A 72,089-nucleotide genomic window follows, 5' to 3' on the forward strand; every position below is an offset into this window, starting at 1 on the left:
GTGTAACACATAGGTGATCATAAAGTTTCTATATATGTATTGTCCCCCCGAAATGGTGGATCCGGGCAACAAGGTTCTGTCCATCTGAATCTTCTTTTTGTGCTTCTTGATTCAGACTGTTGTCAGTCCACCCACTGCTCCTGACTCAGTCCCAGTGATGAGCTCCACTGGTAGAGAGACCTCACTTTTGGTTCTGTGGTGGACCCTCTGCTCAGAACTCCATCAGGACATCTCTATCCCTACAGGCTGCAGCTAGGCCATGAAATTAAGCAGCGCCTGTGGGAGTATGGAGGTAGTATGGAGGTCCAGTATGGAGGTCCAGATCGCAGAGGTCTTCAGCTCACCAACTGGGACAAGCTTCGCCCCTCACTTTGAACTGGACACAAGCAGAGAGCCACTGCCTAAGCAACCCAAGAGGAGGAGGCGAAGACACTGAGATTAGGAAAAGCAGCAAACATGACTTTTAACTCCTTTTTACTATTTTAACTACTTTTCTTCTTCTTTTCCTTCTTTTTCTTCTTATTATTGTTATTAAAATGTACTTTTTTTTCTCTCATAACTGATGTACCGTCATGAACTTTGGCACAGAAATGTGCAATTGTGAAATATAAGCTTAATAATAGAACTGTAAATTTTACATTAGGGTTCACACCCTAATCTATAAACCTATTCTAAAGAAAAGTTCTTTAGAACTGAGCTTCTAAATTTCACTGAACCAAACTGGATTTAACTTCAACAAAGTATGGATACATAACATGCTTACCATTTGCACTATGATTATTTGCACAGCAGTACAGATGTTAAGTTTCTGTAGATATTTATATCATATCTGTACATAATAGTTTGTATATAGATGTCTACTCGGGCTACATATCGATGTACAGTATTCATACCTGTACAAGTACAGATTTCTGATTACAGATTTTTTTACAGCTCTTTGTTACTTTTTAACTTATTATTTATTCTACTTATTGTTTCGTGTATTTTTCTCTTTTAGTATAAAACTTGTTAACAGTCGGTTTTTGTGTTACATGTCATAGTTGTGTTGCTCTCACCAAGTAAAATTGTAAAATAGTTGGCAGAATAAAGAGATTCTGAGATTTGGGGTTTACTGTGTAAAGTGGTCTGTTTTCATCTATTTCCAGAGGTAAAAAGTAACATTCCCACTTCTTTTATTACAGTAGTTTTAATAAAGTATGAGGACATCACATATTTGGGCCTAGGTCAACTTCATTCATCTTTTTATAAAAGGCTATTAATCATCAGCAGCCAACGATGCCTCCCAAAACCTGTTAAAAAATCTCTACTTTTCCAAACTGAGGATTACATCTTCATCTAAAATGGTTTAAACTGGTTTATGCTGGTCTGGTTTGCTGGTGTTTTTCTAGAAGGGCAGTTTCTCAAAGGTTTATAGTCTTTGTGATGCTCTTATACTGTAACACCTGCTGGTGCAAGGTGCATTCCACTGATGTGTCTGTGTGCATTTTTCACCACTTAAATAGTAAATAAGCCTGTTAAAGAATTGATTGTCCATAAAATACTCTTATGAATTATTCACACCGGATTATGAATTCTTTGTAGAAAACAAGAAGTACATTCTAATACACCAAATACAATAATAATTAATAAATACAATAAATGAAAGTCTAAATGAACCACAATGACAATCACTTGTTAGTGTTACCTTTATGGTAGTAGAAGGGAAGTGGTATTTTGAGGAACCAATATTCTGTAGTCAACAGTAAACAATTATTTAAATATTATTTTGGTATTATATTATAAATGGATTATTCTAATATATATTTTCATTATGTAATATAACATAATTATAATATTATTTTTATGAGCACAGTCTATACTTACCTGACATATCGAGAGTCTCTACACCCAACTGAATGACAGGTGGAAGAAGCGCCATGTAGTGATTATTATGTCAGTAACAGCTTCCTTGTATAAAGACTCTAGGTGTAAGTAGGTCAGACGGGCCGGTGCCGTGACACCTTTACCTACCCCCCCCCCCCCCCCCCACATGATTAATTGCCCATCTTCACACAGCTGTCATACTTATATGCCAGATTAAAATTTATAGAAAGATATTTATTGATCATTACTGAGATGTTTTTCTCTGAATAAAGTTTTGCTTTTATCTTAATATAAATTTATCTTTATTAATCAAATGTTAAACACTAGCATGTTAAACTGATGTAATACTGTTGTTGCTACTCTGGCATTTAAAACTGATACTAACAGGTAAAACTAGTGTGACCCATACTAAGGGTATTACAGTAGGAGAAGAGCAAGTACACCTTTCTAATTGTTTGCTCCAATTATCATTTGGTTCAGTGCCAGAGACATGTGCAGGTAGCAGGAGGAGAGCTCTCCTTAAAGTTCAGCACAGCTTGGAATTCTTCATTCGGACGGTTTGGAGGATGTGGAGGAGTGAACTGCTGTACAGGTCAGGGAGTCCGGTATGCAGCATTGAAGGCCAGATGCAGGTATTTGCTGTGTGTTGGTTTTAGTAGTTGATGCTGTAACGGAGTCACAGTATCTGCTGCTGTTCAGCTTGTGTGAAAGCAGGTGTCTGTTGGTTCTAGTGTGCAGCAGCTTGGACTGCAGTTTTAGTGAGGCTTTGAGGGCTTCATTTAAAATGGATGGTGTTTGTGGCATTGAACCCGGTCTGCAACAGTGAGGCCTAGATACAGGTCCCTACTGTTTGTGTCCAAGTTAGCATGTAGCAAATGTAGAGTCTGCTCGCTAATGCACTTGTCTTTAAAGCAAACTCTTACTGACTGCAGCGTGTAGCAGTGCCTGGGGTTTGGGACTGAGTCTGGGTTAGTGAGCAGAGAGCAGAGCTCTAAGGCAGATGCACTAAACCTTTGGTTACAGGTGTGTAAATGTATGTAATTGACTGGGGGTTTTAGTGGAAGCTGCAGAGCATTAATGTAGTGTGTTTCCCCTTACAGGAGTCGAATCCCTGCTAGTTTAAATGAATCACTGCTCTTTCCTTCCCCTTTACATGCTTTTATAAATAAGAGTCTTAATCTCATTGTTTTATTGAGTGCCAATATTTTAGACCAGTGTTATCTTTAGATTAGTTGTTTCAATGTACAACAATTAGTAAATGAAAAGTAGTAACTCCTTTTTTTCTTTACTGTAACATCGTACATCGAAGTGAGTAACAAGCTTTGGGTCATTGTGGAATGTATAATTCACATGTATTTATAATTTGGTGGTTTTGTAGTGAAGTTTGTAGTGTTCACTTATTTATTGAATTAATTTATTTATTTTTTTTTATTTTTGTTGTGCTCTTTAAGTTCTTGTATCTCATTGTGTTTGTTTCATGGTTGTGCTCCTGACTTCCTATATATCCAGTTAAATGGATAATTGGTACTTGAGGTTGTAATACGACACTGTCTCATTTTTACTCATTTTTATGTGCAATAATTTTACACTAGTTATCATGCACTTGCTATCCGCTATCGAGCTAACCTTGTGTAAGATCATCAGATAATTAGGATCCAAATAAAATAATAAAGCAATAAAAAACAACTACCACTAGATAAAACACACTGTTAAGGGGGGGGGGGGGGGGGACTCGGCTGGCTAAGCAGTAGCATGCTAGCTAATACAATCCAAGAGAACTTGTAGTGACGAGAAATATCAGAGACCCCCCTACTGAGGACATTATATGACCTATACTATTAGACATTATTCTAAATGGATGAACCACTTGATTATGCCTTCCGTTTTGTTCGGACCCTAGAGGGCGCTCAACCACAAGTCCAAAATGAATGGGTCCATACAGAGCTTTTGTGCAAAAGTAATAATGATTTTGATATAGAAAACTGCTCACATTCTCCACACAATACATCATAAAACAACTCAACACACATTTTAATCAATTATAAGACATCATTTAAGACGTCAGTGAGTCTGACCAGCCAATAAGCAGTTCAGTTCACCAGTCAATCAGCACTCAGCAGCCAGAATGGGAGCGGTTTCTGCTCTACATCTGTTTCCTGTAGGGCAGGACGTGTGTGCTGTTACATTTTTTTCTTATTAATTTATGTAAGGATTTCTTCTGCTTTAGTAATTAAAGATTAAAGATGATTCCTGCCTGAAAGACCAGAAAAAACATTCAAACATTTTTAACCACTGAAACCACTGAAGTCTTATAATTGTTGATTAAAAGTGTGTTGAGTTGTTTTCCTCTGTTCTGTGTTACAGTGAGAGCTGTTATCTGTATAAAAATGATGAATCATTTATAAATGACAATTTTGGGTCTCTGGTAATTCTTGTTCCTCCAGCAGCAGCAGAGTCACTGGGTCAAACGAAACGAGCCTCGTCATTTCTTTTATGATTGATACAGTCAGTTACAGATTCTGGCCGCTAGACGGCGACAAAGCGCCAATTACACGGGTGTTACTCCAGTAAGGGCAGACATATGTTTGTCGTAGCATCTCTGTTTCTGGTAAACGTGTTATTTATAACTGTATATTCAGTGCCAGCATTTAATAATTTATCTGGCGCCCTGGTGGTGTCCAGCACTTTTCTGATACAATCAACGAAAAAATCATTTAATTTAATTTAATTACATTTAATTAATTTTAATTTAAAAACATCTGTTAAAAGCCACCACTGTTAATACATTTAAATTCATGTAAAATCATTGATTGAATAATTCAATATCAGTATAATTTAAAAATGTTAAAAATGATAAACGCTGTGAGGGGAAAATACAGCGCTGATGTAATGTGGTTAAGTGACCAGCAGATGGCAAATATACCGTTTAATATCAGACTGAGTTAAACCTGTGTTAAAAGACCAGCAGCTGGAAAGCTCCAGTAGAAATCCTGATTTAATGATCATATAAATGATCAGGACAGACGAAGAGGTTCGTTAAGCAGGGTGACCAGACGCCCTCTTTTTACTGGACATGTTCTCTTTTTGGGATGTGAAAAATGTGTGCGCATTTATTTCACATCTGTGTCTCTTTCTACAGTCACTACTCAGCCTGTGTGCGGATTTATACACTGGAGTTTAATATTAGAGAACAACACACAATTTCCTAAATGTCAAGGTCACAATGTAGTCCTATGTGAATTTATCCTAACAGGAGTGAGCAGTATTTTAAACATATTTCATGAGTTGCATATATTCTAATGCACAGTATAAAAACGTAAATGAGGAAAAAGAACACTGATCAAAATTAGAGAACACTCTCAGACACCTGCAAATTGTTGGTGTTAATCTGGCATGTGGTGCTAATTTCCTTAATTATCTGACAAACCCTATTTAACTGGCAGCATAACTTTCCTGTTTTCACTGACTTTGCGAGATGGAAAGCCGTTCCAAAGTGACTGAAACCCTCCGTCAGCAGGTTGTCAAGATGAAGGCCAAAAGGGTGACCCTATCAGCCATAGCAAGAGAAGTTGGTCATTTCAAGTCTGTGATTTCTAGAATACTGCATCTTTACAACACCACAAACTCATTCAAGTCCCCAAAGAAGGCTGGTCATCCACGAAAGACAAATGCAAGAGAGGACAGGATAATGCAGAGAATCTCCATGGGCAATCGATTCAACACTGCAGCTGGAATTGCTCACCAGTTCAACGTTTACAAGCATTTGGACTGAAAGCCCACTCTGCAGTGACCAAACCTCTCATTAGCAGAAAGAATCAAAAGGCTAGATTAACCTTTGCTGAGGAGCATGTTGTGTGGACAGAGGAAAAGTGTTCCAGATTTCACTTTAGTGATGAAAGTGAAAGTTTCATTTATTTGGGTCTGATAGGAAACATTATGTTCGTCGACAAGCTGGGGAAAGACTGAACCCAAAGTGTGTAAAGAAGTCAGTGAAAGGTGGAGGAGGAAATGTCATGGGTTGGGGAATGTTTTCAGCAGCAACCATTGGTCAAACTGCTTCTCACCACAGTAGATTGGCCACAGCCTAAAACACAAATGTAAATAAACACAAATGAGCTCGTCTGTATCTGAGTTTTTTATTTTATTTAGGAATTTGTTTATATATTTTACATTGACATGAATCTGAAACACTTAAGTAAACAGTGGTAAAAGTAAAACTTTGTTTTTAATTATTTTACTTGACACTCAAGTTGGACTGAAAGGAGATGATTTGGCCCTGTAAGCAGAGTAAGGCTATTTATTAATTTGTTAAATGAGTAAATGTACGTGCTTTAATGTTCATAAACAAACTTGCTTGAGATATTAAACATTACATATTAATGTCCTTCTCTTACTAAAATGACACTCAATGGAGTAATAGTCATACTGTTCAGTAATGACAAGCACTTCAATTAAAATAAAACCTTTATTCATTTTTAAGCTTCTCAGGCTGCAGCAGATTAGGGCTGCAACAAACAACTATTTTTACAATCGAATAATCTGACAATTATTGAAATAAATAACTGATTTAGCTTGAGGTAGTTTAAGGTATTTGCTAAGTAACAATTAAGTTAATAAAAAATTAATAACTTATTCAGAAATTCACTGTGTTAATGAATTACCCCGCTAATATAAAAGTTATATAATATAAAAGATTAATAAAACTCCAATACCTTTTCTCTTTTAAATTTTAAACCCAAGGATTTGTAATGTAGCAGCAATAAAATATAACAAAAATAGATCAGTTTTCCCTTAATCAGTTTTCATATACATTTTTGGATGAACAACAAAATAAAAGTGGAAGTGGGAATTAATGTAAGACAGTAATTTTTCTCAGTCAAAAAGTATTTTATGTTGCAGATTCGTTTGTATTAGTGACTTTTATTTTGTGGGGTCTGGCCAGAGCCACAAAGTAGTCGAGAGACTTTAGCTCATTACTGGAGAGCGGGACTTAATCTGTAAGCAGCAACCTGATTGGTTGTTTTTGTTGAAGGGTGGGACATAAAGTAGCTGAAAGCATTGTTTAGAAGGGGTGTCCACAAATATTTGGACTTAGACACTGCTTGATTAGCCGGCCTAGGACTGGAGGACTGGAGAGTGATCCATATTGAGGCCATGGAACAGCAGGGAGGCACTCCACCAATGAAGCTCCTCTCTAGGACTGAATCAGGAGCAGTGGGTGTTCAGAAGGCAGTCTGAATCAAGAAGCACAACAAGAAGATTCAGAACCTGATTTCTGAACATCTTCAGTTGAGTCATGTATGATTGTTCCTGATCTGTTTCTTAAACTGGTTGTTTTTGGACCTAAATCTACATCTACAGAGGAGCTTTACTGCCTCTGCTCTGAAGGAGGAGTATATTAAATGAGGGAGGATCATAGATGAAGGGTTTCTAGGTTGAGCTGGTGTGTGGTTTACCTGCTGAGGAGTACTGATAGACATGGGCTGCAACTAACGATTATTTTAATAATCAATTAACCTGTTGAAAAAAAATAATTTCCATGTCTTTATTTAAAAATAGAACATTGAATATCAGAGCAAATAAGTGTACACAATAATTCAATAATAATAGATTACATTATTAAATTAATTAAATAAATTAAAAATAAATTAAATGAAATAATAAAGAAAAATAAGTGCATTGCTGATGCAAACACTGCACTGTATTGGAGTGAGGCGTGAAACAGGATGAACTGCCTTTAGTTTGTATGTTGTTTTTTTTAAACTCAGACTTAAAACTTGAAGCTTAATCATTATTTACCACCATTGTGTTCAAGTTACATGTTTTTATAAAGCACATTTAAACACTGCTTAAGCAAATTACACAGATAATAAAAGTAACACACACACACACCCACACTCTATCACTGTCATTGTCCAATTAAGCAAAAAACAGCATGTGCCGTGTTATACCGGTTCACATAGTGTGAGTGCACCGTTACGTTTCCTCACTTCAAAACAGAACTAACTGGGGTTATTGTAGTGACTGTGCTCCCACATTGGTGAGGATTTAAGCTGAACTTCTTTTCTGCGTCATTCATGTTTAATTTTTTGGAATATTTTTACTACTTGATGTTAAATTTATTTTAAAGATTACGTCTCCGCTCTGACTCACTTCGTTTATCTCCCTCTCATTTATTCATTTTTTCCAGAGTAGACAAAGCGCCGCAGGTAACGTAAGCGGATATGACCTGATATGACAAGGTGAGTAACACATACATCGTGCAACACAACAAATCCATAATGAAATTCGTTGCCAACACTTTTAATAATCGATTATTATCAATTTTATAGATTCAATGTAGCAGCTCTTATGCAGACATTTCCTCCAAGTCAGCCGTTTTGTAGGTACTAGTGTCCTTCTGAAGCCGTACTGGTCTGCAGAGGAATGATTCCTTGAATTCTGAAACTAAAATCCGAATGTTTAATTATTATTATTAATTATTTTGCACAGTTTAAAATATTACTATTTTTTTACATATACATTTACCATTTCTGTACAAGATGTTAAGGTTGTATAGAGGCCAAACCTTAATCCACTGCATTCAACCGATACTCACTTCGTAATCAATGCTAAACGAGTCTGCTTTCACTAAAGCTTTCTCTTCTTTTAAGCATATCATGAGTTTTAACTCTTTAAACAGTTTAAGAACTAGAGCTCAAGCTGTACGCACCTCTCCTCAGCCGTGCCGCAGAAGACTGGTGTTCTGCTGATTTGTGCTACCCATCCAAATGTGATCTGCGCAAGCGCGGACCCACAACCCACCAACAAATGCTTTCATGTGTTTTTTATGATAAACCTGTTTTTCTTACGTGCAAAATACAATCTCAGCAGACATGTAGAAAGTACTAGAGACCCAGACTTGAATTAAAGTAGAAGTGTCTTTAAGCTCCAGACTTAAGTGGAAGTACTTAAGTATTGCATGCAGTTACTTAAGTACTGAAAGTAAAAGTACAGTATTGTGTTCTGTAGTTCTTACAGAAAGCAGTCAAAAGTCTGAGTATCAGTGTTTCTATTATTTCAAATGCTCAGACTTAAGGACTGTCACAGTTCCTCTGGCTGTAGTAGAAGGACAGAACTGTAGAAGACGGAGTTCATGAACACGAGTCTTCAGTTAACTCTCTAAACAAACTCACCCAAAAGAGAGAAAGCTGAACAGAACTGACTCAACCTGCCACATCAAGAGTTTCATCTGTAAAAGCAGTGAGGAGAGCAGCTTAAAACCCTGAGCTTCACTCTCTGTAAACTAGACTACAGCTAAAAGATCTCTGGCCATTCGGCCACATACGAGTATTTGAAGGTGGGAAAGGTGGTGTTTCTTCTAGCGGTTCTTCTATCTCGGAATAAACTACAGAGCTCTAGCGTTAGTGTCCTCACTGCAGCTGCAGCACATAAACATCTAACGGAGTAAAAGTATTAAACTCATCCAAAATATGTAGTGAAGTAAAAGTGGAAGTAGGAGATAAAATAATCCTCCAGTAGATACAGATACAGTATTTTAGTACTTAAGTACAGTACTGAAGTAGTTCTACTTCATTACTATATATCTCTGAATCTGAGGATTTACTTGGGTGTTAATATATATAAATATATAAAAATGATTTCTTATTACCATTATTAGCTTATATTTACACTGACATGGTGATTTACACTCTCCTGCTGGGAGCGTTCTCTCATATAATGATTTTAGTCTATCATCATTTCCTACTTACTGGTGTATTTAGGCAGCTTTATCTGTAAATATACACTATGGTAACATTGACAGAAAACGTGATCCATGCACAAACCGTTCCTGGTTAGTGCGAGAAACATGAGTGATGACAACTAATTTTTTTTATTTAACTAAATTTAAAACTAATCTTAGTTGTTGCATCCAGACCTTGCAGAATAGTGTAAAATAGTGTGTATTTATGTGTATAGATTCTGGATTTGAATTTGTGTATCATATACTATATAATAAAAGTCACTTGACTTGATTTAGGTAAGCAGCCACTGAATCTGGATCATGATAATATTGTTAATGGTGATAATTCTGCAGATGATGCAGATCATTTGTCAGCCTGATAATGTCTCTGTCTGTCTGTCTGTCAGTCAGTACACACAGTGGCGGGGAAGGTGCAGGGACCCTGTCAACAGATCAGTGAAATGTGAGTACACACACACACAGACTAGCTTTCATCGAGCGTACCATCATCACCATCTCAGTGTATGTTCAACAGGGTAAAGTTAGTTAAAGGTTTTGGATTGGAATTAGGTTTATGAGTAGTGTTATGCTTTATTTTATAGGTGTTTGAGGTGTAGGATAAGTGAGACTCATGCACTACATGGACAGATGTATTGGGACACCTGCTCATTCATTCTTGATGCTGTTTTATTGGATTGACTGTCTCTAGTGTCTAGGGAAGGCTGGAGACAGCTTACTAGATTTTGGAGCATTGCTGTGAGGATTTGATTGCATTCAGCAAGAAGAGCATTGGTAAGGTCAGGATGTTAAATAATCACCACCCCAACTTATTCCAAAAATATTGGATGAAACACCATTAATCACTCCAGAGAATGTGTTTGAGCTGTGGCGCAGTGGAACATTCCACAGTTCCACTGTGCCACAGCTCAATACTGGGGGGCTTTATACCCCTCTGCCCCACGACTGGCATTAGGCAGCATGGTGCCAATAGATGAATGCTCCAGAGAGTCCTATTCTGTTGGCACTACTTCTCTACAAAGACTAAAGTGTGTGCATTTGCATATATGTGCAATGGGTGCAATTTAAAGTAGCTGAATGCATTTATTAGAAGGGGTGTCCACAAACATTTGGGCATATAGTGTGGGTTAAGTGAAAGGGTTTGCAAGTAGTTTTAGACAACCCAAATTTTACAAATATTTTTACAGTAAAATGTTACAATATCTGCAGTTTATTGAACAATTCTTCATGCAGCTCATGATTAAACATGAGAGAAAAAGTACATTTATTTACAAGAGAAGTGATCATTAAAGTGCAGTGGTTGAATGCAGCACCACAGTCTTCACCTCTTCTTCTTGTCCTGCTCAGGCATCCACTTGCGTGTTCCAGAGGGTGACCTGAAGACCTAAGTGATGCGGACCTAAATTTCCACACTTAATTAGTGTTGGACAGCGGACCTCCTCTTACAGACACTGCTAGATTTTTTTGGCCCAGCTGCAGACTGTAGGACTGGAGATGTCCTACCACATTCTGGTAGTCCCTCACACTGAGGTCATGGACCAGCCCGTCCGGGGGGCAGCCCGTCTCTGTGACTGAATCAGGAGCAGTAGGTGGTCGGCAGGCAGTCTGAATCAAGAAGCACAACAAGAAGATTCAGAACCTGATTATTGAACATCTTCAGTTGAGTCATGTATGATTTTTCCTGATCTGTTTCTTAAACTGGTTGCTTTTGGAAGTAAATCTACATCTACCTCTGAAGGAAGAGTCTGTTCATGAGGTCAGTATGGTCCAGCCTGGAGCTCAGCACCTGTATTGGAAACTAGGTACACCAGCACAACCTAGAAACCCTTCATCAATTCTCATTGATTTAATAGACTCCTCCTTCAGAGCAGAGGTAGTAAAGCTCCTCTGTAGATGTAGATTTAGGTCCTAAAACAACCTGTTTTTGTTGGATGTCTTTAGTGTCCAGGGAAAAAAGACTCTCTACTAGATTTTGAAGCATTCAGCCACAAGAGCATTAGTGAGGTCAGGATGTTGGATGATGAACACCCCACAGTTCCACAGTTTGCACATATGTGTCAAAAGTGTGTGCAACATAAAGTAGATGAATGCATTTCTAAGAAGGGGTCTCCACAAACATTTGGACATAAAGTGTAAGTTAACTGAAACGCTTGGTTTTAGGGGCAGTGGTGTCTCAGCGGTTAGAGCGTCTGGCTATCGATAACAGGGTTGTGGGTTCAATTCCTGGGCTTGGCAAGCTGCCAATGGTGGGCCCTTGAGCAAGGCCCTTTAACCTCTCTGCTCCCTGGGTCGCTGGAGTTGGCTGCCCACCGCTCGGGGTGTGTGTGTACTCCCTGCCCCTAGATCACTAGTGTGTGTGTGTTCACTACCACAGATCGGTTAAATGCGGAGGACACATTTCGCTGTGCAGTGACAAATACATGCACCTTTACCTTTTTCTTTTTTGGTAAGTCTGAAAGTAGGTTAGTTTTAAACAACTGAAAAGGAGAAATTTGAAAAAGATCTTTTTACAATAAAATTTAACAATATCTGCATTTTATTGTACAATTCTTCATGCAGCTCATGATTAAACATCTGTTCTGAGAGAAAAAGTACATTTATTTACAAGAGAAGTGATCATTAAAGTGCAGTGGTTAAATGTTCTTCACCTCATCTACAGAGGAGCTTTACTACCTCTGATCTGAAGGAGGAGTCTATTAAATGAGGGAGGATCATGGTTGAAGGGGTTCTAGGTTGTGCTGGTGTGTGATTTACCTGCTGAGGAGTACTTACAGACTTGGAGATGCAGCTGTAAGTGTGGACCAGCCTGGAGCTCAACACCTGTATTGAGATCTCTGGAGCTTTGGCCTTAGAAAGTCTACTTTTTAGCTGCAAGTACTTCAGCCGTCTAGCAGGTACTAGTTTCCTCCTGAGGCCGTACTGACCTGCAGAGGAACGATTCCTCAAATCCTGAAACTAAAATATGTATATTTAATAATTACACACAGTAACAATTATTAGTCTAATTTAATAAAAATACACCTCAGAAGATAAATGTACCATTTCTGTAGGAAATAAATCTTGCTGTTGTTAAAACAACCCTTGAGGAGCAGATCTGTGATACTCATCACACTGGTTCCTACAACAGCTTGCACTGCTAATGACAGAAAGAACAGAAAAACCAGAGGAAGCTGAAGGTGTGGAAGGCGATGCCAAGGCCCAGCTCATTTGTGTGACTACTTGATTTCAGATCCCCTGAGGTGGTGTACTGAAGCTAAATTACACACATTCAGTCACTGTCCAATTACTTGTGACCCTGATTGTATTTAAAACAGCCCAACATTTTAAGCTCTAATGTTTATCTAATGTTGGTCTTGTCCATGGTTAGGTTTGGAGTCTGACTGTTTGAGGCTGTGGACAGGTGTCTTTTATACAGATAACAAGGTCAAACAGGTGGCATTAATACAGGTAACAGGTGGAGGACAGAATAGCTTCCTAAAGAAGAAGTTACAGGCCTGTGAGAGCCAGAAATCTTGCTTGTTTGTGGGTGACCAAATACTTATTTTCCAACATAATTTACAAATAAATTCTTTAAAAATTCTACCATCTGATTTCCTGGATTTGTTTTCCTCATTGTCCTCCCTTGTCTTTCATAGTTTCACACACCTCTTATTGTTCTAAGTAGGAGAACTTGCACAATCAGTGGCTGACTAAATACTTTTTTTTGTCTCACTATAAATGATTATTAAATACAACAAATGAAAATCAAAATAAATGAACTAAAATAAAGAATGACGTTCACCTGTTAATGTTATTGTCATGGCGTGTACGGCCAGACCTGAAGGGATGAACACTCGCAGAAATGGAAATCGAAGCAAGATACTTTATTAACCAAATACAAAACAATGGGATCCAAAAAGCAAAGTGCAGCAACATGGGCAAAACCATGAACAGAACCAAAACGCAACAAGTCAGATGGCAAACAAAACAAACTGGGACTGGGAGGAGCAGGGAGCTAAACGAGAGTGAAACGAGGGGGAAAACTAAAGGGGTATAAACACAAAGCCACAAACCTCGCTTGGGCAGAGAGGGGAGATACTAAGGACAGAGCCGAGCTCTGTGTACAAACAAAGGTAGCGGGGGAACCAGCTGCCAGACCAGAAAGCAAGGCCGACCTAACCTGAACCTGTAGAGTACTGCCTAGAACTTGGTTCACCATGGAACCTGAGCAGGAAGCGAACGTACCTGGCTTGCCTCCGAGTCGGACAGAGAATCTCTCCTAAACATGGGCCGCAAAACTAGAGCTGACCTGAACACGGCGGTAACGTGTGAGGAATCCCAGAGCGTCACAGGGATTCCAGTAGAGTCAATTCACGGCAGTGAACAAAGGGAACTACGCTCCTTTAGTACTCCCAGTCCCAGGTGAAACACATGAACAATGAATCAACACAAATGAACAGAAACGAACAGGAAGTCCTTATTATTATTACTATTATTATTTAATATCTTTTAATTATAATAATATTATTTTTGAACATCCAGTGAACAGTTTAAACTCACCTGGCATATCGAGAATCTCTACACCCAACTGAATGACGTGTGGAAGAAACGCCATCTAGCGATCATTATATGTCAGTAACAGCTTCCTTGTATAAATATAAAGTGGTATGAGGAGTTTAATTGAACCCTACGCCACTGTTTCCTTAAACTAGAAGCTGAGTGAATATTTACTGCTGGAAGGTCTAATTTACACTGGAGAGTGATATCATTTTTCTTTATGCTTTAAAAATTAAATTCTTTAGAAATTTTTATTCAGTTTTTATTACACACTGTGCTGTAATGGCTCCCGCAAGCTTAAGACTCTCCACAGGGGGTGCCATTAGTGCACAACTAGCTCTGTTTGAGTCAATTCTGCGCATGCGTGGACCAATTATTTTTACAGTTTTCATGTGTTTTTCATGATAATTCTGTTTTTCTCGTTGCTTCATGCAATCTCTGCTTACCGTTAATATTTGCTAGAGTGAAAAAGTGTAAACTGTGATTTAAAAAATAAAAGTAATAAAAAACGATTTCTTATCACCTCTGTTACCTCATAATTATTACTCTCATATAGTCACTAACACTATATCTCTCATATACGTCTGCTGGGAGCATTCTCTGATATGATGCTTTTAGCCTGTAGAAATATCCCACCTACTGGTTCATTTGGGCACATTTACCTTCATAAAGAAACACATGGCTGCACAACTCGACCGGACCGCCATCGTCTGCATAGCAATTATCAAACAGGTACAAACTACATCCTCTCCTTATTAGAAGTACTTGAGCAGCTTTGGTGTAGAGATGGTTATTGAGAAGCTTTTCAGAGTATTAACACAGTTCAGTGCTGTTGAAGCATTTGACTCCTGACTCCATGCTGCCATCTAGCGTCTAGTTTCATTTCCTACAATGACTGTTTCTGTCCTTTAATACAACGTAAATGTCAATTTGATATTTTCTAAATTAAATTAATATACCACTGATATAATTCTCATTCTTATTAACAACCGATAAAGATAATAAAATAAACTTTATTTTACCTAAAAATGTCTCTCTCTTTTTTCTTTTTTTACACACTTTCACACACTCTGGAAAGTGGGCGTCAGAGTGACTGCATTCAACCCATATTTACTTCCTAATCAATGCTAAACGAGTCTGTGTGTGTCTGTTGGGATTGTTGGGCCCTCATCTGTTTAGACGCATGCTATCCTAATTGCTGCTGCCCTAACATTGCATTTAAACCACTCCCATTTGTTCAGAGGTGAAATTTCCAGTAGTGAAATATCTTCAATTAAGTAAAAGGTTACTATTAAATTTCCAAATTGAATTCAAAGGTGATTTACATTTGTTCCCAAGAGAGGAACAAGGTAACTGAAAAGTGATCAGTTAAAGGAGATGCTGAAATTTCACAGCTTAAAATACTATCCGTCACATTGTGAGGGATTAACCAGTAGTGTAGCCTTGAACACTGACCTTTATTGGAAGCATTAAACCAGGTGTACTGTCTGGCATTGGGGTTTCCTGTCCTCCAACAGTCTGTCAGATTAGTATTGGAGACTAAGTTATTGAAAATATAATCAAAAAGATGATGCTGCCCTCTAGAGGGAAGACGGTCAACTGAGCCATCTGGAACTACATTAAAGTCTTCTCCTATAACAACCTGATCTGTCGAGTATTTTACCTTCCATTACTTTATCTTCCTACAAAGGTCTGCTTCAAATATTTGGTTAATCGCAATACTGTTAATCGCATATACACAAACTAAAATGAATTTTGCTCCATCAGTATTCACAACTACCAATGACTAATAACATCTGTATCACATACATGGTCCAATAAATCTACACTATGGTAGCATGCTTTGACAAGTAAGTGAAACTCACCAGAACATGTGATCCATGTACAAACGGTCCGAGTTAGCACAAGAAATATGCGTGGTGACGTCAACAACTAATCGTCTATTAAATACTAATGAACTAATTGGGTCGTCGATTTTTGTAGACTATGTCGATTAGCTGTTGCACCCCTACAGCAGATATTCTGTCTGGTTTGTTCTGTAAAGTAATGAAATAAAAACAGTAATATTACTAATATTACAATCTAAACAGTTGGTAATTATGTGGAATATTATATGGAAATTATATAAACATCAGGGAAAATATGTAAAATTGGTATATTTGGAATTGTACAATAATATATGTTGTTTATATCCTGTAATATAACCTTATTTTCTACTACAGACTCACTCACTATAAGAGCTTATATGTAAATATGTTTATTTGGAACAGATTGTGCATAATAGTGTAAAATAGTGTATATGTTTATATATTCTGTATTTGAATGTGAATATTGTATACTTGGTCACTATAAAAGATTTTTAAATATAAATATAAAAGACTATAAAAGATTTTAGGGAAGCACTCATTTGTTAGCCTGATAATGTCTCTGTCTGTCTGTCTCTCAGTAAAGGCTGAAGAGGCCATGGACCAGCACAGAGGTCCCTCCACCAGTGGAGCTTGTCTCGGACTGAGTCAGAAATAGTGGGTGGACTAACGTAAGTCTAAATCAAGTGTGATTCAGAACCTGATTTCTGAACATCTTCAGTTGAGTCATGTATGAATGCTGCTGATCTGTTTCTTAAACTGGTTGTTTTTGGAACTAAATCTACATCCACAGAGGAGCTTTACTACCTCTGATCTAAAGGAGAAGTGTATTCAATGAGGGAGGAGCATAGTAATGAGGCCGCCCTGACCTGCAGACAAACGATTTCTCAAACCCTGAAACTAAAATATGAATATTTAATCATTATGTACATTTAAAAATATTTATCTAAATTTCATAAAAATATACCTCAGAAGATAAATGTACCATTTCTGTAGGAGATGTTCCCAAATAAATCTTGCTGTTGGTAAAACAACCATTGAGGAGCAGATTGTGGTACTCATCATCCATAAGGAGCTGAAGGTCTGGACAGCGATGCCAAGGTTCCTATTTTCCTGTTATTTAAACAATTATTTTTTAAACCAGATATGAACCAATTATGGTTACCTGGTGGATTTGATTGCATTCTGCGACAACAGCTTTAGTGAGGTCAGTATATTGGTTGATCACCCCACCTAATCATCCCCAACTCTCCAACCCATCTCTAAAATTTTGTATGGAGCACCATCCATCATTTCAGAAAACACAGTTCCACTGCTCCACAGCTCAATCTAACCTACAGGGGCTAGACAAGCTGTGTGTGTGTGCATTTGCACATCTGTGTCAGCAATGGGTGCAACATAAAGTAGCTGAAAGCATTGTTTAGAAAGGTTGTCCACAAATATTTGGACTTATTGTGTAAGTTAAGTGAAACGCTTGGTAGGTTTGAAAGTAGGTTACTCTCAGACAACCCTGAAAAAAGTGCAGTGGTTGAATGTTCTTCACCTCAGGCATCAGCTCTCCACTGGTGTCCAGTTCAATATGGAGGGTGAAGCTTGTTCCGGTGGCCTCAGTGATACAGACCAGAACTTCCACACTCTGTTGGACAGCGGATCTCCTCCCATAGACACTGCTTGATTTACCAGCCTAGGACCAGAGGACCGGAAAGTGATCCATACTGAGGCCATGGAACAGCAGGGATGTCTCTCCACCAATGAAGCTCGTCTCTGGGACTGAATCAGGAGCAGTGGGTGTTCTGAAGGCAGTCTGAATCAAGAAGCACAACAAGAAGATTCAGAACCTGATTTCTGAACATCTTCAGTTGAGTCATGTACAGGTGCTGGTCATAAAATTAGAATATTTTGAAAAAGATGATTTATTTCAATTCCATTCAAAAAGGTAAACTTGTATATTATATTAATTCATTACACACAGACTGATATATTTCAAGTGTTTATTTATTTTAATTTTGATGGTTATAACTGACAACTAATGAAACCCCAAATTCAATATTTATATTATATCTATCAATATATATATAATATTGCCGTTAAGTAAATTCTACTCAGCTAATTTTATTATTAAAGCAACATTTGTGTTACATACAATTAATAAAAACATTAAAAAACTCGATTTGATTTTAAACTACATATATTCTTATTTTATTATGTGTTGGTAACTTTTAATTATTTAGTAAATATTAATGAACCCCAGTCCCACTTTTTACAGTGCATTGCTTCTTAGTAAGTCCGCTTCATGTCCACATCAGAAACAACTGAGTTTCCATTTAGTCTAGAAGGACAAGACTTTACTCTATGAGGCCAAAACTTTGTCATAAGCCTAGACTGATGATTCCCAACTCCACTCATTGAAGCAACACTCCACTCATTGAAGCAACCCTCCCTGCTTACTTTCCAGCTCTCTTTGCTTTAGCACAGCTGATCCAACTCATCAATGGTTTGAGGAGCAGCTGATCAGTCTGATCAGTTCTGCTAATGGAGAGAGAATGGATTTCTGATCACTGAACTGATGAGCTCAGTTAACTCATTACTGCCAGTGTACAACCTATAGAACAAAGCCCTTATTTAATGAACAGGGACATGTCCAGGACTTCTCAGTAATGATCCTCTATAGTTTCTATAATTAATAAAAAGAAACCATTATTCACAGGACCCACAGCATACCTGCATCACAAGTACATGTTCAAATCTATACATGCACCACAGTTTAGCCTCACTAAAACTGGTACAGACATCCTGATGAAATTTGAGATCTGGAACTTCTTAGTGTGGCAGACCAAGCTAAGCTGCAGTTGTTCTACAGGATATTATCAGAGTTATTCACTGACATATTTCTCAGGGCAGTCCAAAATGCCTATGAGAGCCGGCTTCTCCTCATTCATGGCTGCTGCTTTGTTCACCTTCAGCAGTTTTTAGGACCAGACCATTAAGTAGTCTGATAAAAGAGCGGAAAAGGTCTGTGCTGATGACTCTTTTTAACCGTGTCCTAATCTGAGGAGACAAGGACAGACATTAAATAATAGCTACATACAGCACACTTGAATAGAATATATACAGTAAATCTGACATTTACATTTACATCTGACTTGTGTGACTGGTTAGCTGTCTCTCAGTGACCAGAGCTGACCATCTCTCGAGGATCTCCTTTTGGGTTCCTTTGTATGTTGTACAAATTCCACATGAGATTAAGATAAGCGAGTGCAGATCATTTAATTCCTGCAGTATTTTCAAGCCTGTCAAGCAGAATGGCATGATCTACGGTGTCAAAGGCAGCACTAAGGTCAAGCAGCACAAGAATAGTAGTACAGCCTCTATCAAATGAAACGAGGAGGTCATTTGTGGCTCTTAGTAACGCTGTTTCAGTGCTGTGGTTGGGTTCATATCCAGACTGAAAGACCTTGTAAATGCTACTGTTGTGCACAGCAGCAGAAACACTGCTTTTTCTAGGACCTTGGCTATGAAGGGGAGATTTGAGATTGGTGTATAATTACCAAGCTCATTGGGGTCAAGGTTAGGTTTTTTGAGAACAGGTTTGATAATTGCTGAATTAAGGGATTTAGGTATGTAGCCAATGTTGAGGGAAGAGTTAACTATAGCCAGTACTGGTTGTATAACCCTAGGCAGAACCTGTTTAAACAACTGTGTTGGAACAGGATCTAGTACACATGAGGATGACTTTAATAGGCTATTCAGAGTATTCAGAGTGTGCATTAAAGCTGGTGCACCATTCATCAACATTCACTGCAGTGGTCAGGGACTGACTATGAATTTTTAATGTTTTCAATTTTATCCTGCTAATGTCAGCAGGAATGGCTGAGTTAGTTTGTCTGTGACTGCTGGTGAGTTTATTCACAGTATTAAAAAGGAATCTGGGGATATTTTTGTTATTGTCTATTAGTGATGCGATTTATGAGGATTTGGCTTTAATTAAAGCTTTTTTGTATTCCGCATGACTATGATGCCATTCAAGCCGTAGAGAGTACGCATATGGTCATTACACCAAGGCGCTAGCTTTCTCTCCCTAATTTGTTTGATCTTAATTGACGCAACATTGTCAAGATTAGAGCGGAGACAGACAGCAGATCATCTGGTTCATGCTCAAGTTCTATATGATGAGATGGGCTGGAGATGGTTAAATCTGGAAGGTTATTAATGAATACACTAGCTGTAGACATTATTATGGTACGTTTGCTCATAAAGCGAGGCATCAGGTGGATATCCTGGTTTAAGACTACAAACATGATTAGGTAATGGTCAGAAATGGAGTCAGGCTGAGAAATGCTTACTACATGTTCTGTTTCAATATGCAGGGTCAGAACTAGGTCTAGTGTATGGTTGGACCTATATCTAGGAGTTGGACCTATAACATTTTGAATGAATCCCAAAGCATCTAAGATTGATTTAAACCTAATTCTAAGGGGGTCCTAAGGACTCTTTTCAAAGTGAATACTGAAATCTCAAACAATAAAAGCCTTATCAGTTGTGGTGGAAATCTGTCAGAGAGTGATGAAGCAGACAAGGGAATATGCATTGAGTAGCAAGTTTAATGAATCTGCACGCAGCTCGTGACCACGATACAGACTGCCTCAATGGTATTCAACATACATACTTATAGGAATATCCCCCACCCACCCTCACATGTTGCATACGCATTCTGAAGTCATGACTTACGACACCTGGCACCTCCTAAGAAGGAGTGTATGTAATTAACACTAGTGGTGTGTGACCTCTGGCACACTTTTCTGCCTATTGTTGATAGATTTAAGACACTGTGCCCCTGAGTGTGAGGGTGAGTAAGGGGACAACATGATTAACTGCTCTGTTTCAGCTAATGCTTACCCATATATTTCTTATCTGGCCTCGGCTGGCGCCAGACATAGTATCAGAATGTACTGTACAACTGTGCAGTAGATTATATAGAACAGAACATGATTTACGAATACGAAATATTAAGGGGATACAAGATTAAATGGATACATTATGAATCAGCATGATTACAATATTTTTCATGACACAGTAGAGACAGCTACTTCTGAAAAGAAGTCAGCAATTTCACTAACAAGATCTGTATAAGGTCCAGGAGGACGATAGACTGTAATAAGCAGGAAAGAGAGCTACTTTTTAGAAGCCGGAGAAAAGCCTGCCACTTTTAGAATAAGCACTTCAAACGATTTAGCTTCATAACCTGAGTTTAGGATTATGCCTAGAACTGAATCATAGATTGTGGCAACGCCGCCACCACGACCACACCTGAGTGGATAACTGCAGTAGTTAAAGTAGGTTTAACCCACGGTTCACAGAGACACAGTGAACTGAAGAGGTTTACAGTTAGAATTTCATTGACAATGACGGCTTTACGTGTTAGAGACCGTACGTTTAACAGCCCAAACTTAACGCAGGAGTTGCTAGTACTCGGACATCACGAAGCGCTGTTGATTCTGATTGGGTTGTTAAAATTGATTTTTGAACGTCTATGATTATCTGCAAGACTAAGCACACACCAAAGCTCTGCATACTGTTAGTCATAGTCTGACGCCAATAAAAAAGGGTTGATTTACTCATTGTAGCAGTTACTGATTAAAGATTACCCAAGGAAAATGCACTGCTGGGATTCAAACGCAGAACCTCCTGTTTACTAGACAGGCGCTATAACCAACTAAGCCGCGGCGCCGTACCTGACTGGTCTTCTATATCAATACAATATAGCTTCAGGCAAACTCAAAAACATTCTCTTCCATACAAACTTCACACAGACAGCAAAAACAACTTCCCTGATTAGGAACCTCTGCATTTTCCAGAAACAAATAACATCAACTCTGAAAGCTTGTCTCAATTGCTTAAACCTATCATATACAAGTACTAGACCTTGTCACACAGAATGTTCACACAAAACTTTGCATCTTTTGTTTACCCTTCAGGTTCCGTTTAAACATCTTTTAATGGATCAGCAAACATTATTCTGATTCAGAAAAGGCTAAAATCCAACATTTCAAACTGCTTCATCTCACTTTTCACAAATACATGCAGAATCTTCTACAGCACAAATATGTTCCAATACCCCAACATCAAACAGAATATTTCTGAAAGTTTGAAATTGCTATTAATTAGGTAAAAAGACTAGACAAAATCTTGCAAATAAAAGTACAAAAGGGTAGTAGACAGGGCTATAAAGAAGAGGAAACACTCCTGACTCTGGTGGGACTCAAACCCACAACCTTTGAATTGCTCCAGCTATTCATCTAGAAGTCCAATGCGCTATCCATTGCACCACAGAGCCCAGGTGAAGAAACTGGTTCCTTGGCCAACCTTCCTATAAAATAACAGTAGTGCTGCTAATATTTGAGGCAAATAATAAATTTACTATGCATATGTAAATCCCAGTGGTCTGATGATTATCTGCAAGTCTAAGCACACAACAAAGCTCTGCATACTGTTAGTTATAGTCTGACACCAATAAAAAAGGAGATGATTTACTCATTGTAGCAGTTACTGATTAAGGATTACCTAAGGAAAAGGCACCACTGGGATTCGAACCCAGGATCTCCTGTTTACTAGACAGGCGCTATAACCAACTAAGCCACGGCGCCCTACCTGACTGGTCTTCTATATCAATACAATATAGCTTCAGGCAAACTCAAAAACATTCTCTTGCATACAAACTTCACACAGACAGCAAAAACAACTTCCCTGATTAGGAACCTCTGCATTTTCCAGAAACAAATAACATCAACTCTGAAAGCTTGTCGCAATTGCTTAAACCTATCATATACATGTACAGAGTACTAGACCTTGTCACACAGAATGTACACACAAAACATAGCATCTTTTGTTTACCCTTCAGGTTCCGTTTAAACATCTTTTAATGGATCAGCAAACATCATTCTGATTCAGAAAAGGCTAAAATCCAACATTTCAAACTGCTTCATCTCACTTTTTCACAAATACATGCAGAATCTTTTGCAGCACAAATATGTTCCAATACCCCAACATCAAACAGAATATTTCTGAAAGTTTGAAATTGCAAATAATTAGGTAAAAAGACTAGAGAAAATCTTGCAAATAAAACTACAAAAAGGTAGTAGACAGGGCTATAAAGAAGAGGAAACACTCCTGACTCTGGTGGGACTCAAACCCACAACCTTTGAATTGCTCCAGCCACTCATCTAGAATTCCTATGCGCTATCCATTGCACCACAGATTCCAGGTGAAGAAACCGGTTCCTTGGCCAACCTTCCTATAAAATAACAGTAGTGCTGCTAATATTTGAGGCAAACAATGAATTTACTATGCATATGTAAATCCCAGTGGTCTGATGATTATCTGCAAGTCTAAGCACACACCAAAGCTCTGCATACTGTTAGTCATAGTCTGACGCCAATAAAAAAAGGGTTGATTTACTCATTGTAGCAGTTACTGATTAAAGATTACCCAAGGACGAGGCACCGCTGGGATTCGAACCCAGGATCTCCTGTTTACTAGACAGGCGCTATAACCAACTAAGCCACGGCACCCTACCTGACTGGTTTTCTATATCAACACAATATAGCTTCAGGCAAACTCAAAAACATTCTCTTGCATACAAACTTCACACAGACAGCAAAAACAACTTCCCTGATTAGGAACCTCTGCATTTTCCAGAAACAAATAACATCAACTCTGAAAGCTTGTCTCAATTGCTTAAACCTATCATATACATGTACAGAGTACTAGACCTTGTCACGCAGAATGTACACACAAAACTTAGCATCTTTTGTTTACCCTTCAGGTTCCGTTTAAACATCTTTTAATGGATCAGCAAACATCATTCTGATTCAGAAAAGGCTAAAATCCTACATTTCAAACTGCTTCATCTCACTTTTCACAAATACATGCAGAATCTTCTGCAGCACAAATATGTTCCAATACCCCAACATCAAACAGAATATTTCTTAAAGTTTGAAATTGCTATTAATTAGGTAAAAAGACTAGAGAAAATCTTGCAAATAAAAGTACAAAAAGGTAGTAGACAGAGCTATAAAGAAGAGGAAACACTCTCGACTCTGGTGGGACTCAAACCCACAACCTTTGAATTGCTCCAGCTATTTATCTAGAGGTCCAATGCGCTATCCATTGCGCCACAGAGCCCAGGTGAAGAAACTGGTTCCTTGGCCAACCTTCCTATAAAATAACAGTAGTGCTGCTAATATTTGAGGCAAATAATAAATTTACTATGCATATGTAAATCCCAGTGGTCTGATGATTATCTGCAAGTCTAAGCACACACCAAAGCTCTGCATACTGTTAGTCATAGTCTGACGCCAATAAAAAAAGGGTTGATTTACTCATTGTAGCAGTTACTGATTAAAGATTACCCAAGGAAAAGGCATCGCTGGGATTCGAACCAAGGAGCTCCTGTTTACTAGACAGGCGCTATAACCAACTAAGCCACGGCACCCTACCTGACTGGTTTTCTATATCAACACAATATAGCTTCAGGCAAACTCAAAAACATTCTCTTGCATACAAACTTCACACAGACAGCAAAAACAACTTCCCTGATTAGGAACCTCTGCATTTTCCAGAAACAAATAACAGAGAGAGATATAGGGGGCACTTTTCATCAAACTAATTTTGACATGTCGTCTCGACCAATCAGATCGTGCCACGTCATCAAACCACGCCCCCTGTACGTCCCTCCCTCAACCAATCAAAAGCCTGCATTTTCACCGGAAGTCCCGCCTTCTGGATATCCCGCCTTCCGGAAGTCCCGCCTAATGTTTTGCCGTCCAATCGGGTAGCTGGGGCACTTTTCATCAAACATATTTGACAGGTCCCTTCCGACAACCGTTATCAATTCTCACATACCAATGCTGTGCCCATGTGTATGTGTGTGCGTAATCATTGTATGTAATGGTGAGCCTAGCCGGGGTCAAAAGTTCCTAGTCCCCAGACCTTCAGTCAGACCCTGATTCATCAAACTTATCTGACAGGTCCCTTTCGACAACTGTTACTCATTTCCACTCCCCAAAACTGTGCCACGTGAGAGAGAGATAGAGAGATAGAGAAAGAATTGATCAGAGATCTTTAGACTTTTATTTACGATTCAATCACGTATTACACGCAATGATTCGGTAACATCATTTAAAAAAGGCGCCCAATCAGGTGGCCGAGATACATACGATCGAGCAAATCAGAGTATGCAACGTCATAAGTCTCCACCTATTCATTCAATAGGCCCTGTAGGCCAAAGGATTTAAAGGGTCAGTGTTTGTGCGGCGGTTAGGGTTAGAAGATAGCCGTAATAATCATGGCTTCTGTCACAGATACTCCCAAAAAGATGAAACTGACTCTGGCTAAAAGGCGATTGCGTTTGAAAGACACAGACACGATTTATGCGTGGCGTTTGTCTAACGGCTATTATTTCGGGTTCTATTATCATGAAGAAAATGATGCGATGATTTTGTACAGCGGGCCGACATCAAGTTTTGCGGATGCCTCTGAACTTTTTTCCTTGCAACGCGATGAATGGCATACTTTCAAAAGACATTTTGGTTGTATGTATACTTATATTAAATTTAGATATTCGGATTGTAAAGAAGAATACGACGAGATTTTTAATCTAACGTGGAAACCTTGCAAGTCGCTGCGAACATTCAGTCTTTGTCCGAAAAGGAGTGAAGAAAAGTTTGAAGTATGTCTCACCGTAATTTACATGATCAGATGTTGCGCATTTGAGGAAGAATCTAATGAGAGAGACTTTCAGATGGTCTTTAAATGGAAAGATTTTCAAAAGATGATTCTCGAATATATTGCAAAAATTGACGGCACATTCAATATGGTAAAAACATAGAAAACAAGAGCGACTTCAGAATCTTTTCTTTTTTTTTTATTTATTTATTTATTTTTTATTTTTTTTATCATTATTTCTTTTTGGAATTTATTTTTGTAATAATAATTCTTTACACGGTCACATATATACATATAAAATTGCATATTTCATTCCTTAAAAACACTTGAAGACAAAAACTATGCGGCTCCGATTCCTTGCCTGATGGACCCCCAGGAAATTGGGGGCATGACCTTTTACGACCACTATCCCACCCCCCTTGTTTCAAAACTGCATTTAAGCAACAGCTTGATCGAATTGGAAGTTCATTTTGAAAGCGTCTCTTTTTTTTTTGAAGAAATCCCCAGCAAAATGGAACACTCTCAAGGTAAGAAAACTTTGTCTTTTACTACATACAATGCATTTATTAGAAAATAGGTAAAGTATAGCGCTCGAAATTAAGTCAACGCATGTTTTTATGTATCTTCTTAAGGTTTAATACACTTTTGATCGTAAGTAATGTAAGTAATATTTTAAAGTTACATGTATCGCATGCTTCCTGGTGATCTACAAATGAGAATTATGAAGTAATTTTAAACACAAATTAAGATACATGTAGTTTGTAATCTCTTTTTTAAATTATTTATTTATTTTTCTTTGATTTTAATCAGCTTCCGGAACATTGTCCAACGCATCAAGTAAGTAACTTTTTAGCTAAAATGATGATGATTAGTATTCTGTGCAATATAACCTTGTGATATAAAATTGTATATTTTATTTATAGACCAGGATTCATATGAACAATTTGATGATGTTATCTTTGTTCAACAATACAATCCACCGAGTAAGTCAATTGAATTTTATTTTATTTTTTCATCCTATGAAACCGATAGTTTTTAGAATGAATGCATTTACTTATTGTATTAATTGTTTAGGTTACAAATCTGAAGAGAGAGATTTTCTAGAGGAAAATAGCGATCGGAGATCTAACACACCATCCGGTCAGTTAATTATATTTCATTTAAAGTAAATACATTAATTAAATACGCATTATACTTATTTATACGATCCCTTGCTTTTAGATTTCGACAACCAATCCAATCATCTCTATCAACCAACTTCTCCGAGTAAGTGATGTTAAACACGTTATTTTGTCAGAAAATGATTTATATTTCTTTACTTAATTACATATTTAATACCTTTAATAGGACCTCAAATAGATGAAGGATCTGCAGACCGCTTCTCCAACACCCATCCATTTGGTGTGTAGATTTTGAGTAATTTAATATATATATATAATATATATAATTATTTTTTTTTATTAATTTATTTTATTTCTTTCTTTATTTTTATTTGATTGTTTCAGATTCCGGCGACGATTTATATCAGGACGAAGCATTGGATCATCTCTATGACTTCCGATATCTGTCAAGAGCGGTGGAAATATCTCATCGACGACTGAAGTTTATAACTACGCACGGATCAAGTAACGATATTGCAACCGCTTATTCCACTTTTAAAAACCGTGTGGATCTTCTTATTACTCATTGTAATACTCTGTTTAGTCATGTCTCAGAAACGCCCCAACAGTGATCCTCTAAACATTGATGCTAAGAAGTCTAACATCACCCCATTCTTAAGAGATGCTATAAATGAGCTTAATCAAAGATTGGCTCAAACCTGTGAACACAATCCCAATATAGTCTCTGTATCATCTCCCGACATTAATGTAGCGAATGAAACACCTCAGGATTTTTTGACCGATCTAAACCAATGTCTGTCAAGATTGCAAGATACTCTAAATGAACACGATACGTGCGCGGCTCTGAACCCTTTCCTCTTAGAAGCTGTGAATAATCTTAATCAAAGTTTATCTTTATCTCAGGAACATAACCCAGTTACACAGTTGTCACACTCAGTCATTAACTCAGAAAACCCACCAGATATTCAACACGACGTCTTTAATGAACTAAACCAAAGTCTGTCAAGATTGCAAAATGCACTAAACGAACAAGATCCAATTACCGCGATAAACCCCTTCCTGTTAGAAGCAGTGAATCAACTCAATGAATCTTTGGCACACCCCAGCGATCACAATTCTCATATTGATTCTGTATCATCTCCCGACAATAGCAAAGTGTATAACCCAACTCCTCGAGATTTTTTCTCCGATCTGATTGACAGTCTATCGAGATTAAACGATAATCTGGAAAATTTAAGTCAGGCATCACACATTTCATCAATCAGTTCTGTTCACGATAATGAAACAAGTAACACAACACATAACCCAAATCATATCCCTTTGGAAGATTCTATTAACCTTTCGTCCGACAGTGACGATGATCAAATGGGATATGGTATAGATCCGAATATCGTAATCAATCGTCTTGAAAGATTCAATACCACAGAAATTAGAAGGCGGGTAAACTTTGCATCGTTAGGAAATGTTGACAGTTTTGCAGAGTTTTACAATTATGTACTAGAACTCATAAATCAAATACTCACTGTCGCTAATGAGGAAGTGGGCCCGCGTGACGTTGTTCACGTCGAAATTCAAGGTAATACTCTGAATGTTTCATCCCCAGTTCAGGTAAGAAACGGGGTTGTAGATTTAGAATCAATTCTAAAGATGATTGAAAACGCTGTTCAGAGTAAATTTTAAATACTTTCTGACGAAACTTTGCAACTGGTAATTCGAATCGTACACGCACCCCGTGGTGGAGGACGTAATAAGCTATCACACTTGTTCAACTCGGACATTGTTCAGAAAAAGATGAAACACCTGTATGTTTTTCAAAACAAAGATAACCTGTGTTTTGCCTTATGCGTTTCCCGATTATTGAACCCTGACAAAAATGATTTTCAAATCAAACAACTAGCGACACAATTACAACGCAATGCGGGATTATCTGTAAATGATGCGGTCAGTCTGGCTGATGTAGCACATTTTGAACAGTCGCTGAACTGTAAAATTGTAGTGATGTCCTGTGACGGAAACAAAAATGGGTACTCTTATTTTCAAAACAGTAAGATGCCGCATGACAAAACCTTGTTCTTGTTCCTGCACGAAAATCATTATTACGGTGTGAAAAACCTCAAAGCTCTATTAGGCACGTCCTACGTATGCCCTTACTGCTATGCAGGATTTAACGATATGAAACATCATAAATGTGATTTCCATTGCAATGTGTGTCTTGACAGTGAATGCCCCTGTCATCCTAAAGAATCTGTACAATGTAAAGATTGCCTAAGGATTTGTAGATCGGCATATTGCTATGCAAAACATAAATCTAAAGAAGGTAGAAGTTGCCCACCATGTAATTTAAGGTACTACTGTCCTGAGTGTAGCTATGGTGCAGTGGAGGTACGCGGACGATAGGTTTCTTAAACCGGGTAAAGCTAACGTCTTTATAGGTATTTTCACTACAGCCTATGCTAGACTCGAACTGTACAGCGTTATTGATCGTCTGCAACAGAGGTGTTTGTACACAGATACCGACAGCGTCATCTTCAAAAGTAAACCGGGTGACTGGATGCCGCCTCTGGGGGATTACTTGGGTTGTCTCACGAGTGAACTGGACCCGGGTGATCATATTGTAGAATTTGTAAGTGGCGGACCAAAAACCTACGGTTACAGAACTTTCAAGGGTAAGACTACGATGAAAGTCAAAGGCATTACATTAAACTATGCTAATACTAAAGTTGTAAATTTGGAATCCTTGACAGAACTGGTTGACAAAAGTGTGAAAACCCCCTATCATAACGGCGAAATAATGACCTCCCACAATCAAATTGTCAGAGATAAAAGAGGCTTTCACTTGAAAAACAAAGCTCAGATGAAAAGGTTCAGAGTCGTGTACGATAAACGCGTTCTATTACCGGACTTTACAACCTTACCTTACGGGTATTAATCGAGTTTTCATTCGTCAAAAAAAAATAAATAAATAAATAAAAAAAATAAAAAGAATAAAAAAAATGGACGGTAAAAAATGGTTTGATGCTAGGCTTCAGCTCCCTTTTTCTTGCATAGTTTGCGGTCCCAGCAATAGCGGGAAATCCTTTTTTATCAAAATGTTGCTTGAAAATTGTAAGAATGTCATGTCAAAAATTCCAGATCAGATTGTTTGGTGTTATACCTGTTTTCAGCCTATGTACGATGATCTGATGAAAAATATAAACGTTCGATTTGTTGAAGGTATACCTGACTCTTTGTGTGATGATGAACTATTTCCTCCCCACAAAACTAATTTATTGGTGATTGACGATTTAATGGAAACGGCTAGCAAGAATGAGGAAGTAGAAAAAGCCTTTACAAAATATACTCATCATAGAAATCTGAGCGTTATCTATCTGGTTCAAAATCTGTTTTTTCAAGGGAGAAGCAGCAGAACCATCAACTTAAACACCAACTACATGGTTCTTTTTAAAAATCCTAGAGACAAGTTACAGATTAGCGTGCTGGCGCGTCAAATGTATCCGGGTAACAGCAAGTACTTTTTAGAAAGCTTCCAGGACGCTACCTCTAGGCCTTACGGATATTTATTTGTAGACTTGAAAGCGTCGACGCCAGAAGAACTTCGTCTCAGGTCAGGACTGTTTTCCTGGGAGAATCCGGTAGTGTATGTACAGAAAAAAACAAAACAAAAACTGAAATGACATCCGATCGACTCAAGAGAAATTTACACGTGTTAAGGGCTCTATATCAAGCTACTCCTCGAGAAAGGAAGCTTATATTATGTAACGCCCCTGAGGATCTCATACTCGCCATTTACGAAATAGCTCTAAATCTACTGAGAGGACGCATTCCTTTAACGACTCATCAGTATCGGCAATTGAAAAAACGGAAAAAATCAATTAAACTTTTTGCTGATAAACGAACGTCTGTGGAAGCTAAAAGAAAGTCTATTAAACAAACCGGGGGGTTTCTTTTACCTTTGTTAAGCGTTGCAGTACCCTTCATCAGTAGTTTAATAGCATCGCGTCAGAAATAACATGGAAACTGCCGAAAAAATGTATTTGGTACCTCACCACCAACTCGAAAAACTTAAAAACTTGAGCGGTCAAGAAAATGTTAGAAAGACTGTAGAAAACGATATAGATGAAGAGATGCGTCATATTCTGGCTAGGACCGACTTGAATCCTTATGAAAAGGCAAAACTTTACGCCGTAACCTTGCAAAGATTTCTAAACCTAGTCAAAAGAGGGGATGAAGAAACTGCTCAACTAACGCTTTCGCTTTCCCTTGAATCTCAAAATAAAACGGTTACCGGTTCGGAAGAGGACGGTAGTTTGACCGAAGATGAAATTTTAAAAGAGGTCATTGATAATGTTCCGTCCAGAACCAGAAAAAATGCTTCCTACATCATGGAGAAAATATCAAAGTCTAGTGGCGTTGCTTCATGGAACGACGATGGAGAGTTTATTTTCAAAGGGAAAGCGATCAAAGGATCACACATGTTGGACTTGGTTAAAAATCTCACGGCGCCTCTAAAAGTATCCGATGACCGGAGACCCCTAGGATGGTCCGAAATGCTACAAACCGTAGCCGACTTAAACATTCCCTTATCAACCATTTCTAACGCGGGTGTTCGGCGTAAAATATCCGGCGTAAAGAAAAACAAGTCATTGTATTCTCAGGTAGTTTCAAACAGCTCGGATCATAAAAGAAGCCATTCTGACTCATCTAGTCACAGTACCCTTGAACCTGTTTTTAAATCCCCCAGTTTTACTTCGTCAAGCTGGTTAAATTTTTAATGATGTGTATTGTCGTGTTGATATAAATAAATGATGAGACGATGTAAAGTTGTATAATCTTGTAAGTTGTTCTTTATTTGAATAAACGGTGCATACATTTTTTTTCTCGTATCCTGCGTTGTTATTTCACTATGCATTACATTCTAAATTTTTCACCGCAGTCAACGCATTGAACACATTTCATGACACAAGTTTTATTTACTCTAGGATACATTTGTTTGACGAAAGATACAACTGTGTTATCGTTTCTTTTCAAATCACCGGTATACATAGACATAATATGATTAAACGAATATCCTTTAGCTCTGTGACATAAAAAGAATATGCAGTGTTGTCCGCAACAAACCGATTCAAACCTTTGAACTTGCTTTGAGTTGTGACTTATTTTCAAGCAGTTCTTCTTTAAAAATGAATAAATAGATTTAGGAAAGAGTTCATAAGTCGGTGGGTTTCCGTACGAGTCAAAAAATTCTCCTGAGGTTTCGTCATTTAGGCTTAAAGCCAGCCAGTGTTCCCCTGGCATGTAACTCGGGTGAGTGTTTACGATGAAAAGCGCAGGAAAATGTGTCACGGCGTTCTCGGGTAATTCATCGCAGGCAAAGACGCCTCTGAATATCTTTTTTACAGCGGGGCAACTTCTCATCACATCCAAAAGTTCTCCGGTATCCATGTTTACTGATAATCGATGAGAATGTTTCGCCGATTATTGATTTCCAGAATCGAATCAAAACTGGCGTAAACGATTAGGTTTACGGTTTTCGGAAGAGGGTTTCGAAATCTTAGCTCCAGTCTCATATTTCCAGACTTTATTAACGATAGATGTTGTCCGCAGTCATCATCGGGGCTCAGATTGAACGCGATCAGGGTGTAGCCTTGCGCATAATCTTGTCTGTTTATCGACAATCCTTGATCCTTAAGATGTTTTCCGGACGCTAAAATTAACGAATGAAATTCACGAACGACATTTCCTGATTCAAAATTAGGCTAAAATGGTTTTGCCGGATACTGTGTTCCATCAACGTAAAGAGCGACAAACTCTGTATCGTAATGTTTAAAATGGAAGGGGTTCTTATCTGTCACTCCGCTGAAAGCGTCATTGTCAACCATTCCGAAAATGACGGTTTTAGGGAGAGGTCCCAGGAATAGATTCTCTTGGGTGCATATACGACTCCCTGCCGGTAGACTGAAGGTCTTCATGCTTACTCTTTCGATCGGGTATTTGGCTGTGGAGTTGAGCAACGCCTGAGCGTGTCCCAACTTTACAGCCGGAGACACTGTTACTTTTTTCACAAACAGAGATGCCGAAAGTAATTTAAGATTGTAATTCCTGACTCCTTCTTTCATGAGACAAAATTCATCTTTACTTCGAACCATTTTAATTTTTAAATCAACACCGTTCAGTAACAGTTTATCCTGAAAAAATATATCGGAGTGAATATGACCGATCAAGTCAAAGGTTTTGCTTTCGGAACTAAAAAGGTCTCTGTTTCTGAATCCGTTGTTACGGCCTTGTGGGTCCGTCACATCCATATGTCCGGCGGTGTCTTTGTAAAATAGCCCCGCGGAATATTGCGTTTCCAAAGCAGATTTGCTAAAATTTAAAATCAATTCCATAATTGCTCTGTAGGGGCTCTGTATTACTCGACTGACTTATGAGACGATCTCCCAGCATAACGTCTACTTGAGAAAAGAGAGACGCAATGGGATAGTTCACAACTCCGACCTTAGCATCGTTAGCTATGTTGGTGCCGTCTGTGTTTGTGATTTTACACCGGAGATGTAAAAAAGTGTTGTTCAAGTCTAGATAGTCTTCACCATTGCCCGCCACGAAAAACTCCAGGGGTCCATTATCCGTTACGGCTGAAAGCGGCGGTATTTCGATGTAAACATACTTTTCAATGCTCGTTTGGGTGTACGGTAGCGTAAAAATATCTAATTCCGACTTGGTGCATTCTGACGATAGACTGTGCAGGAAAGCCATGGCTTTAAAAAATGTTCACCTTTCTCTGTTTGACAGATGATGATGATGATGATGATGATGAGGTAGAACGCTTGTTTCCTCTTCGTTTGGTCTTTTTTACTCTGACTTTACCTTGCGTGATCTTGCGTTTTTTATTCGGAATGACGTACCTCCTTCCAGGAGGCCACCTAGCGTTTTTGTAGGTTATCGTAGCGAGTCCTGATCCCTCCTGTTTTTCAGTTCCGTTTGTGACGATGTTACTCACCACATCGCTTACGATACCTTTTGCTGCGGATTTTAAATGAGGTTTTGCGATAGTGAATCCCCTTTTTATAATAGGAACGGCCATCCTAAAAAGCGCTTTAAAGATTCCACCTAACCCCGACCCATACATGGTCGGACTTCCGTGATAGCCAGGGAGACCATGCCCGGCTTGCTGCTGATAGTAGTCCACGTAGACCTAAGGGTCCGCATACCTTGGGCGAATCATCGTTTAATCACGAAAAGAATGTTTTGCGGGTCTAAAGTGAAGTTTAGCCACAAATTTCCCGTAGAGAAAAGGAACATGCAGATCTTGGTCAGTTTTGACTTCGATGATTATATCGCTTATCAGATTCTTACTCACACGTACGTAGTGTGGCTTGTTGTAGGTTAATGTGACAATTTCGTTGTTTTTACCGCTTATATGTACGCACCTCAACAAAGGTACAAAACTATCCCCTACTCTTTGATAATGAATAATATCTGTATACACAAACATTGTGTAAAATCCCCCGTAAATGTCGGAAGGATAGGGAGCCTCTGGGTTTTCACGCGTGAGTTCTTTTTTTTCTTCCAGACCCAGCACATGCGCCAGTTTTCCGTATGTACTTAGGGAATAGGGCTTCTTTGTGTCCAAACGGATTTTGTTGGTCTGGGGGTTGTATTTAATTCTTACCTCAAGGCCTAAAAGTTTTAAAACCCTGTTCATTTCGTTAACCAATTCTTCCAGGTCACGGTAATACCCCTGGCTCATTTGACAGGTATGATAATCTATGGTAACGCCGTTGTCATAACGTACAAAAAATAGACTTTCCCAATTTCTCAAAGAGTACCATGTATGGGGATATTGCACTTCTGTAAGTGCCACCTCCCAATCGCCAACCAACTCGATGGGTTTAGCAAATTTAGTAGTGTAATTCGAAATCTTATTGTTAGGATAAACGTCGAGGGATGAGTTGCTCGGTAGAGTCACAAAGAACCCACTCTCTTCCATGGTGCACCGATTATGATTTTCATTCGGATATCGTCTCAACGATTTAAACTTTGACAATGTCCTTGGACGGAATCCAAGAGTTAAATTTATCGGGCCACCCTACCCATTTCACTAAACACCTCTTTTTACCATTTTGTACCTTTTCATCCAATATTTTTTCTATTTTAAATGATTTATCTTTTCCTACTATAATCTTTTGCAGTTCTTGTTCATAAAACGTACCCTCTATCTTCTCACCATCGGCGTCTTGCAGTTTGTATACCGGAGGCTCTCTCGGTATCTGTTCGGAAATTGTGAAATATTCATCCGTGTAGTTTTGCTCGTAACCTTTTTCAAACTGACTTTTTAAGCGTGAAATCCTAACAACGTCACCAACCTTAAACTTAAACAGTAGTTTCTTTGTTCTTGAAGGAAACAACCCGTACAAGGTTTTAAATACTTTGAAAGAGTTTGTTTCATTGACCTCTGCGGGTTTCATTTTTATACTGCTGTGGTAGTTGTGGTTGTAGGCGTCAACCAAATCCTGAACAACATCAGAGTATTTTCTCGTATTAAAGGCCGTAAAATATTTCCACATTTTATTCCTGAGCGTCTTGTTAAACCGCTACCGCAGATGGAAGCTTTCAGTCCTGTACCCGTAGCAAAGTGAGTAATGTTGTGCTTTTTCATTAAGCCTCGAAAGTTTTTGTTAAAAAATTCCTTTCCTTGATCGGTTTGTAGTTTTCTTGGAACTCGCCCTTCCTTTAGAATGGAATCAAAAGCTTTGCTCACCTCAGCTCCGGTCTTGTTTCGTAATACGCGTACCCAAGCATATTTAGATAAAATATCGATACACGTCAACATAAATTTCATACCGTCGTTACTATCCGACACATTCGTCATACCCACTAAATTTCACACAAATTGGTTTGTGAAGAGTATACGCATCCTGAGCCGCTAACCATTTTTTAACATCGTTGTCGTTTGCCCTTTTACCTAGTTTCTCAACGACGGCTCTTTTTAAACTCTCAACCCCTCCATAAGACCCTGGATTTGAGGGATTATAATATATATTCTTCAACAACCTCTCGGACATATCGCCGTGTCTCTGCAATAATGGTCAAAAAACGATTGTGTAATCAACATTTATTCTTACAAAAGTCTCGCAATATGAAAGATATTTACATTATGTTCCGTTAAAAAAGACAACAAAGAGTCAATTGTTTTTTCAACATCCACATTTTCCTTGTTTATCATTTTCAAAACACACACGTCGGTTACATAGGTAAAGATACATAGTAAGTGACCGGAGTTATATTCGGTCGATATTTCAAACATATGAGACAAAACGTGATGCATATATTCGTGTAAGGGGTATGAACTATTTGCCGCAACAGAAATTAAAATGTTCCAATTCGAGGATGAAGATCGCACAACTTCCATTTTTCTGTCTAATTTTGATAAAGCGTCATCTGCGGAAATTTGTCTCAGACACGTTTCATCATGGACTCTCAGTTCAATCATTTTGCGGAGCAGAGATTTACCCCGGGTCCTCGGGCATTTCTTGGAGAAGGATTTGGCGGAAGAGACGATGATACCCATGTCAGAGACGGTTCAAGGGGGTCCAGAGAGCAATGAAAGTTCCAATAGTCGATAATATCTTCTTTCACTCCATCGTTGTAAACAGTTGCAGTTTTGTCCTTGATCTCTTGCAGAGATGTCTTGAAGTCACGTTCATCTCGTAATTCGCACACGACCGTTTCAGCAACGGTTTGGAGTTTTTCCAAAGTCGGCACGTTCGAGATTCTGCACAACTTTAGAGCCCTGGCTAAGGTGTATTTTAACCAAGGCCTAAAAAGTTTTGTCAACAGCCTTTTAGCGTTAAAGTGTAGGTACAGATCTTCAGGCTCAAACAAGCAGGTGTGCTGTAATTGGCTGGGGTGGTCGATGGCGCATCCATTGCAGTTTTCACGCATATCACTTTCAATGATTTTGTCCATCAGATCACCCGTCACAGCACGGATGATGGAAAGCACAGCCGAACTTACACAACCGTCGATTTCCACCATCGCTTCAGTCTGAGGTAAATCAGAGGAAATGTTTTCCGTGTTAGGAACGTAGGAATACAAGTTTAAGAGTTCTTGAGCCATTGCCGATGAGACCCCGTCGTCACTGCGTGTAGGAAAAAATAAAATCTTTGTGACTCCTTGATGACCGGTATAAGGATCTGACTTTCCGCCCCCAACCTCTTTCACAAACACACGATTGATTTCCAGATCGTGAACCTTTACAAACGGATAGCTGATGTCGGAATCAAAATGATCATTCAGTCTCATTTTTAATCTCTCCATACCTTTGATTCGTTCCAGCTCATCAAACAATCGTTCGACGTTTCCGACAAAATCTTCATATATCTCTTTCCAGTCATCCCACTGTACCGTCACGTGGTAATCTTTTTTTTCAAGCAAAACGCCGCTCGCTGAGCGCTTGCGGTTGTGCAAGGTAGACAGACATATGGCGTTGGATCCGTCCTCATCGCCGAAGGCTTGTAAGCCAAAAGTGTATGACGATGCTTGGCCTGATGGTTTCCAGGGTGTTATGAGTATTGTAAATACAGGACTAGTACCCTTAGGTCTGTTTTTCATAAAATTGTTCAATTCAGCAGTGCGCTTCTTGAAATTACCCCAGTCATAGCGATGCAAGGTGAAATGGGTAGCTGTGTCTTCCACTCTTGACGTCGCCCCGCTGTACAACACAACTCTGTCATTTTCTTGATCAAAATAGAACCCGAAATAACCGCCTTTAGACAAACGCCACGCATGAATCGTGTCTGTGTCTTTCAAGCGCATTTGTGTTCTTGCTAGGGTCGGTCGTATTTTTTTGGGTGCATCTGTGACAGAAGCCATGATTATTACGGCTATCTTCTAACCCTAACCGCCGCACAAACACTGACCCTTTAAATCCTTCGGCCTACAGGGCCTAATGAATGAATAGGTGGAGACTTATGACGTTGCATACTCTGATTTGCTCGATCGTATGTATCTCGGCCACCTGATTGGGCGCCTTTTTTAAATGATGTTACCGAATCATTGCGTGTAATATGTGATTGAATGGTAAATAAAAGTCTAAAGATCTCTGATCAACTCTTTCTCTATCTCTCTATCTCTCTCTCACGTGGCACAGTTTTGGGGAGTGGAAATGAGTAACAGTTGTCGAAAGGGACCTGTCAGATAAGTTTGATGAATCAGGGTCTGACTGAAGGTCTGGGGACTAGGAACTTTTGACCCCGGCTAGGCTTCCCATTACATACAATGATTACGCACACACATACACATGGGCACAGCATTGGTATGTGAGAATTGATAACGGTTGTCGGAAGGGACCTGTCAAATACGTTTGATGAAAAGTGCCCCAGCTACCCGATTGGACGGCAAAACATTAGGCGGGACTTCCGGAAGGCAGGATATCCAGAAGGCGGGACCTCCGGTGAAAATGCACGCTTTTGATTGGTCGAGGGAGGGACGTATAGGGGGACGTGGTTTGATGACGTGGCACGATCTGATTGGTCGAGGCGACCTGTCAAAATTAGTTTGATGAAAAGTGCCCCCTATATCTCTCTAATAACATCAACTCTGAAAGCTTGTCTCAATTGCTTAAACCTATCATATACATGTACAGAGTACTAGACCTTGTCACGCAGAATGTACACACAAAACTTAGCATCTTTTGTTTACCCTTCAGGTTCTGTTTAAACATCTTTTAATGGATCAGTAAACATCATTCTGATTCAGAAAAGGCTAAAATCCAACATTTCAAATTGCTTCATCTCACTTTTCACAAATACATGCAGAATCTTCTGCAGCACAAATATGTTCCAATACCCCAACATCAAACAGAATATTTCTGAAAGTTTGAAATTGCTATTAATTAGGTAAAAAGACTAGACAAAATCTTGCAAAAAAAGTACAAAAAGGTAGTAGGCAGAGCTATAAAGAAGAGGAAACACTCTTGACTCTGGTGGGACTCGATCCCACAACCATTGAACTGCTCCAGCTATTCATCTAGAAGTCCAATGCGCTATCCACTGCTACACAGAGCCCAGGTGAAGAAACTGGTTCCTTGGCCAACCTTCCTATAAAATAACAGTAGTGCTGCTAATATTTGAGGCAAATAATGAATTTACTATGCATATGTAAATCCCAGTGGTCTGATGATTATCTGCAAGTCTAAGCACACACCAAAGCTCTACATACTGTTAGTCATAGTCTGACGCCAATAAAAAAAGGGTTGATTCACTCATTGTAGCAGTTACTGATTAAAGATTACCCAAGGAAAAGGCACCGCTGGGATTCGAACCCAGGATCTCCTGTTTACTAGACAGGCGCTATAACCAACTAAGCCACGGCGCCCTACCTGACTGGTTTCTAATATCAACACAATAAAGCTTCAGGCAAACTCACAAACATTCTCTTGCATACAAATTTCACACAGACAGCAAAAACAACTTCCCTGATTAGGAACCTCTGCATTTTCCAGAAACAAATAACATCAACTCTGAAAGCTTGTCTCAATTGCTTAAACCTATCATATACATGTACAGAGTACTAGACCTTGTCACACAGAATGTACACACAAAACTTAGCATCTTTTGTTTACCCTTCAGGTTCCGTTTAAACATCTTTTAATGGATCAGCAAACATTATTCTGATTCAGAAAAGGCTAAAATCCTACATTTCAAACTGCTTCATCTCACTTTTCACAAATACATGCAGAATCTTCTGCAGCACAAATATGTTCCAATACCCCAACATCAAACAGAATATTTCTGAAAGTTTGAAATTGCTATTAATTAGGTAAAAAGACTAGAGAAAATCTTGCAAATAAAAGTACAAAAAGGTAGTAGACAGAGCTATAAAGAAGAGGAAACACTCTCGACTCTGGTGGGACTCAAACCCACAACCTTTGAATTGCTCCAGCTATTTATCTAGAAGGCCAATGCGCTATCCATTGCGCCATAGAGCCCAGGCGAAGAAACTGGTTCCTTGGCCAACCTTCCTATAAAATAACAGTAGTGCTGCTAATATTTGAGGCAAATAATAAATTTACTATGCATATGTAAATCCCAGTGGTCTGATGATAATCTGCAAGTCTAAGCACACACCAAAGCTCTGCATACTGTTAGTCATAGTCTGACGCCAATAAAAAAAGGGTTGATTTACTCATTGTAGCAGTTACTGATTAAAGATTACCCAAGGAAAAGGCACAGCTGGGATGCGAACCCAGGATTTCCTGTTTACTAGACAGGCGCTATAACCAACTAAGCCACGGCACCCTACCTGACTGGTTTTCTATATCAACACAATATAGCTTCAGGCAAACTCAAAAACATTCTCTTGCATACAAACTTCACACAGACAGCAAAAACAACTTCCCTGATTAGGAACCTCTGCATTTTCCAGAAACAAATAACATCAACTCTGAAAGCTTGTCTCAATTGCTTAAACCTATCATATACATGTACAGAGTACTAGACCTTGTCACACAGAATGTACACACAAAACTTAGCATCTTTTGTTTACCCTTCAGGTTCCGTTTAAACATCTTTTAATGGATCAGCAAACATTATTCTGATTCAGAAAAGGCTAAAATCCTACATTTCAAACTGCTTCATCTCACTTTTCACAAATACATGCAGAATCTTCTGCAGCACAAATATGTTCCAATACCCCAACATCAAACAGAATATTTCTGAAAGTTTGAAATTGCTATTAATTAGGTAAAAAGACTAGAGAAAATCTTGCAAATAAAAGTACAAAAAGGTAGTAGACAGAGCTATAAAGAAGAGGAAACACTCTCGACTCTGGTGGGACTCGAACCCACAACCTTTGAATTGCTCCAGCTATTTATCTAGAAGTCCAATGCGCTATCCATTGCGCCACAGAGCCCAGGTGAAGAAACTGGTTCCTTGGCCAACCTTCCTATAAAATAACAGTAGTGCTGCTAATATTTGAGGCAAATAATGAATTTACTACGCATATGTAAATCCCAGTGGTCTGATGATTATCTGCAAGTCTAAGCACACACCAAAGCTCTGCATACTGTTAGTCATAGTCTGACGCCAATAAAAAAAGGTTTGATTTACTCATTGTAGCAGTTACTGATTAAAGATTACCCAAGGAAAAGGCACCGCTGGGATTCGAACCCAGGATCTCCTGTTTACTAGACAGGCGCTATAACCAACTAAGCCATGGCGCCCTACCCGACTGGTTTTCTATATCAACACAATATAGCTTCAGGCAAACTCAAAAACATTCTCTTGCATACAAACTTCACACAGACAGCAAAAACAACTTCCCTGATTAGGAACCTCTGCATTTTCCAGAAACAAATAACATCAACTCTGAAAGCTTGTCTCAATTGCTTAAACCTATCATATACATGTACAGAGTACTAGACCTTGTCACACAGAATGTACACACAAAACTTAGCATCTTTTGTTTACCCTTCAGGTTCCGTTTAAACATCTTTTAATGGATCAGCAAACATTATTCTGATTCAGAAAAGGCTAAAATCCTACATTTCAAACTGCTTCATCTCACTTTTCACAAATACATGCAGAATCTTCTGCAGCACAAATATGTTCCAATACCCCAACATCAAACAGAATATTTCTGAAAGTTTGAAATTGCTATTAATTAGGTAAAAAGACTAGAGAAAATCTTGCAAATAAAAGTACAAAAAGGTAGTAGACAGAGCTATAAAGAAGAGGAAACACTCTCGACTCTGGTGGGACTCGAACCCACAACCTTTGAATTGCTCCAGCTATTTATCTAGAAGTCCAATGCGCTATCCATTGCGCCACAGAGCCCAGGTGAAGAAACTGGTTCCTTGGCCAACCTTCCTATAAAATAACAGTAGTGCTGCTAATATTTGAGGCAAATAATGAATTTACTACGCATATGTAAATCCCAGTGGTCTGATGATTATCTGCAAGTCTAAGCACACACCAAAGCTCTGCATACTGTTAGTCATAGTCTGACGCCAATAAAAAAAGGTTTGATTTACTCATTGTAGCAGTTACTGATTAAAGATTACCCAAGGAAAAGGCACCGCTGGGATTCGAACCCAGGATCTCCTGTTTACTAGACAGGCGCTATAACCAACTAAGCCACGGCGCCCTACCCGACTGGTTTTCTATATCAACACAATATAGCTTCAGGCAAACTCAAAAACATTCTCTTGCATACAAACTTCACACAGACAGCAAAAACAACTTCCCTGATTAGGAACCTCTGCATTTTCCAGAAACAAATAACATCAACTCTGAAAGCTTGTCTCAATTGCTTAAACCTATCATATACATGTACAGAGTACTAGACCTTGTCACGCAGAATGTACACACAAAACTTAGCATCTTTTGTTTACCCTTCAGGTTCTGTTTAAACATCTTTTAATGGATCAGCAAACATCATTCTGATTCAGAAAAGGCTAAAATCCTACATTTCAAACTGCTTCATCTCACTTTTCACAAATACATGCAGAATCTTCTGCAGCACAAATATGTTCCAATACCCCAACATCAAACAGAATATTTCTGAAAGTTTGAAATTGCTATTAATTAGGTAAAAAGACTAGAGAAAATCTTGCAAATAAAAGTACAAAAAGGTAGTAGACAGAGCTATAAAGAAGAGGAAACACTCTCGACTCTGGTGGGACTCAAACCCACAACCTTTGAATTGCTCCAGCTATTTATCTAGAAGGCCAATGCGCTATCCATTGCGCCATAGAGCCCAGGCGAAGAAACTGGTTCCTTGGCCAACCTTCCTATAAAATAACAGTAGTGCTGCTAATATTTGAGGCAAATAATAAATTTACTATGCATATGTAAATCCCAGTGGTCTGATGATTATCTGCAAGTCTAAGCACACACCAAAGCTCTGCATACTGTTAGTCATAGTCGGACGCCAATAAAAAAAGAGTTGATTTACTCATTGTAGCAGTTACTGATTAAAGATTACCCAAGGAAAAGGCACCGCTGGGATTCCAAGCCAGGATCTCCTGTTTACTAGACAGGCGCTTGTTGTGTTGACTTGTCGTTCAGAGTCAGACATTAACCACACACGATTATGGAACAGAGAGCTTACTATTTTGTTTATTCTTCCCCTCCTTTCCTCTTTTCTTTCTCTTACCTCAAACAGTCCACTAGTGCCCCCCAGTGTCCTAAATCCGTAACAACGAATTTGTTTAATATATGCATTAAACACATTGCATATGGACACAACAAAGTTACAGCAGCTTCAAGAAAAATGACATTCACTGGCCTGATGGTGGCGTTACAACAAAGCATTAAGAGTTTTTATTCAATAGCATCTGGTCTGTAGCATCTGTGTCCTACACACACTTTTTTTTTTTTTTTTTGGGGGGGGGGGTAATTTCTTGATCCTTTCTACTTTAAGAATTTTTTTGCCAATCCTCACACATCTGGTAGCAAAATACCTTCAATATTTATAATTAATAATAATTATAAGGAATAACTTGTACCTTTTGAACACTTTGACTTTGAACAAGCCCATTTTAACAAAATGTTCAGCACATTATTTTGAGGGGGTATGTCAAGTTTGGTGGACATTTGTCACAAGAAAGCGAGGCCAATAGTACATAACTCTTAGAAACCATTCATCCAGTCAACCTACAATTTTACATGCTGCATCTTTAGCCTGTTCTATAATAGTCTGACCAGAGGACTTGATATGTCAATTATTGTGGTTGGTATTAGCCAATCACATTCAAGCATACATTTGACATGCTAAACATTCACCAATCAGGGTGCAACTTAAGGGGATTTATCAATGTAGGCATATTCTATTAACCAGTGAAGTTGCCAGAAATGCCTTACAATAATGCTGTCATATGTTGTTTCCTATATGTTACATTTACAGATACACCATACATAATCGATACCAATACATAAACTTATTGATCGATACACAGTACCGATCCGATACCATTGTTAAATAAATAAACCGTATACCTCACCATGTGGGAGAGATTTAAAGCATCAGGATTGATGTAAACATTATCTCACTAACTTTGTAAAATAGTTATAAATGTATTAAATTGCTATTTATTTGTCACTAAAATAAGAAACAATTGTGCAGGACCTTGGCACAGCATTCACCTTACAATGTGTTCATTTATTTATAAGTATTTATAGGAGACAGTCACACATGCCAGATTTAGTTCTTTTCAAAGGATACAAAAGTCTTCATATGAGATATGACTATTAACAGAATGTTTTTTTAGTTGAAAATGCAATCATTTTGATGATTGGTTATGTGTATTGATTTGTAATGATCATTATCATTGGGCCTGTTGTGCTGGTTCTTTAGGTCTCATTGGGCCTGTTGTGGTTGGAACTTTAAGCCACTTGCCTATTGTCTTTTTTCTATATTGGCATAAAAAAAATCCTAAAACTTAGGCCTACTTGAAACCATAGCTGACACTCGTGTGACTCCAGTGTTGTGACTGTTTTTTTTTTCATGGTAATTCCTACTCCATCCACTATGTGGCAGTATATTGGAAGTAGGCCAGGTTACAAGCCAAAAGGGAGGGAACTATGAAGCAGCAAGGTGGTTTAGATGTGGCTTCATGAGGTTTTGTTCTGTTGTGCTTTTGCAGAAAGCTTCACTTTTGTCTTGTTTTCTGTTTGTTTCTCTATTTGCAGTCCTTACAACTAACTTGCTCTTCTTATGGACATTGGGATAGACTTTACACACAGAAGACAAATGTATCACTCCTGAATTGACTCTCAGCAACTCAAACCAGGGATTTCCATGGTTCAGACTTTCCTTTCACAAGGAAACACCCAGGATTATAAACTGTTTTCAGAAAGAAGGATGTCTGAAATACAAACCACTTTGTGAGAGCTTTCCAACTCCTATGTTTTGGATTGGTTCTATGGACTTCAAGTAAGTACCGTTAATAAGAGGGTGAGTACAGACAAAATTTTACCTACCTTCAAGCACTAGTGAGCAGTCCACAAGAAATCTGCAGGTTCTCTTAAGTACTTGTTTTGTAAATTGTGATCTGGCTATTCTAAGGGTAGTAGTATATTTCAGATGTCTCTCTACACTACAGCTGATTTTGGATTTATATGCTTTATGGATGTTTTACTGGAACAATATTACATAAAAAATGGTTAAAATAGGCAGTGTCACAGTAGTGATTTATTCATTATGAAAATGCGCTACAAGCATGTTTAGAACCTCTAAAGTGCTAAAAAAAAATCTGTTTGTTGAAGAAGTTAAGGTTTGTCATTGATTTTAATTTCTTCTCTGTTCTTCAGTAGGTTTGTTTGTCTTTAAGTAACACCAGCAGCTCTTTATCTCTGAGAGTTTTTGATTTCCGCACATTTTGTCTTTTACCATCAACAGCACCTGTTGCAGGAATTCTGGCTATTCTGATTAAATATCCTTGTCCAAATGGAAAGACTGGAAATGTTGAGGAAATATAATGAGTGTAGTTTCTCTGTTCTCCATCGTTTTTTTTAAGTCATGTTTGAGGTTTTAAGGGATTTGTTTGTGAGTGAGAGGAGGGGCAAAGTGAATATCTAATGATCCAATATCAAACTAAGTTGACTGAGCTTTCCAAACTCAAGGTTCTCAAACTCAAATGTGCTTGGATTTTAAGTGACTGTGTTTTTTAGCTCATTAGTAAGACAGCCCGATTAATTTCTGTGAAGTTTAATTTACTAGTGTTTGCAAATGCAGTTTCTTCTAGTCTGAGAAATATGTGGAAATAGTACCACCAGTTAAAGTGATGAAATTGGGTATGATGTCCGGTCCTCTATCACAGAGAAAGGCTTCACCTCTGCTGCCTGGAATCTGTTGTGCTCTCCGGAAACATTGAGAAGGTGCTACACCAAGACCTTACCCAGTCACACCAGTCAGGTAAGTGATGGTTTACTTTATTCAAATCTTTATTCAGTCAAAAGATTTTTAGTTGCTGGACCAGGGATAATGGAAAAATCAGCTGATCTAACATTAAGTCTAAATAAAAAGTTTATTTCTAGTGTCTTTTGGACCTAAAAGGAAAAGTTTTGTTTTGTTACTGTTAAGAAGAAAGAAGTTATGTGACATCCAGAGTTTTATATCCTTTACACAGTCCTCCATTTTCTTTAATCTAAATTTATCAACATGTTGGGCTGATATATAGAGCTGTGTGTCATTGGCAATGGCAAGGGAAATTATAACTGCCTAGTGGTAACATGTATAATGTAAATAATAGCAGTCCTAAAATAGAGTATTGTGGAACTCCATATCTTACTTGTGTAATTTGATGATAAATCTTTTATCTTTATAAACTGATAGTGTTCAGTTAGATATGATTTAAACCATGGTAGGGCTGTTCCTGTGATTCCAACCATTTTCTCTAATCTTTCTAGTAGAATAGTGTGACCTATTGTATCAAAGGCTGCACTGCGGTCTAGTAGGGCTAATAAAGAATACGTAGCCTTGATCAGAGGCAAGAAAGAGATCTTTGTAATCTTCACTAGGGCTGTCTCTGTGCTATGATGGGGTCTGAATCCAGATAGGAATTTCTTATTCATGGATGGACTAGGAGATTTGGTTTCTTAATTAAAGGTTTCATGACTGCTACTTTAAGGGTTCTGGGTACATGCCCTAAACTAAGGGATGAATTTACTATTGTTAAAAGAGGTCTGATTAAAATTGGGAGTATTTCGTATAGTATTTTAGAGGGAATTGGGTCAAGTGTACAGGCTGTGCAATTTGCTGAGGAAATCTTTTTTTAGTTCTGGCTGTGGAAGTGGGTAGAAGGCTTCCAGCCTTTATTCTACAACCAAGTTATGTTCTAAAGCAGCTATACCAGGCAATTTTGATTTAAGGTCAAATGTTTGATTTAATAAGGAGTGTTGGATTTGTTGTTTAATGCTTTCTATTTTATTATTAAAATAGTCCATAAAAACATTACTGGTTAAAGAAGCTGGAATCTTGGGACACTTGGGTCGTCCGCCATTTTTGCTCTAGTTTCTGCGCTGTTTGTTTTAAGGTACGAGTTTGATCACTGTACCACTGTGCGGGCGGAGCCACCTTGTCTAAGGTTAATTGAAGGGTATTTTATAGACCGTTTGTTAATCTATCTAGCTATGTTTAATCTAACGGAATGTAAGCTAAGGTCGGTAGGTCTGGGAGGTTTTCCGTAAACTGTACAGTGGTCATTGGGTTTTTGCATGCTTTAAAAAGTGGCAAGGGGCCAAATTAACATTTTGCCTAAGATGTAGCTCATAGGAGATTAGATAATGGTCTGATGTTACTAAGCTTAATGCTAACACCCAGGGTCAGGACTAAATCTAGGGTATGATTACAGTAATGTGTGGGTCCAGTTACAGTTATCTAATATCGATGCAAGGGCCTTTGTTAATGGATTGTCTGCTTTTTCAAAATGAATATTAAAGTCTCCTACTATTATAACTTTGTTGTTGCACACTGCCAAGTCTGCAGCAAAATCACTCAATTCTTTTAAAAATTCAGAGTGTGGTGCTGAAGGCCTACAAATAATAGTGTGAATGCATTTTTATTTGTGGCTGGATTTGATATATTAATGTAGAGAATCTCAAACAAAGTGAATTTGATAGTGTTTTTGAATATCAAGCGTTTTCTGGTAGATTATGCATGCTCTACCTCCTCTGCCTGATAATCTAGGGCTATGTACATATTTATAACCTGCGGGGGTGGCTTCATTTAGTGCTAAATATTGATCAGGTCTAATACAGGTTTTCAGACATCTGTAGTAGAGATGTATTCATTCTCCATCTACCTCTTCTAGGCCTGTCTGAATGTATATTCACACAAAGCTAAACAGGTGCATGGTCCGACAGGGAAATAGCGTTGATAGTGCTATCAGTGATATTATTGGTTAGACTCTGGGAGATTAAAATCAAGGTCAAGTCTTGGGTAGGAATTATGGCAGTGGTAGTAAAATGTGCATTCCTGGTTTCTAGGATTGAATCAGGTCATTGTCCACCATCAGCATGTGAATGGCAGCTCTATCCTTCGGCGTTGAGGTACCTGATTATTTACTTTTATCTAATATCCCATTTAAGACCTAATTGAAGTCTCCTGCCAAAAGCATTTGTCCTTGGGCATTTCCCAATTTATTAACTCCATGAAAGAAAGATGGGTCCTCCATGTTAGGAGCATAGATATTACACAGTGTCATTTACCCCCCCCCCCCCAATTTATATTGGCTTCTATATAAATAACTCTACCATTACTATCTCAGCAAAGTTCAACCTCCTATGGACCAAAATAAGAACTCCATAAGAACCATTAATATTCCAGGAACATTAACATTAGCACTATTTGCCATTCATATGATAAGATAACAAAACTGAAATAAAAGATTGGCATAGCAATCGTTCCATGCCATCTGACCTTCCTAATTTCAAAATATAGGCTACTGCTTTTGTACCAGTGAACATTATTAGGATACCTGTAATTCTAAATAGAACCAACATAGCCAAACAGGCCAACAAAAATCTTTTCTCCACAGCAGAGGAGAGAACATGAACAGAAAAATGTCTCCAGTAGCCAGCTGAGGATTCTCTTCTTGTTAAATTCATGTCCACAAAACTAACAACAAAGAGAAAAAAGGAAGAAAAAAAAGAAGAGAACTTAACTTAGGTCAGTGGAATGTCTGAGACGTCTACTAGGTTATAGCCTAAACAGCTACACAAAGCTATCCAGACCAATCATACCTCTCAGTCTCCTTGTGCTAGTGGATGTTTTATAGTTTATTCTTCATCAGTAACTTGCTTCTTGATGAACTTGACAGCTTCTGTTGTGACGTCAAACTTTGTTTCTCCTCTTCCACGCAAACTGGAGCGCTGCAGGAAAGACTAAAGGAAACCTCACTTTCTTGTCACGCAGCAGCTGTTTCGCCAATCAGAACGTTTTCCTCCTCTCAACCAGCTTCTTCGACATGTATGGAAACAAGGAAATGTTGCTTCCACTCCACACTACACCTCCTTTCTCCCTCACAGCTTTTAAGACATTATCTCACTAACTAACTTCTGTTTACTTTCGAGGAATATGGTGGCCATGGAGAGGCACTGGGAGCATCAGCATGACCAGGGCCAGCCCAAGACTTTATGGGGCCCTAAGCAGATTTTCATTTGGGGCCCCCATACCACTACCTTAGCACCAGATGCTTCATCATTCCGTATGCTGCACTGTGTGTATTGTACCCATTAGCATTATTTGTAATTAGCTTACATCGTACACAAAAATGTTCTAATTAATTTTTACTTTTAAATACAGAGTGATGTATACATGTTCAGTATCATTAGCAGACAAGACACTGCATTTACAGTAAACAAGTTAATGAGATTTTTCTTAATTTTTTCTTCAACAGATGTAGAAAAGTGTGAGAAAGGCACCTATTATTAATATCGGGCCCAAAGAGTAATGCTGCGGTACCTGTGGCCTGGAAGACCTCTAGTACACTAAATTCCAGACACCGTTTGGAAGAAAACAGACGACAGGATCGAGGAAGCAAGCCATTCAGCTGACTCTTCGCGCAGGTTTGACATTCTGTCCTCTACCACCGAGAAAGGCTACACCTGTGCTGCCTGAGATCTGTCAGGTAAGTGATTATTTACTATATTCAAACCATTTGTTCTTCCCTTTCTCTGCTTGTATTAAAAAAGTAATATTAGTATCACTTGCTCACATTTAAACAAACCCTGCAGTATCGAGCATATATTGAGAATAGAAAATTGGTTTTAACAGTCTTGGGGGGAAAAAAGGAAACTTACATATCAATTCTTACCAGTACCAGTAACTTCCACAAATAAATTTAAATTTAGACTGTTAAATATACAACCTAAGTCAGGTATGCCAGGCAGATTCTCAACCCCAGATCCCTACTACCTTAACCAGTAATATTTTTATAATAAATTTTTTATAATACAGCCTGTACACTCGACCCAATTCCCTTTAAAATACTGACAGAATTACTCCCAATTATAATCAGACCTCTTTTAACAATAGTAAATTCATCCCTTACCTAAGGCCATGTACCCAAATCCCTTTAATTTGCAGTTATAAAACCTTCAATTAAGAAACTAAATCTTGGTCCTGGTGTACTGTCAATTACAGACCCATCTCAAGCCTGACATTTCTGTTCAAGATATTAGAAAATGCTGTGCCTCAACAACTCTGCTTATACCAGAGTAAAAATTAAATGTATGAGAAATTCCAATCTGGATTCAGACAGCCCAAGTAAAGATTACAAACGATCTCTTTCTTGCCTCTGATCAAGGCTACGTAGCCCTACTCGCCCTCAGTTTAGCCTTTGACACTATAGATAACACTATTCTCTTTGAAAGATTAGAGAACATGGTTGGAATCACAGAAACAGCCCTATTGTGGTTCAAATCATATCTAAACGAACCCTATCAGTCCGTATTTCTAAATTACACAGAAGTCCGATATGGAGTTCCACAAAGCTCTATTTAAGGGTATCTATTATTTACATTATAGATGTTACCACAGGGCAGTTATAAGCAGACAGGATGTTAACTTACAGATGCAAATGACACTGCTCTATATATCAGCCAAACCTGATAGTAACTCTAGATTAAAGAAAATTGAGGACTGTGTGAAGGATGTACTCTGGATGCCACATGACTTCGTTCTCCTTAACAGTAACAAAACATAGGTTCTCTTTTTAGGTCCAAAAGACACTAGAAGTAAACTCAGACTAAATGTTAGACTTGGCTGTTTTTTTGCATTGTTTCGGGTCCAGCAGCTACAAATCTTGGTGTCTTATTTAATTCGGATCTATCATTTGAGCAACATATAGCTAAATAACTAAGACGGCCTACATTGCCAAACTAAGAAATTCCTTCTCTACAGGATGCAGAAAAGCTAGTACACACTGTCGTGGAATTCTGTCAAGAATCAATAAGGCACACAAGAATATGCATTGAGTAGCAAAGTTTTATTGAGTCTGTTAGCAGTTCGAAACCACAGTGCAGACTGAGGTAAAAACAATTAACGTACATATTTATAGTATAGATTAGGGAGTTGAGAAAAGCGAGGGGAAGAGGGTGTGCGTGCCACACCGACGTCTGAAGAGATACATTGTTCAGGTCGCTGTGACCCATAGATCAGAGTGCTGGCGCCTGAGAGGACACATTGTCTGGGTCGAGAGGTTACTAGCAGGTCAAGATAGGCTGTAAATATGTCAGGTGCACTCTCAATGTAGCTGTAATCTATGCTAGGAAAAACAATAGCGTTTCATGGAAAAAGAAGAGCGATTTAACATGCCGTACAGGCAGTTGCAAGGCCAACACATGATTATAGTTAGCACACACTATCACCAGGCTAAGCATGATTACAATAAATGAGTGGATTTTAAATGAGTCTATTATGAATCAACATAAAATTATAATGTGGTTATAATATAATTTTCCATAACAACACTTAACCTCACGGTTAGATTATTGCAACACACTTTTGTCAGGCTGTTCCAGCAGGTACCTCAATAAACTTTGTCGTGGTTCTTCTACTTCTTCTTCAGAGGACTTCTTTTGAATGGAGACTCGTGACCAGTGTCTTTCAGTTGTAACAATGAAACATTTTATTCCAAACAAAAGTACAGTGTGGAGGGAGTCTGCCAATTCTGGGTGCCCCTCTTCTCTCTCTCCCAGACAAAGGAATACCTTATGTTTTATATCCTTCTATACGTCATATGTTGTTGGACTGTTCTCATATGCAGGATGTCTGCATTTCATCCATAAGGAATCATCATTAGCCCCCACCATCTTCTTTCCAAGACTACCCCATGGGCCTCACTATATTCAGTTTCTATACATGTATTGACTTTCTTTTGCGTTACAGGTTCTCAGGAACCCCATCAACCCAACAAATGTATTTTCATCGGCAACTGTGTGGCTCACTGTCTGAACTGTGTGTTCTGCAACTCTGTAACATGTAAGTCATCATTCAGTTTCTATACATGTATTGATTTTCTTTTTTGTATTACAGGTTCTCAAGAAATCTGTCAACCGCTTCTTCTCCCTGAACGTGTATGCGTCTAACAAATATATTTTCATCTGCAACTGTGTGTGGTTCGCTGTCCATCATTCTGCAACGCCGTAACAGGTAAGTGATCATTCAGTTCGTATTCATGTATTGCCTTTTTGTTGTCTTACAGGCTTTCCCCCCTTACTGATGGTGCATACAGCCAACAAGGGTCTGTCCATTGCAACTGTGTGTGACTCGCTACTATCTGTCTGCAAGTGTGTAACAGGTAGGTGATCATTCAGTTTCTATACATGTTTTGACTTTCTTTTTTTGTCTTTCAGGTTTTTCGGACCGCATGAACCAAGGGTATGTGCATTTGCAACTGTGTGTGACTCGCTACTATCTGTCTGCAAGTGTGTAAAAGGTAGGTGATCATTCAGTTTGTATACATGTATTGCCTTTTCGTTGTCTTACAGGCTTTCAGGACCAATGGCTCCCCCCTTTCTGATAGTATATACAGCCAACAAGGGTCTTTCTATTTCCACTGTGTGTGGCTCGCTATCAATCTGTCTGCAAGTGTGTAACAGGTAGGTGATCATTCAGTTTCTATACATGTATTGACTTTCTTTTTTTGTCTTGCAGGTTTTTCGGACCGCATGAACCAAGGGTCTGTGCATCTGCAACTGTGTGACTCGCTACTATCTGTCTGCAAGTGTGTAACAGGTTGGTGATCATTCATTTTCTATACATGTATTGACATTCTTTTTTTGTCTTACAGGTTTTTCGGACCTCATGAACCAAGGGTCTGTGCATCTGCAACTGTGTGTGGTTCGCTACTATCTGTCTTCAAGTGTGTAACAGGTAGGTGATTATTCAGTTTCTATACATGTATTGACTTTCTTTTTTTGTCTTAAAGGTTTTTTGGACCGCACGAACCAAGGGTCTGTGCATCTGCAACTGTGTGTGACTCGCTACTATCTGTCTGCAGTTTCTATACATGTCTTCAGTTTCTATACATGTATTGACTTTCTTTTTTTGTCTTACAGGTTTTTCGGACCGCATGAACCAAGGGTCTGTGCATCTGCAACTGTGTGTGACTCGCTACTATCTGTCTACAAGTGTGTAACAGGTAGGTGATCATTCAGTTTCTATACATGTATTGACTTTCTTTTTTTGTCTTAAAGGTTTTTCGGACCTCATGAACCAAGGGTCTTTGCATCTGCAACTGTGTTTGACTCGCTACTATCTTCTGCATGTGTGTAATAGGTAGGTGATCCTTCAGTTTCTATACATGTATTGACTTTCTTTCTTGTCTTACAGGTTTCATGAACCAAGGGTCTTTCCATTGCCACTGTTTGTGTGACTCGCTATCAATCTGTCTGCAAGTGTGTAACAGGTTTTGACTTTCTTTTTTTGTCTTACAGGTTTTTCGGACCACATGAACCAAGGGTCTGTGCATCTGCAACTGTGTGTGACTCGCTACTATCTGTCTGCAACTGTGTAACAGGTAGGTGATCATTCAGTTTCTATACATTCATTGACTTTCTTTTTTTGTCTTACAGGTTTTTTGGACCACATGAACCAAGGGTCTGTGCATCAGCAACTGTGTGTGACTTGCTACTATCTGTCTGCAAGGGTGTAACAGGTAGGTGATCATTCAGTTTCTATACATTTATTGATTTTCTTTTTTTTGTCTTACAGGTTTTTTGGACCGCATGAACCAAGGGTCTGTGCATCTGCAACTGTGTTTGACTCTCTACTATCTGTCTGCAAGTGTGTAATAGGTAGGTGATCATTCAGTTTCTATACATGTATTGACTTTCACTTTTTGTCTTAAAGGTCTTTCGGACCACATGAACCAAGGGTCTGTGCATCTGCAACTGTGTTTGACTCGCTACTATCCTTCTGCAAGTGTGTAACAGGTAGGTGATCATTCAGTTTCTATACATGTTTTGACTTTCTTTTTTTGTCTTACAGGTTTTTCGGACCGCATGAACCAATGGTCTGTGCATCTGCAACTGTATGTGACAATCTACTATCTGTTTGCAAGTGTGTAAAAGGTAGGTGATCATTCAGTTTCTATATATGTTTTGACTTTCTTTTTTTGTCTTAAAGGTTTTTCGGACCACATGAACCAAGGGTCTGTGCATCTGCAACTGTTTGACTCGCTACTATCTGTCTGCATGTGTGTAATAGGTAGGTGATCCTTCAGTTTCTATACATGTTTTGACTTTCATTTTTTGTCGTACAGGTTTTTCGGACCACATGAACCAAGGGTCTGTGCATCTGCAACTGTGTGACTCGTTACTATCTGTTTGCAAGTGTGTAACAGGTAGGTGATCATTCAGTTTCTATACATGTATAGACTTTCTTTTTTGTCTTAAAGGTCTTTCAGACCGCATGAACCAAGAGTCTGTGCATCTGCAACTGTGTGTGACTCGCTACTATCTGTCTGCGAGTGTGTAACAGGTAGGTGATCATTCAGTTTCTATACATGTATTGACTTTCTTTTTTGTCTTACAGGTTTTTCGGACCGCATGAACCAAGGGTCTTTCCATTGCCACTGTTTTTTTGGCTTGCTATCAATCTGTCTGCAAGTGTGTAACAGGTAGGTGATCATTCAATTTCTATACATGTATTGACTTTCTTTTTTTTGTCGTAAAGGTTTTTTGGACCGCATGAACCAAGGGCTGTGCATCTGCAACTGTGTTTGACTCTCTACTATCTGTCTGCAAGTGTGTAACAGGTAGGTGATCATTCAGTTTCTATACATGTTTTGACTTTCTTGTTTTGTCTTACAGTTTTTCGGACAGCATGAACCAAGGGTCTGTGCATCTGCAACTGTGTGTGACTCGCTACTATCTGTCTGCAAGTGTGTAACAGGTAGGTGATTATTCAGTTTCTATACATGTATTGACTTTCTTTTTTTGTCTTACAGGTTTTTCGGACCGCAAGAACCAAGGGTCTGTGCATCTGCAACTGTGTTTGACTCGCTACTCTCTGTCTGCATGTGTGTAATAGGTAGGTGATCATTCAGTTTCTATACATGTTTTGACTTTCTTTTTTTGTCTTACAGGTTTTCGGACCGCATGAACCAAGGGTCTGTGCATCTGCAACTGTGTGTGACTCACTACTATCTGTCTGTAAGTGTGTAACAGGTTGGTGATCATTCAGTTTCTATACATGTATTGACTTTCACTTTTTGTCTTACAGGTTTTTTGGACCACATGAACCAAGGGTCTGTGCATCAGCAACTGTGTGTGACTTGCTACTATCTGTCTGCAAGGGTGTAACAGGTAGGTGATCATTCAGTTTCTATACATTTATTGATTTTCTTTTTTTTGTCTTACAGGTTTTTTGGACCGCATGAACCAAGGGTCTGTGCATCTGCAACTGTGTTTGACTCTCTACTATCCTTCTGCAAGTGTGTAACAGGTAGGTGATCATTCAGTTTCTATACATGTTTTGACTTTCTTTTTTTGTCTTACAGGTTTTTCGGACCGCATGAACCAATGGTCTGTGCATCTGCAACTGTATGTGACAATCTACTATCTGTTTGCAAGTGTGTAAAAGGTAGGTGATCATTCAGTTTCTATATATGTTTTGACTTTCTTTTTTTGTCTTAAAGGTTTTTCGGACCACATGAACCAAGGGTCTGTGCATCTGCAACTGTGTTTGACTCGCTACTATCTGTCTGCATGTGTGTAATAGGTAGGTGATCCTTCAGTTTCTATACATGTTTTGACTTTCTTTTTTTGTCGTACAGGTTTTTCGGACCACATGAACCAAGGGTCTGTGCATCTGCAACTGTGTGACTCGTTACTATCTGTTTGCAAGTGTGTAACAGGTAGGTGATAATTCAGTTTCTATACATGTATTGACTTTCTTTTTTTGTCTTACAGGTTTTTCGGACCGCATGAACCAAGGGTCTGTGCATCTGCAACTGTGTGTGACTCGCTACTATCTGTCTGCAAGTGTGTAATAGGTAGGTGATCATTCAGTTTCTATACATGTATTGACTTTCTTTTTTGTCCTAAAGGTCTTTCGGACCACATGAACCAAGGGTCTGTGCATCTGCAACTGTGTGTGACTCGCTATCAGTCTGTCTGCAAGTCTGTAACAGGTTGGTGATCATTCAGTTTCTATACATGTATTGACTTTCTTTTTTGTCTTAAAGGTCTTTCAGACCGCATGAACCAAGAGTCTGTGCATCTGCAACTGTGTGTGACTCGCTACTATCTGTCTGCGAGTGTGTAACAGGTAGGTGATCATTCAGTTTCTATACATGTATTGACTTTCTTTTTTGTCTTACAGGTTTTTCGGACCGCATGAACCAAGGGTCTTTCCATTGCCACTGTTTTTTTGGCTTGCTATCAATCTGTCTGCAAGTGTGTAACAGGTAGGTGATCATTCAATTTCTATACATGTATTGACTTTCTTTTTTTGTCTTAAAGGTTTTTCGGACCTCATGAACCAAGGGTCTTTGCATCTGCAACTGTGTTTGACTCGCTACTATCTTCTGCATGTGTGTAATAGGTAGGTGATCCTTCAGTTTCTATACATGTATTGACTTTCTTTCTTGTCTTACAGGTTTCATGAACCAAGGGTCTTTCCATTGCCACTGTTTGTGTGACTCGCTATCAATCTGTCTGCAAGTGTGTAACAGGTTTTGACTTTCTTTTTTTGTCTTACAGGTTTTTCGGACCACATGAACCAAGGGTCTGTGCATCTGCAACTGTGTGTGACTCGCTACTATCTGTCTGCAACTGTGTAACAGGTAGGTGATCATTCAGTTTCTATACATTCATTGATTTTCTTTTTTTTGTCTTACAGGTTTTTTGGACCGCATGAACCAAGGGTCTGTGCATCTGCAACTGTGTTTGACTCTCTACTATCTGTCTGCAAGTGTGTAATAGGTAGGTGATCATTCAGTTTCTATACATGTTTTGACTTTCTTTTTTTGTCTTACAGTTTTTCGGACCGCATGAACCAAGGGTCTGTGCATCTGCAACTGTGTGTTACTCACTACTATCTGTCTGTAAGTGTGTAACAGGTTGGTGATCATTCAGTTTCTATACATGTATTGACTTTCACTTTTTGTCTTAAAGGTCTTTCGGACCACATGAACCAAGGGTCTGTGCATCTGCAACTGTGTTTGACTCGCTACTATCCTTCTGCAAGTGTGTAACAGGTAGGTGATCATTCAGTTTCTATACATGTTTTGACTTTCTTTTTTTGTCTTACAGGTTTTTCGGACCGCATGAACCAATGGTCTGTGCATCTGCAACTGTATGTGACAATCTACTATCTGTTTGCAAGTGTGTAAAAGGTAGGTGATCATTCAGTTTCTATATATGTTTTGACTTTCTTTTTTTGTCTTAAAGGTTTTTCGGACCACATGAACCAAGGGTCTGTGCATCTGCAACTGTTTGACTCGCTACTATCTGTCTGCATGTGTGTAATAGGTAGGTGATCCTTCAGTTTCTATACATGTTTTGACTTTCTTTTTTTGTCGTACAGGTTTTTCGGACCACATGAACCAAGGGTCTGTGCATCTGCAACTGTGTGACTCGTTACTATCTGTTTGCAAGTGTGTAACAGGTAGGTGATCATTCAGTTTCTATACATGTATTGACTTTCTTTTTTGTCTTAAAGGTCTTTCAGACCGCATGAACCAAGAGTCTGTGCATCTGCAACTGTGTGTGACTCGCTACTATCTGTCTGCGAGTGTGTAACAGGTAGGTGATCATTCAGTTTCTATACATGTATTGACTTTCTTTTTTGTCTTACAGTTTTTTCGGACCGCATGAACCAAGGGTCTTTCCATTGCCACTGTTTTTTTGGCTTGCTATCAATCTGTCTGCAAGTGTGTAACAGGTAGGTGATCATTCAATTTCTATACATGTATTGACTTTCTTTTTTTTGTCGTAAAGGTTTTTTGGACCGCATGAACCAAGGGTCTGTGCATCTGCAACTGTGTGTGACTCGCTACTATCTGTCTGCAAGTGTGTAACAGGTAGGTGATTATTCAGTTTCTATACATGTATTGACTTTCTTTTTTTGTCTTACAGGTTTTTCGGACCGCATGAACCAAGGGTCTGTGCATCTGCAACTGTGTTTGACTCGGTACTCTCTGTCTGCATGTGTGTAATAGGTAGGTGATCATTCAGTTTCTATACATGTTTTGACTTTCTTTTTTTGTCTTACAGGTTTTCGGACCGCATGAACCAAGGGTCTGTGCATCTGCAACTGTGTGTGACTCACTACTATCTGTCTGTAAGTGTGTAACAGGTTGGTGATCATTCAGTTTCTATACATGTATTGACTTTCACTTTTTGTCTTAAAGGTTTTTCGGACCACATGAACCAAGGGTCTGTGCATCTGCAACTGTGTTTGACTCGCTACTATCTGTCTGCATGTGTGTAATAGGTAGGTGATCCTTCAGTTTCTATACATGTATTGACTTTCTTTCTTGTCTTACAGGTTTTTCGGACCGCATGAACCAAGGGTCTTTCCATTGCCACTGTTTGTGTGACTCGCTATCAATCTGTCTGCAAGTGTGTAACAGGTTTTGACTTTCTTTTTTTGTCTTACAGGTTTTTCGGACCACATGAACCAAGGGTCTGTGCATCTGCAACTGTGTGTGACTTGCTACTATCTGTCTGCAACTGTGTAACAGGTAGGTGATCATTCAGTTTCTATACATTCATTGACTTTCTTTTTTTGTCTTACAGGTTTTTTGGACCACATGAACCAAGGGTCTGTGCATCAGCAACTGTGTGTGACTTGCTACTATCTGTCTGCAAGGGTGTAACAGGTAGGTGATCATTCAGTTTCTATACATTTATTGATTTTCTTTTTTTTGTCTTACAGGTTTTTTGGACCGCATGAACCAAGGGTCTGTGCATCTGCAACTGTGTTTGACTCTCTACTATCTGTCTGCAAGTGTGTAATAGGTAGGTGATCATTCAGTTTCTATACATGTTTTGACTTTCTTGTTTTGTCTTACAGTTTTTCGGACCGCATGAACCAAGGGTCTGTGCATCTGCAACTGTGTGTGACTGACTCGCTACTATCTGTCTGCAAGTGTGTAACAGGTATGTGATTATTCAGTTTCTATACATGTATTGACTTTCTTTTTTTGTGTTACAGGTTTTTCAGACCGCATGAACCAAGGGTCTGTGCATCTGCAACTGTGTTTGACTCGCTACTATCCTTCTGCAAGTGTGTAACAGGTAGGTGATCATTCAGTTTCTATACATGTTTTGACTTTCTTTTTTTGTCTTACAGGTTTTTCGGACCGCATGAACCAATGGTCTGTGCATCTGCAACTGTATGTGACAATCTACTATCTGTTTGCAAGTGTGTAAAAGGTAGGTGATCATTCAGTTTCTATATATGTTTTGACTTTCTTTTTTTGTCTTAAAGGTTTTTCGGACCACATGAACCAAGGGTCTGTGCATCTGCAACTGTGTTTGACTCGCTACTATCTGTCTGCATGTGTGTAATAGGTAGGTGATCCTTCAGTTTCTATACATGTTTTGACTTTCTTTTTTTGTCTTACAGGTTTTCGGACCGCATGAACCAAGGGTCTGTGCATCTGCAACTGTGTGTGACTCACTACTATCTGTCTGTAAGTGTGTAACAGGTTGGTGATCATTCAGTTTCTATACATGTATTGACTTTCACTTTTTGTCTTAAAGGTTTTTCGGACCACATGAACCAAGGGTCTGTGCATCTGCAACTGTGTTTGACTCGCTACTATCTGTCTGCATGTGTGTAATAGGTAGGTGATCCTTCAGTTTCTATACATGTATTGACTTTCTTTCTTGTCTTACAGGTTTTTCGGACCGCATGAACCAAGGGTCTTTCCATTGCCACTGTTTGTGTGACTCGCTATCAATCTGTCTGCAAGTGTGTAACAGGTTTTGACTTTCTTTTTTTGTCTTACAGGTTTTTCGGACCACATGAACCAAGGGTCTGTGCATCTGCAACTGTGTGTGACTTGCTACTATCTGTCTGCAACTGTGTAACAGGTAGGTGATCATTCAGTTTCTATACATTCATTGACTTTCTTTTTTTGTCTTACAGGTTTTTTGGACCACATGAACCAAGGGTCTGTGCATCAGCAACTGTGTGTGACTTGCTACTATCTGTCTGCAAGGGTGTAACAGGTAGGTGATCATTCAGTTTCTATACATGTTTTGACTTTCTTTTTTTGTCGTACAGGTTTTTCGGACCACATGAACCAAGGGTCTGTGCATCTGCAACTGTGTGACTCGTTACCATCTGTTTGCAAGTGTGTAACAGGTAGGTGATCATTCAGTTTCTATACATGTATTGACTTTCTTTTTTGTCTTAAAGGTCTTTCAGACCGCATGAACCAAGAGTCTGTGCATCTGCAACTGTGTGTGACTCGCTACTATCTGTCTGCGAGTGTGTAACAGGTAGGTGATCATTCAGTTTCTATACATGTATTGACTTTCTTTTTTGTCTTACAGGTTTTTCGGACCGCATGAACCAAGGGTCTTTCCATTGCCACTGTTTTTTTGGCTTGCTATCAATCTGTCTGCAAGTGTGTAACAGGTAGGTGATCATTCAATTTCTATACATGTATTGACTTTCTTTTTTTTGTCGTAAAGGTTTTTTGGACCGCATGAACCAAGGGTCTGTGCATCTGCAACTGTGTTTGACTCTCTACTATCTGTCTGCAAGTGTGTAATAGGTAGGTGATCATTCAGTTTCTATACATGTTTTGACTTTCTTGTTTTGTCTTACAGTTTTTCGGACCGCATGAACCAAGGGTCTGTGCATCTGCAACTGTGTGTGACTGACTCGCTACTATCTGTCTGCAAGTGTGTAACAGGTATGTGATTATTCAGTTTCTATACATGTATTGACTTTCTTTTTTTGTGTTACAGGTTTTTCAGACCGCATGAACCAAGGGTCTGTGCATCTGCAACTGTGTTTGACTCGCTACTATCCTTCTGCAAGTGTGTAACAGGTAGGTGATCATTCAGTTTCTATACATGTTTTGACTTTCTTTTTTTGTCTTACAGGTTTTTCGGACCGCATGAACCAATGGTCTGTGCATCTGCAACTGTATGTGACAATCTACTATCTGTTTGCAAGTGTGTAAAAGGTAGGTGATCATTCAGTTTCTATATATGTTTTGACTTTCTTTTTTTGTCTTAAAGGTTTTTCGGACCACATGAACCAAGGGTCTGTGCATCTGCAACTGTGTTTGACTCGCTACTATCTGTCTGCATGTGTGTAATAGGTAGGTGATCCTTCAGTTTCTATACATGTTTTGACTTTCTTTTTTTGTCGTACAGGTTTTTCGGACCACATGAACCAAGGGTCTGTGCATCTGCAACTGTGTGACTCGTTACTATCTGTTTGCAAGTGTGTAACAGGTAGGTGATCATTCAGTTTCTATACATGTATTGACTTTCTTTTTTGTCTTAAAGGTCTTTCAGACCGCATGAACCAAGAGTCTGTGCATCTGCAACTGTGTGTGACTCGCTACTATCTGTCTGCGAGTGTGTAACAGGTAGGTGATCATTCAGTTTCTATACATGTATTGACTTTCTTTTTTGTCTTACAGGTTTTTCGGACCGCATGAACCAAGGGTCTTTCCATTGCCACTGTTTTTTTGGCTTGCTATCAATCTGTCTGCAAGTGTGTAACAGGTAGGTGATCATTCAATTTCTATACATGTATTGACTTTCTTTTTTTTGTCGTAAAGGTTTTTTGGACCGCATGAACCAAGGGTCTGTGCATCTGCAACTGTGTTTGACTCTCTACTATCTGTCTGCAAGTGTGTAATAGGTAGGTGATCATTCAGTTTCTATACATGTTTTGACTTTCTTGTTTTGTCTTACAGTTTTTCGGACCGCATGAACCAAGGGTCTGTGCATCTGCAACTGTGTGTGACTGACTCGCTACTATCTGTCTGCAAGTGTGTAACAGGTATGTGATTATTCAGTTTCTATACATGTATTGACTTTCTTTTTTGTCTTAAAGGTCTTTCAGACCTCATGAACCAAGAGTCTGTGCATCTGCAACTGTGTGTGACTCGCTACTATCTGTCTGCGAGTGTGTAACAGGTAGGTGATAATTCAGTTTCTATACATGTATTGACTTTCTTTTTTGTCCTAAAGGTCTTTCGGACCACATGAACCAAGGGTCTGTGCATCTGCAACTGTGTGTGACTCGCTATCAGTCTGTCTGCAAGTCTGTAACAGGTTGGTGATCATTCAGTTTCTATACATGTATTGACTTTCTTTTTTGTCCTAAAGGTCTTTCGGACCACATGAACCAAGGGTCTGTGCATCTGCAACTGTGTGTGACTCGCTATCAGTCTGTCTGCAAGTCTGTAACAGGTTGGTGATCATTCAGTTTCTATACATGTATTGACTTTCTTTTTTGTCTTACAGGTTTTTCGGACCGCATGAACCAAGGGTCTTTCCATTGCCACTGTTTTTTTGGCTTGCTATCAATCTGTCTGCAAGTGTGTAACAGGTAGGTGATCATTCAATTTCTATACATGTATTGACTTTCTTTTTTTTGTCGTAAAGGTTTTTTGGACCGCATGAACCAAGGGTCTGTGCATCTGCAACTGTGTTTGACTCTCTACTATCTGTCTGCAAGTGTGTAATAGGTAGGTGATCATTCAGTTTCTATACATGTTTTGACTTTCTTGTTTTGTCTTACAGTTTTTCGGACCGCATGAACCAAGGGTCTGTGCATCTGCAACTGTGTGTGACTGACTCGCTACTATCTGTCTGCAAGTGTGTAACAGGTATGTGATTATTCAGTTTCTATACATGTATTGACTTTCTTTTTTTGTGTTACAGGTTTTTCAGACCGCATGAACCAAGGGTCTGTGCATCTGCAACTGTGTTTGACTCGCTACTATCCTTCTGCAAGTGTGTAACAGGTAGGTGATCATTCAGTTTCTATACATGTTTTGACTTTCTTTTTTTGTCTTACAGGTTTTTCGGACCGCATGAACCAATGGTCTGTGCATCTGCAACTGTATGTGACAATCTACTATCTGTTTGCAAGTGTGTAAAAGGTAGGTGATCATTCAGTTTCTATATATGTTTTGACTTTCTTTTTTTGTCTTAAAGGTTTTTCGGACCACATGAACCAAGGGTCTGTGCATCTGCAACTGTGTTTGACTCGCTACTATCTGTCTGCATGTGTGTAATAGGTAGGTGATCCTTCAGTTTCTATACATGTTTTGACTTTCTTTTTTTGTCGTACAGGTTTTTCGGACCACATGAACCAAGGGTCTGTGCATCTGCAACTGTGTGACTCGTTACCATCTGTTTGCAAGTGTGTAACAGGTAGGTGATCATTCAGTTTCTATACATGTATTGACTTTCTTTTTTGTCTTAAAGGTCTTTCAGACCGCATGAACCAAGAGTCTGTGCATCTGCAACTGTGTGTGACTCGCTACTATCTGTCTGCGAGTGTGTAACAGGTAGGTGATCATTCAGTTTCTATACATGTATTGACTTTCTTTTTTGTCTTACAGGTTTTTCGGACCGCATGAACCAAGGGTCTTTCCATTGCCACTGTTTTTTTGGCTTGCTATCAATCTGTCTGCAAGTGTGTAACAGGTAGGTGATCATTCAATTTCTATACATGTATTGACTTTCTTTTTTTTGTCGTAAAGGTTTTTTGGACCGCATGAACCAAGGGTCTGTGCATCTGCAACTGTGTTTGACTCTCTACTATCTGTCTGCAAGTGTGTAATAGGTAGGTGATCATTCAGTTTCTATACATGTTTTGACTTTCTTGTTTTGTCTTACAGTTTTTCGGACCGCATGAACCAAGGGTCTGTGCATCTGCAACTGTGTGTGACTGACTCGCTACTATCTGTCTGCAAGTGTGTAACAGGTATGTGATTATTCAGTTTCTATACATGTATTGACTTTCTTTTTTGTCTTAAAGGTCTTTCAGACCTCATGAACCAAGAGTCTGTGCATCTGCAACTGTGTGTGACTCGCTACTATCTGTCTGCGAGTGTGTAACAGGTAGGTGATAATTCAGTTTCTATACATGTATTGACTTTCTTTTTTGTCCTAAAGGTCTTTCGGACCACATGAACCAAGGGTCTGTGCATCTGCAACTGTGTGTGACTCGCTATCAGTCTGTCTGCAAGTCTGTAACAGGTTGGTGATCATTCAGTTTCTATACATGTATTGACTTTCTTTTTTGTCTTAAAAGTCTTTCAGACCGCATGAACCAAGAGTCTGTGCATCTGCAACTGTGTGTGACTCGCTACTATCTGTCTGCGAGTGTGTAACAGGTAGGTGATCATTCAGTTTCTATACATGTATTGACTTTCTTTTTTGTCTTACAGGTTTTTCGGACCGCATGAACCAAGGGTCTTTCCATTGCCACTGTTTTTTTGGCTTGCTATCAATCTGTCTGCAAGTGTGTAACAGGTAGGTGATCATTCAATTTCTATACATGTATTGACTTTCTTTTTTTTGTCGTAAAGGTTTTTTGGACCGCATGAACCAAGGGTCTGTGCATCTGCAACTGTGTTTGACTCTCTACTATCTGTCTGCAAGTGTGTAATAGGTAGGTGATCATTCAGTTTCTATACATGTTTTGACTTTCTTGTTTTGTCTTACAGTTTTTCGGACCGCATGAACCAAGGGTCTGTGCATCTGCAACTGTGTGTGACTCGCTACTATCTGTCTGCATGTGTGTAATAGGTAGGTGATCATTCAGTTTCTATACATGTTTTGACTTTCTTTTTTTGTCTTACAGGTTTTCGAACCGCATGAACCAAGGGTCTGTGCATCTGCAACTGTGTGTGACTCACTACTATCTGTCTGTAAGTGTGTAACAGGTTGGTGATCATTCAGTTTCTATACATGTATTGACTTTCACTTTTTGTCTTAAAGGTTTTTCGGACCACATGAACCAAGGGTCTGTGCATCTGCAACTGTGTTTGACTCGCTACTATCTGTCTGCATGTGTGTAATAGGTAGGTGATCCTTCAGTTTCTATACATGTATTGACTTTCTTTCTTGTCTTACAGGTTTTTCGGACCGCATGAACCAAGGGTCTTTCCATTGCCACTGTTTGTGTGACTCGCTATCAATCTGTCTGCAAGTGTGTAACAGGTTTTGACTTTCTTTTTTTGTCTTACAGGTTTTTCGGACCACATGAACCAAGGGTCTGTGCATCTGCAACTGTGTGTGACTTGCTACTATCTGTCTGCAACTGTGTAACAGGTAGGTGATCATTCAGTTTCTATACATTCATTGACTTTCTTTTTTTGTCTTACAGGTTTTTTGGACCACATGAACCAAGGGTCTGTGCATCTGCAACTGTGTGTGACTGACTCGCTACTATCTGTCTGCAAGTGTGTAACAGGTATGTGATTATTCAGTTTCTATACATGTATTGACTTTCTTTTTTTGTGTTACAGGTTTTTCAGACCGCATGAACCAAGGGTCTGTGCATCTGCAACTGTGTTTGACTCGCTACTATCCTTCTGCAAGTGTGTAACAGGTAGGTGATCATTCAGTTTCTATACATGTTTTGACTTTCTTTTTTTGTCTTACAGGTTTTTCGGACCGCATGAACCAATGGTCTGTGCATCTGCAACTGTATGTGACAATCTACTATCTGTTTGCAAGTGTGTAAAAGGTAGGTGATCATTCAGTTTCTATATATGTTTTGACTTTCTTTTTTTGTCTTAAAGGTTTTTCGGACCACATGAACCAAGGGTCTGTGCATCTGCAACTGTGTTTGACTCGCTACTATCTGTCTGCATGTGTGTAATAGGTAGGTGATCCTTCAGTTTCTATACATGTTTTGACTTTCTTTTTTTGTCGTACAGGTTTTTCGGACCACATGAACCAAGGGTCTGTGCATCTGCAACTGTGTGACTCGTTACTATCTGTTTGCAAGTGTGTAACAGGTAGGTGATCATTCAGTTTCTATACATGTATTGACTTTCTTTTTTGTCTTAAAGGTCTTTCAGACCGCATGAACCAAGAGTCTGTGCATCTGCAACTGTGTGTGACTCGCTACTATCTGTCTGCGAGTGTGTAACAGGTAGGTGATCATTCAGTTTCTATACATGTATTGACTTTCTTTTTTGTCTTACAGGTTTTTCGGACCGCATGAACCAAGGGTCTTTCCATTGCCACTGTTTTTTTGGCTTGCTATCAATCTGTCTGCAAGTGTGTAACAGGTAGGTGATCATTCAATTTCTATACATGTATTGACTTTCTTTTTTTTGTCGTAAAGGTTTTTTGGACCGCATGAACCAAGGGTCTGTGCATCTGCAACTGTGTTTGACTCTCTACTATCTGTCTGCAAGTGTGTAATAGGTAGGTGATCATTCAGTTTCTATACATGTTTTGACTTTCTTGTTTTGTCTTACAGTTTTTCGGACCGCATGAACCAAGGGTCTGTGCATCTGCAACTGTGTGTGACTGACTCGCTACTATCTGTCTGCAAGTGTGTAACAGGTATGTGATTATTCAGTTTCTATACATGTATTGACTTTCTTTTTTGTCTTAAAGGTCTTTCAGACCTCATGAACCAAGAGTCTGTGCATCTGCAACTGTGTGTGACTCGCTACTATCTGTCTGCGAGTGTGTAACAGGTAGGTGATCATTCAGTTTCTATACATGTATTGACTTTCTTTTTTGTCCTAAAGGTCTTTCGGACCACATGAACCAAGGGTCTGTGCATCTGCAACTGTGTGTGACTCGCTATCAGTCTGTCTGCAAGTCTGTAACAGGTTGGTGATCATTCAGTTTCTATACATGTATTGACTTTCTTTTTTGTCTTAAAGGTCTTTCAGACCGCATGAACCAAGAGTCTGTGCATCTGCAACTGTGTGTGACTCGCTACTATCTGTCTGCGAGTGTGTAACAGGTAGGTGATCATTCAGTTTCTATACATGTATTGACTTTCTTTTTTGTCTTACAGGTTTTTCGGACCGCATGAACCAAGGGTCTTTCCATTGCCACTGTTTTTTTGGCTTGCTATCAATCTGTCTGCAAGTGTGTAACAGGTAGGTGATCATTCAATTTCTATACATGTATTGACTTTCTTTTTTTTGTCGTAAAGGTTTTTTGGACCGCATGAACCAAGGGTCTGTGCATCTGCAACTGTGTTTGACTCTCTACTATCTGTCTGCAAGTGTGTAATAGGTAGGTGATCATTCAGTTTCTATACATGTTTTGACTTTCTTGTTTTGTCTTACAGTTTTTCGGACCGCATGAACCAAGGGTCTGTGCATCTGCAACTGTGTGTGACTCGCTACTATCTGTCTGCATGTGTGTAATAGGTAGGTGATCATTCAGTTTCTATACATGTTTTGACTTTCTTTTTTTGTCTTACAGGTTTTCGAACCGCATGAACCAAGGGTCTGTGCATCTGCAACTGTGTGTGACTCACTACTATCTGTCTGTAAGTGTGTAACAGGTTGGTGATCATTCAGTTTCTATACATGTATTGACTTTCACTTTTTGTCTTAAAGGTTTTTCGGACCACATGAACCAAGGGTCTGTGCATCTGCAACTGTGTTTGACTCGCTACTATCTGTCTGCATGTGTGTAATAGGTAGGTGATCCTTCAGTTTCTATACATGTATTGACTTTCTTTCTTGTCTTACAGGTTTTTCGGACCGCATGAACCAAGGGTCTTTCCATTGCCACTGTTTGTGTGACTCGCTATCAATCTGTCTGCAAGTGTGTAACAGGTTTTGACTTTCTTTTTTTGTCTTACAGGTTTTTCGGACCACATGAACCAAGGGTGTGTGCATCTGCAACTGTGTGTGACTTGCTACTATCTGTCTGCAACTGTGTAACAGGTAGGTGATCATTCAGTTTCTATACATTCATTGACTTTCTTTTTTTGTCTTACAGGTTTTTTGGACCACATGAACCAAGGGTCTGTGCATCTGCAACTGTGTGTGACTGACTCGCTACTATCTGTCTGCAAGTGTGTAACAGGTATGTGATTATTCAGTTTCTATACATGTATTGACTTTCTTTTTTTGTGTTACAGGTTTTTCAGACCGCATGAACCAAGGGTCTGTGCATCTGCAACTGTGTTTGACTCGCTACTATCCTTCTGCAAGTGTGTAACAGGTAGGTGATCATTCAGTTTCTATACATGTTTTGACTTTCTTTTTTTGTCTTACAGGTTTTTCGGACCGCATGAACCAATGGTCTGTGCATCTGCAACTGTATGTGACAATCTACTATCTGTTTGCAAGTGTGTAAAAGGTAGGTGATCATTCAGTTTCTATATATGTTTTGACTTTCTTTTTTTGTCTTAAAGGTTTTTCGGACCACATGAACCAAGGGTCTGTGCATCTGCAACTGTGTTTGACTCGCTACTATCTGTCTGCATGTGTGTAATAGGTAGGTGATCCTTCAGTTTCTATACATGTTTTGACTTTCTTTTTTTGTCGTACAGGTTTTTCGGACCACATGAACCAAGGGTCTGTGCATCTGCAACTGTGTGACTCGTTACTATCTGTTTGCAAGTGTGTAACAGGTAGGTGATCATTCAGTTTCTATACATGTATTGACTTTCTTTTTTGTCTTAAAGGTCTTTCAGACCGCATGAACCAAGAGTCTGTGCATCTGCAACTGTGTGTGACTCGCTACTATCTGTCTGCGAGTGTGTAACAGGTAGGTGATCATTCAGTTTCTATACATGTATTGACTTTCTTTTTTGTCTTACAGGTTTTTCGGACCGCATGAACCAAGGGTCTTTCCATTACCACTGTTTTTTTGGCTTGCTATCAATCTGTCTGCAAGTGTGTAACAGGTAGGTGATCATTCAATTTCTATACATGTATTGACTTTCTTTTTTTTGTCGTAAAGGTTTTTTGGACCGCATGAACCAAGGGTCTGTGCATCTGCAACTGTGTTTGACTCTCTACTATCTGTCTGCAAGTGTGTAATAGGTAGGTGATCATTCAGTTTCTATACATGTTTTGACTTTCTTGTTTTGTCTTACAGTTTTTCGGACCGCATGAACCAAGGGTCTGTGCATCTGCAACTGTGTGTGACTCGCTACTATCTGTCTGCATGTGTGTAATAGGTTGGTGATCATTCAGTTTCTATACATGTATTGACTTTCACTTTTTGTCTTAAAGGTTTTTCGGACCACATGAACCAAGGGTCTGTGCATCTGCAACTGTGTTTGACTCGCTACTATCTGTCTGCATGTGTGTAATAGGTAGGTGATCCTTCAGTTTCTATACATGTATTGACTTTCTTTCTTGTCTTACAGGTTTTTCGGACCGCATGAACCAAGGGTCTTTCCATTGCCACTGTTTGTGTGACTCGCTATCAATCTGTCTGCAAGTGTGTAACAGGTTTTGACTTTCTTTTTTTGTCTTACAGGTTTTTCGGACCACATGAACCAAGGGTGTGTGCATCTGCAACTGTGTGTGACTTGCTACTATCTGTCTGCAACTGTGTAACAGGTAGGTGATCATTCAGTTTCTATACATTCATTGACTTTCTTTTTTTGTCTTACAGGTTTTTTGGACCACATGAACCAAGGGTCTGTGCATCAGCAACTGTGTGTGACTTGCTACTATCTGTCTGCAAGGGTGTAACAGGTAGGTGATCATTCAGTTTCTATACATTTATTGATTTTCTTTTTTTTGTCTTACAGGTTTTTTGGACCGCATGAACCAAGGGTCTGTGCATCTGCAACTGTGTTTGACTCTCTACTATCTGTCTGCAAGTGTGTAATAGGTAGGTGATCATTCAGTTTCTATACATGTTTTGACTTTCTTGTTTTGTCTTACAGTTTTTCGGACCGCATGAACCAAGGGTCTGTGCATCTGCAACTGTGTGTGACTGACTCGCTACTATCTGTCTGCAAGTGTGTAACAGGTATGTGATTATTCAGTTTCTATACATGTATTGACTTTCTTTTTTTGTGTTACAGGTTTTTCAGACCGCATGAACCAAGGGTCTGTGCATCTGCAACTGTGTTTGACTCGCTACTATCCTTCTGCAAGTGTGTAACAGGTAGGTGATCATTCAGTTTCTATACATGTTTTGACTTTCTTTTTTTGTCTTACAGGTTTTTCGGACCGCATGAACCAATGGTCTGTGCATCTGCAACTGTATGTGACAATCTACTATCTGTTTGCAAGTGTGTAAAAGGTAGGTGATCATTCAGTTTCTATATATGTTTTGACTTTCTTTTTTTGTCTTAAAGGTTTTTCGGACCACATGAACCAAGGGTCTGTGCATCTGCAACTGTGTTTGACTCGCTACTATCTGTCTGCATGTGTGTAATAGGTAGGTGATCCTTCAGTTTCTATACATGTTTTGACTTTCTTTTTTTGTCGTACAGGTTTTTCGGACCACATGAACCAAGGGTCTGTGCATCTGCAACTGTGTGACTCGTTACTATCTGTTTGCAAGTGTGTAACAGGTAGGTGATCATTCAGTTTCTATACATGTATTGACTTTCTTTTTTTGTCTTACAGGTTTTTTGGACCGCATGAACCAAGGGTCTGTGCATCTGCAACTGTGTGTGACTCGCTACTATCTGTCTGCAAGTGTGTAACAGGTTGGTGATCATTCAGTTTCTATACATGTATTGACTTTCTTTTTTGTCTTAAAGGTCTTTCGGACCACATGAACCAAGGGTCTGTGCATCTGCAACTGTGTGTGACTCGCTATCAGTCTGTCTGCAAGTCTGTAACAGGTTGGTGATCATTCAGTTTCTATACATGTATTGACTTTCTTTTTTGTCTTAAAGGTCTTTCAGACCGCATGAACCAAGAGTCTGTGCATCTGCAACTGTGTGTGACTCGCTACTATCTGTCTGCGAGTGTGTAACAGGTAGGTGATCATTCAGTTTCTATACATGTATTGACTTTCTTTTTTGTCTTAAAGGTCTTTCGGACCACATGAACCAAGGGTCTGTGCATCTGCAACTGTGTGTGACTCGCTATCAGTCTGTCTGCAAGTCTGTAACAGGTTGGTGATCATTCAGTTTCTATACATGTATTGACTTTCTTTTTTGTCTTAAAGGTCTTTCAGACCGCATGAACCAAGAGTCTGTGCATCTGCAACTGTGTGTGACTCGCTACTATCTGTCTGCGAGTGTGTAACAGGTAGGTGATCATTCAGTTTCTATACATGTATTGACTTTCTTTTTTGTCTTAAAGGTCTTTCGGACCACATGAACCAAGGGTCTGTGCATCTGCAACTTTGTGTGACTCGCTACTATCCTTCTGCAAGTGTGTAACAGGTAGGTGATCCTTCAGTTTCTATACATGTATTGACTTTCTTTCTTGTCTTACAGGTTTTTCGGACCGCATGAACCAAGGGTCTTTCCATTGCCACTGTTTGTGTGACTCGCTATCAATCTGTCTGCAAGTGTGTAAAAGGTTTTGACTTTCGTTTTTTGTCTTAGAGGTTTTTCGGACCACATGAACCAAGGGTCTGTGCATCTGCAACTGTGTGTGACTCGCTACTATCTGTCTGCAACTGTGTAACAGATAGGTGATCATTCAGTTTCTATACATTCATTGACTTTCTTTTTTTGTCTTACAGGTTTTTTGGACCACATGAACCAAGGGTCTGTGCATCAGCAACTGTGTGTGACTTGCTACTATCTGTCTGCAAGGGTGTAACAGGTAGGTGATCATTCAGTTTCTATACATTTATTGATTTTCTTTTTTTTGTCTTACAGGTTTTTTGGACCGCATGAACCTAGGGTCTGTGCATCTGCAACTATGTTTGACTCTCTACTATCTGTCTGCAAGTGTGTAATAGGTAGGTGATCATTCAGTTTCTATACATGTTTTGACTTTCTTGTTTTGTCTTACAGTTTTTCGGACCGCATGAACCAAGGGTCTGTGCATCTGCAACTGTGTGTGACTGACTCGCTACTATCTGTCTGCAAGTGTGTAACAGGTAGGTGATTATTCAGTTTCTATACATGTATTGACTTTCTTTTTTTGTGTTAGAGGTTTTTCAGACCGCATGAACCAAGGGTCTGTGCATCTGCAACTGTGTTTGACTCGCTACTATCCTTCTGCAAGTGTGTAACAGGTAGGTGATCATTCAGTTTCTATACATGTTTTGACTTTCTTTTTTTGTCTTACAGGTTTTTCGGACCGCATGAACCAATGGTCTGTGCATCTGCAACTGTATGTGACAATCTACTATCTGTTTGCAAGTG

General features: G+C 39.0%; 7 non-coding genes across 7 annotated transcripts; all 7 read right to left on the reverse strand.

Annotated features, from left to right (window-relative positions):
• Positions 1-22,575: 22,575 nt before the first annotated feature.
• Positions 22,576-22,649, reverse strand: trnat-agu (transfer RNA threonine (anticodon AGU)). Its single transcript has one exon. It is a non-coding gene; the product is annotated as a tRNA-Thr (tRNA).
• Positions 22,650-23,499: 850 nt separating this feature from the next.
• trnat-agu (transfer RNA threonine (anticodon AGU)) lies at positions 23,500-23,573 on the reverse strand. Its single transcript has one exon. It is a non-coding gene; the product is annotated as a tRNA-Thr (tRNA).
• Positions 23,574-39,150: 15,577 nt separating this feature from the next.
• On the reverse strand, positions 39,151-39,224 carry trnat-agu (transfer RNA threonine (anticodon AGU)). Its single transcript has one exon. It is a non-coding gene; the product is annotated as a tRNA-Thr (tRNA).
• Positions 39,225-40,670: 1,446 nt separating this feature from the next.
• Positions 40,671-40,760, reverse strand: trnar-ucu (transfer RNA arginine (anticodon UCU)). The gene is given in 2 exon segments: positions 40,671-40,706; positions 40,724-40,760. It is a non-coding gene; the product is annotated as a tRNA-Arg (tRNA).
• Positions 40,761-40,996: 236 nt separating this feature from the next.
• On the reverse strand, positions 40,997-41,070 carry trnat-agu (transfer RNA threonine (anticodon AGU)). Its single transcript has one exon. It is a non-coding gene; the product is annotated as a tRNA-Thr (tRNA).
• A 523-nt stretch (positions 41,071-41,593) lies between these two features.
• Positions 41,594-41,683, reverse strand: trnar-ucu (transfer RNA arginine (anticodon UCU)). The gene is given in 2 exon segments: positions 41,594-41,629; positions 41,647-41,683. It is a non-coding gene; the product is annotated as a tRNA-Arg (tRNA).
• A 236-nt stretch (positions 41,684-41,919) lies between these two features.
• On the reverse strand, positions 41,920-41,993 carry trnat-agu (transfer RNA threonine (anticodon AGU)). The gene has a single exon. It is a non-coding gene; the product is annotated as a tRNA-Thr (tRNA).
• Positions 41,994-72,089: the final 30,096 nt, after the last annotated feature.

Source organism: Salminus brasiliensis, chromosome 4 (genome assembly GCF_030463535.1).
Source record: "Salminus brasiliensis chromosome 4, fSalBra1.hap2, whole genome shotgun sequence".
NCBI classification, from domain to species: Eukaryota; Metazoa; Chordata; class Actinopteri; order Characiformes; family Bryconidae; genus Salminus; species Salminus brasiliensis.